The sequence below is a fragment of the Hypomesus transpacificus genome, chromosome 3, assembly GCF_021917145.1.
Source record: "Hypomesus transpacificus isolate Combined female chromosome 3, fHypTra1, whole genome shotgun sequence".
NCBI classification, from domain to species: domain Eukaryota; kingdom Metazoa; phylum Chordata; class Actinopteri; order Osmeriformes; family Osmeridae; genus Hypomesus; species Hypomesus transpacificus.
In genome coordinates, this window is record NC_061062.1 from 7,410,111 (window position 1) to 7,468,545 (window position 58,435).

The 58,435-nt window shown below is 42.2% G+C and overlaps 4 protein-coding genes across 5 annotated transcripts in view; 2 read left to right on the plus strand and 2 right to left on the minus strand.

Annotated features, from left to right (window-relative positions):
* syt14a (synaptotagmin XIVa) overlaps window positions 1-4,098 on the minus strand; it is a 17,076-nt gene extending 12,978 nt beyond the window's left edge. The window contains exon 1 of the mRNA XM_047017240.1: window positions 4,086-4,098. Within this exon, the coding sequence (XP_046873196.1) occupies window positions 4,086-4,098 (13 nt within the window). The remainder of the gene's footprint in view (window positions 1-4,085) is intronic.
* Window positions 4,099-11,373: 7,275 nt separating this feature from the next.
* On the plus strand, window positions 11,374-17,767 carry ankrd6a (ankyrin repeat domain 6a). Its single transcript, XM_047051718.1, has 14 exons — window positions 11,374-11,520; window positions 11,705-11,803; window positions 12,586-12,684; window positions 12,887-12,985; window positions 13,336-13,434; window positions 13,610-13,687; window positions 14,262-14,366; window positions 14,520-14,681; window positions 15,389-15,550; window positions 15,776-15,928; window positions 16,136-16,246; window positions 16,571-16,886; window positions 16,987-17,366; window positions 17,582-17,767. Exons 1-14 carry the CDS (start codon window positions 11,374-11,376, stop codon window positions 17,765-17,767), a joined length of 2,196 nt encoding a protein of 731 aa, XP_046907674.1.
* A 4,379-nt stretch (window positions 17,768-22,146) lies between these two features.
* Window positions 22,147-23,703, plus strand: gja10a (gap junction protein alpha 10 a). The gene has a single exon (XM_047051732.1). The coding sequence runs from the start codon at window positions 22,201-22,203 to the stop codon at window positions 23,701-23,703; it is 1,503 nt and encodes a 500-aa protein (XP_046907688.1). The 5' UTR covers window positions 22,147-22,200.
* Window positions 23,704-24,800: 1,097 nt separating this feature from the next.
* LOC124465292 (transcription regulator protein BACH2-like) lies at window positions 24,801-53,336 on the minus strand. 2 transcript variants are annotated; one of them, XM_047017018.1, is made up of 6 exons: window positions 53,057-53,336; window positions 52,419-52,781; window positions 35,939-36,205; window positions 30,654-32,231; window positions 27,998-28,204; window positions 24,801-27,767 (listed from the first exon to the last, which is right to left on the minus strand). In XM_047017018.1, the coding sequence occupies exons 3-6, from the start codon at window positions 36,188-36,190 to the stop codon at window positions 27,246-27,248; spliced, it is 2,559 nt and encodes an 852-aa protein (XP_046872974.1). In that variant the 5' UTR covers window positions 36,191-36,205; window positions 52,419-52,781; window positions 53,057-53,336; the 3' UTR covers window positions 24,801-27,245. The 2 variants fall into 2 exon arrangements, with proteins under 2 accessions (XP_046872974.1, XP_046872966.1); XM_047017010.1 differs by lacking the exon at window positions 52,419-52,781.
* Window positions 53,337-58,435: the final 5,099 nt, after the last annotated feature.

Sequence of the window (58,435 nt, forward strand, 5' to 3'; positions counted from 1 at the left end):
TTTTTTTTTATTGGATGGCTGACATTCTTTGAAGCATAGTGGACTGGCAACGCCATTTTTAGATCAACATTCAGGGCTTTTGATTCCATGTAGATATTAAGGACATCTTGAATTGTTTAGGTGTGATATTCTTGCACTGTAAAATGTTACAAATCTGAATGTGTCTTGGGAGATTAACATAAACTGTTATTCTCTGTGTTACTTCGGCCTGGCAGCATTGGAAACATTCTTTAAATGTATTCCAAGTGACACATTTTTAGGACCGACCTACTGTTCCATTATTCCATCAAAAGTGAGAATTGAACATTTTGAGTTATTTTAACTGCTGCTAAACCACAAAGTCAAATTAGAAAAACAACAACAACAACAACAACAACAACAACAACCGTTGTTAGACAAGTTTTATATAGTCTGTGTAAGGTCACAGAGAAGAGGGTGCCTCAGGCAATGCTCACCTTAGTGACAGACCGCATGCACTCCATCATGTGAAAACACATTATGCCATTCATAAGGCACAACATATTTTGATGGCTTTGTTATTCATTCCCCAACCCATTCATAAACCCAGAAAATAGATTGAATCAACTACACAGTCAAACACAGTCTTTCTAGATATGTTGTCAAATCTTGATCACTCAACAATAACAGAGGATACTTGGATCTGTTTGTATGTGTGTCTGTCTCTATCTGTGTGTATGCATGTGTGTACCCAAAAGATCCAACATTCCACCTAGGGTTCAGGCCTACACTCTCCTAGTACAAGCCCCATGAGGAATCACAGGAGTGCAAAATAAACATTCTAAAAGAGAGCAGAAGGAGGACAGGGGCAGAGGCAGAGACACTGACAAACTAGGGAGCCAAGTCATGCATTCAGGATGAGCAAAAGATACCAGGAGTATGTCTTAGATACAAAATGACCTAGAAAGTAACTATTGTACAATGCACGGAAATCTATGTTACATTTACATTAAGTCATTTAGCAGACACTGTTATACAGAGCGACTTACTGTAAGTACAGGGACATTCCCCCGAGGCAAGTAGGGGGAAGTGCCTTGCCCACAACGTCACGGCCAGGAATCGATCAAGCAACCTTCTGTTTATTAGCCCGATTACCTAACCACTCAGCCACCTGACTCCCTACTATGTCATAGTCATTTCAGTCATATTACACAGCCAGGAATCGATCAAGGAAACTTCTGTTTACTAGCCCGATTTCCTAACCACTCAGCCACCTGACTCCCTACTATGTCATAGTCATTTCAGTTATATTACACGGCCAGGAATCGGTCAAGCAACCTTCTGTTTACTAGCCCGATTTCCTAACCACTCAGCCACCTGACTCCCTAATATGTCATAGTCATTTCAGTCATATTTCAGATAGGAATATATTTCTCCTTTGATGCTTCAAACCATGGATTGGATCATCCATGTAAATATTGCCACATAAAGCAATAACAGCAAAAACATCCATTCAGTTACAATGATTTAACAATGTTGAGGTTTAAGATATACAGATATAGAAACGGTGGTGTCCTTGAACCAGTTGATTCTGCAGACCAGCCTTAGTTCTCCTTTCCTCACATCCCAGTAAAGCACTGAACCTCGTTGTCAGCTAATGCTACACTAATCCCAGTTAATACACTCCCACTCCTACTGAGCACAGGCACTCACGCTGTTTCACACACACCTACACACACACCTACACACACACCTACACACACACCTACACACACACCTACACACACACCTACACACACACCTACACACACACCTACACACATGCTAGCAATATCAAATCTGAATAGTTTTAGGACCTACATTTGTCCTATTTATTGTTTTATGGCACAAAGAATAAGAAAGATTCAAGATTTCACTGACCCAACAGTGATAGAAACCACTCAAATGTTATGTTTTACAGTAAGTGTGACTTCAAAATAAAAGTATGTTTGTGAGTTTAGGCTGAATTTACCATCGGAGGCTTTTATGAAATGCATAGTTCCTAAGTAATCAAAGAATCACTTTGTGCATTGCTGAGTAATTAACTTTGATGAAATGGTTAATACACATGATTATTGCAGATGCTTAAAGGATATCCCTGACCACCCCCCATCTAAGAAAAAGTCTGAAGTAAGAAAAACAAGATAAACACTTAAAAAATAAAGGTCTCATCTGAAAATATTCCATAGCCCACACATATTGTGATTTTTATCACTGAATCTGTTTGCTCAGTTTATCCATGCCAGCCAGTTCTTAACTTTTTACAAACAACATTCTCATCAAACCCCACTCTGGTTGATACAGCAGACTCTCAATGCCTTCCAAAAGTGTATTCAGTACATTTAAACATAGACAATGTACACAGTTTATGTATACATCTAAATTTGATAACATTTCATTAATCATATTATTTGTATCATATACTATATGTCTCTACTAAGGACTGTATTGTATATCTCAACATTATGAAATTCCTCAAAACCAACTCTGGCATCCTTATGCTTGTTAAGAGTTTTGTTGTTTTTGTTGTTTTTGTATGTGTTTGTAGAATATATATATTCCTGCTTTAGTCCTGTGGGTAGCTAGCTAGCCAATATCAGACACTGAAAGACAGACTATATAACAGGTAGCTAACACTATGTGGTATAAAACAAATCCACACTTTGACCTTTCTACCCGTTACGACATCCTTACAACAGTTTACCAATCCTTGACTCTTTAGCCCCCTGGCAAATTAGTTTATATTTGTTCCTTGCGAACTGCTTGGGTCCTGAGCAATACACCTGTTGAACGGTGTCTTGTTTCTGAGATTATCAACAGACAAAAACACAGCAATTCCTGGATTTATTGATCCCTTATCCACTAATGTGATGTATAGGCTACTTACGTCTGTGTTCTGCTAAATAAAATAAGGTTAAAACATTCAGCTATTCTACACCATCTTGACAAAGGTTTAACCTAGATTACACTATGTACTGTACACATTTAAGAAGTTATATGCTTGATTTATTTTATTAAAGCATTATTATTCCAAGTCAAAACAAGACATACATCAAACCAGTAGGCAAAAGCTGTTCAAAAAGTATATACAAAACACTGCAGTGCTCATTGTGCACAACAATATTGTGGGCAGACAGGAAACAGCATTTCAGATGAGTGTGTGGGTGCTGCTGTGGGAGTCATAAGTGGAAACCAAGCAGATACACGGTAGGCTACAGAGTTTCATATACATTTGAAAGTATTACATCAACAAAAGAGTGAAACGTAAAATCAAATGAAAACAACCCTAATGGAAATATTCTTCATTCTGAACATGTTCACAACAGAAGTCATGAGCACATAGGCAGTATAAATGCTAATTAAAAAGCTATACATTTACTAAACAACATAAACACGTTACAATGGCATACCTTTAAAGCCAAACATGGAGGCCTAAATTGCTTAATCAATATATATATGCAATTTTTGCTATTTGGTAGCTTGCTATCGAAAATCATCAGCGTGAAAAGGAAAGACATGGCATGATAGACCAACTGAGTTTGAATAGAGCACAGAGCTAGGATCCTGAATGGGGCTCGATGGCAGTGTGGAACACCAATTCAGAAACATTTGTCGGTCGATTTCTTTACAACCTTTAAGGTTTCGACACACTATGACAATACAACAACTGTCTTCCCTGGATAAATAGTAGCTTTAAAATGTGTCGAACTCGCGATAATCAGGCTAAAAATAGAAACTACTGTATGCCTACATGTCCCGCTTTTCCAAGCGAACATGGGGTGTATAAGAAACAACGCATCGGGAGCTGTCCTTTCAGCACCACATTATTTTCACGTCTAGTACGCTATTATATTTTTACAGTAGTAGCCTACACACCGTGAGATAACACTGTGCTTCCTCCCAAACCCTTCAGAAGAGACCAAACGATAAAAAACTTTTGCACATTTCCGTAAAGACCTCGATATTCCTTCCCTGCTTGAACCTTATAAATTTGCCTCTGCTTCTGGTTGACAAAACGCTCGTCAGCGTGCATTATATTCAAAGTGAGTTAATACTAATAAGAGAAGTAGCGTTATTGGCCTACTTACCATCAATCGCCATGATGTTCTGTTTGGATGCAACCAAAGTAGGCGTTCAAGAAGGGGGAGCGGCGCAATGCAAGCGAGTCGAAATGGCGGGTTGCGTCATCACATGATACAGTTTGTCATTTATGCTCACCTATGTTAGACTATTTAAATACTGATTCACTTAAATCATTTTTGCTTGACTTTTTATTTCATTTATTTGTGTGTAAGACTTTTGCAAAGTATTGTATTCCACCCCCTCCCCCCCCCCCCCAAAAAAAACGGGATCATCTCACTTCATAAAAACCAAGTAAATATATTTTACAAATGCATATTCAGCCACCACAAGCCTTTATGTCTATTTAGAATAACCTTTCAATGCTCAGTGTGTCACTGATGCTGTTATCAAGTCAACTGATTTGTGACATCCTGAAATATCTTGACCAATCAAAGAAAACTTAAGCAGAGCATTAAAAGGTAGTCAATATTACTGAGAGCTCACATATTAATTGTTGCCATAATTTAGGATTATTTACACAGACCCTTGTGCCCAGCCCAGTTCCATCATGTACACATCCACAAAGTAATGTTGACGCAGCATACTTCATAAAAAAAACTAAAATGACAAATTAATTACTTAAAATTGATCAATGTGAAATTATTAGAAAGCAATGCAACATTAACTTTGTCTTGTTCTTTTCCAATTATCTCACCAGAGCATCATCCTGCTTCTATTTATCAATAGATTATTTTATTACACAGTCAGTGCTTTTAATAGGCCCATTAAGTGAGAGTTATGTAATAGTGAAGGATTGCTGTGGTATTACATTTGATGGATGATAGATTAGATATATAATAGATAGGTAGATGGACTGACAGACAAACAGACAGAGCCAAGGCAATACCAAAAGGGGACGTGAAAAAACTGCAGACTACTGACTGGTCAGAGAGAATCACGACACAGGACATCCTACACAAACTTGTTACTGTAAATAGTCAAGCTACTTTAAAGTGGCCTATCATAGCGACCGCTGTCTATAATAGTGGCCACCATTTTTTTTTATTCACTGGACTACTCGATTAAATGGCAAACAGCAGCAAAACCACGTCATGATCAATTGTGGAGGTGCATATGTTCATCTGTGTTGCTGATTTAAGGATCCTATGAGAGTGTTGTGTGTCAAGATGAAGACAACGTCACAGCATGCATTTCATGCAGTGTCGTCATGACGACCAGCTACATTGAGGGGGCACAGCAGTGCAGTGGAAAACGAATCCGCTTGTGGAGTTGAGTCAAGTTGAGTGTAGCCAGTACCATGTAGCTGAAAAGAGTAGATGACCGATGGATGGATGGATTAATGAATGGATGGAGGAATGGATGCATAGGTAGATAGATAGACATATCAGATAGTTATGAATAAAGATATATATGTACATACGCATGTACATACATACATACATACATACATACATATATACATATATACATACATACATTGTGAAAGAGAGAGAGACAGAGAGAAGAGAGAGATATCGCTTTGCTTCATTTAAGTGCCCTTGTGTCCACAGATGGTCTGAATCAGAAGCAATGCTCACACTTGTAAGTCGGCCATGTGTTGTACTTCAAGATTCAATTTGCTTTTCTTGTCGTCATCATGTCACCATGGATACCCCAGCACAGCTGCTCTCCTTATTCTTCCCTGTCAAAAACATGGGCATGTGCTACACAGATATCCATGCCGGTGCTACCAGTCTTAATCTCTGTCATCATTTAGTCTCCTTTTTTCCCCTCAAATGTTTTATTACACAAACCTATTAAGGAAATGATAACATGAGAAAAATGTCATGACTTAGACCTTTTAGTTTTGTTTTTCTGTTGGTTTACCCTTGTCTCTGAATCATGTGCGATTGGTCAAATAAATAGTGACAAAAAACAAATGCACGTAACTGGCTGAAGATGGAATGTTCACAGCAGCCAATTGTACCTCTTGAATGATGATCTTGGTAATGCTAAATGGGTTACAGATCATTTTGAATGTGTTAGGGCTGTGATTTGGGGGATTTGTGATTTGCTTTGTAAAACCATCACCAAAGAGTTGTGTATCTTGATATGTAGCCCACAGTTTGTGGACATGCACATTGCTAAGAAAGAAACATATGGTCCTCTAGGACCCAGGTGGACTTCTATCTGGATTGCTGGAACTAAAGGTGCCATTTACGTAAATAATACACAGAAGTGCATTCACAAGACCACTGATTACTAAACCTACTCCGTGGATATAAAATTGTACAATTCACTCAGATGGTAAAATGTAGTGTAATCGGTTTTCTCTCTTTGCTTCTTCCCTTTTTCTTTCTTTCTCTACCTTCCACTTCCGTTGTCCTTCTGTCTCACCTATTTTTTTTGGGACGTATTTTTGGCTCACTGTTGTCATAGAAATGGTTAGAATTACCATTAGATTCTTAGTCTGCAGCCAGACTTTACACACCGGGAGGCAGATAACTAAGCGTGTGACAGAGAGAGAGAAAGAGAGAGAGACAGAGAGAGACAAAAAGACAGACAGAGAGAGAGAAAGAGAGAGAGAGAGAGAGCCAAAGAGACAGACAGAGAGAGAGAGAGAGAGAGAGAGAGAGAGAGAGAGAGAGAGAGAGAGACAGAGACAGAGACAGAGACAGAGACAGAGACAGAGACAGAGACAGAGACAGAGACAGAGACAGAGACAGAGACAGAGACAGAGACAGAGACAGATAAGGAATGTGTGTGGGACACTGAGGGCACTGACCACTCTACAGAAAAGGAAATCATTTTCATAGTGGCTCTAAATGCCTTACACATTTTTTTTCAATAAATACAAATAATGAAATACAATGAAACAATTAATAAAACAAGACAGTTTGTGTTGTATGATGCAGTAGAGTGATCAATTCAACATAAATAGACAGCTTGTGCCTTTGTTCTAATTACAGTGGTTATAGATTATGTTTCTCTTCTAATGTTGAGGGTGTGTGTCATGACCACTTGACTACGTTATAAAGTGTGTCATGTGGAGTTTGTCTGATGTTTAAACACCTGATATTCAGATTTTATATATTATTCCTCATTATGATGACAGCGTGACAAAATGTGTAAATTTCCCAAACCTCAGAAGTCTGGAAATTCTGCAAATTGGTCATCAATTGATTTGAAATCGTCTGAACTTTGTGGAGTGGAGTGACAGTATTGCGTAACATGATAAATGTAGCTCACACTAGTGACCATGAAGGCATCAAGGGAACCCCATCCCTGTGGAGAAAGCAGGCAGGGCACAGGGGTAAGCTATAGCCTAGATACATCCTAGATAAACACAAAACAGTAAACAAGTCAAACCTAATGAAGTACATACAGCACTTAACATATCAAAGTGCCATCAGCGAGATACACAAAAAAAATCCAAAGGTTAAATAAAATTGGGAGGAATGGCAAAAAGGTTTTCATATCTCGGGTACAGTGAGAAATTGCCCAGTACATGTTTCCATTTTATGTGGACCAAAAGCAACGAAAGTTGAAGTGTTATACTGTAGAAACCCTGTGTTGGAAAATGATAAATGCAATATAACACAATGTGTTCCATCCATTGGGGCTCTAAAAAAGAACAAAACCTAAACTCAATTATTTAGTTCAGCTCAGCTATGAAAATAGAAACTAAAGCCTTAGTGACCTAAATACAGGTTATTGGAGTATCCACAATTCTTTATTTTGGTATGGAATTAAATAAAATAAACTATTGTCCTCTCTCTTTCCCCATTTTTTTCTGAAGTTACTAAACTTACGTTGACCTTACTGCTATCCCTCCAATGCTTGAGGGGAGGGGGGGGGGGGGGGGTATGGGTTGAATACCAGGCTGAATACCAGGCTGAATACCAGGCTGAATACCAGGCTGAATACCAGGCTGAATACCAGGCTGACACAGACGGGAAGGGTAGACACTAGTTTCTGCGCACTACACTTTTCTCTGTACTGCTGTGTTACACATAGTGTCTCTTGGTTCCACATCACTGTGGCTCTTGGGGTTGTAATTGCTCCTTGCCCAGTAACAGAATGTCCAGTGATTCTGCTCAAATTAAGTGCTGCCCCCCAGATAAACCCCTTTCACACAGGAATGCTTGGTCATTCCTGTCAGTGCAGCAGCTTATATTGCCAGAGCCCTGCATTGTTCCTGATATCTTTATATTTTTGAGGGCAGTGTGACCACCATGGTCATTCATGTCATAGATGACCACACTTACATACAGATGTCCCTCATTTAATTTGAGAGTTATTGTGTTGCGGCAAGATGTGAAATGATGAAAGCTGTTGTGTGATGGGTGTATTATAAAGGTTTACCACAGGGGGCCAATGGAAAGCAAAAAATGTGATACTGACACAAAGGCCTATGTTTTCTGAACTGACCGATCCCTGTTCCCATCTTTGAGTCCGTGAACTGGACAAGAAATAAGAACATCTACAATGATCTTGCTTAGGATGAAACACATTACTTTCAAACTGATTTGCATTCTTAATGTTAGATTTTTAAGAGAATAGACCATAAGACCTATAGTGACCTCCTATCTTTGAAGCAATGAGTGGTAGAATTCAATAAAATCTATTAAAACTCCTGGAATTTTCATGAAACACACCATGAATTACACAACACATCAAATAATTTCGAGCAAAAACAATGTTCCGAGCTAGCTTTCCACCTTACTGGCACCTGAGACAGCAAACGGGCTCTTGAGGCTTTTTTCGTTCTCATGAAAAATGAGGTGCTTTTGAGTTGTTGTACCAGGCAGTTTCATGGAGAAGAAGAAGAATACTAACAGTAGGTTTCTGGCGGAGGAACCCCAGTAATACTAACATTGTAAAGCACTCAAGAAAGGAATAATCCTGTGCAGACCAAATTTTGATTAAAATGGCAACTTCATAACGTGCAGAGTAAATCTCAGATTCCAGTAAGGGAACAGTTGGGTGCCCTGAGAGAGGCTTTAGTCATAATCTGACGATAATACTTGACAAAAAGAATCATAAAGACACAAAGCATAAAGATGTGTCTGTGTGCACTAGATTAGAAGATAATCATGTACTTTCTCTAAACAAACATGTCAACAGATTTTTTTATTTAGCTGACCAAAGCAACATAATATTCAGTTTGATGTCTATTTCTCAGGATGTAATATCAAATGGGTTGAGATGATTTTTTTTACATTAAGTGGGTAGGGGAGTGGAAGCGGTTTACTCTGTAGTACTATAGCGTGCAGATGGGCATGTGGAAAGTATTTCTTACTTTCTCTCTCTTTATCTCTCTCTCTCTCTCTCTCTCTCTCTCTCTCTCTCTCTCTCTCTCTCTCTCTCTCTGCTAATGCTCTAGCAGTCACATACACACAAACGCTGTAGACATACAGATGCTTTGGAGTCCTGGGTCACAGTGAGTATAGCTTGTTTATGTTCTTGTTATTCATAGTTTCTTGTTCACAAAATTTCAGCGTTTGCTCACTAAATTGTAGGGGTGCAGCATGTGTTTTTGGCCCTTTCCATATCTTCAGGCGTCACAAATATCCAGGAGTCTGGTAAAACCCGACTGAGGACTGATCAGCTGGATCAGAATCAACACCACCTGTGAGAGTAGCCAAGCAATTAGAAACATTTGCTTGAATTTCAAACTTTAAATTAAAGGTGTTGATAAGTAAACATTTCATATGTAGAATTTGTTTTCATTTCATTTGTTATGTTTTCAGTGTCATATTAGATAGCTATGCATTTCTTTTTTGACTCATCTTTCAGCCAAAAGTGTTTACCATTAAATAAATACAATCTCTGGTCTAGTCAAAGTAGGAAACATACATAAAAAATACCTGATTAGGCTTTTTAAGCTTTAATTCCACAACAAAGGATATAGAATATCTCATAGAAAATCTAGACATTTCCCAAGAAAAAAGCACGGCAAAAAAAACATTTAGGTAAATTTAATCAAAAGCACAGCATTAAAAACATTAAAGAACTGGAAGAATATCTTCAGTTGGATGTTGAAAGTACTGTCAAGTGACCATTTGAGTTGGCTGCAACTGTATATGTCCTCCAATGTCGCTGACAAGTATTTGTTTTTAATTATGTGTGGTATGTATCCATGAATGACTTAGCTTTAAACATGAACCAGTACTTGATTTTGGGGTGTAGTGTTGCACCTTTTTAAGATTAGCATATGTGCATGATGTCAATTGTTTTTCTTCTCAGTTTTCAGCTAAACTAGCTCCAGGCACACAGTTTGTGGGCAAGACCCTTTAAATTCCTCAACCCCCCCCCTCCCCACCCACCACCTCATCCCTCCATCATCCATCTGCCAATCCCATATAAAGCTGTGGTATTGAGAGAATAACATCTGGAGGGAAGCAGCTAAAGCCCTGTAGTGGGGTCAGTAGGGTCTGTGTTCACCCTTGCTGCTGTGACTGCACAATAGCTTTATTTCCCCTTCATTCATCTGCTTTAATGGATGGATGGATTTGTGGCTGCAAAGACTACTGAAATGCACACTTTTGGAAATGCACCATGCACAGATTCAAGCATGCGCACACTTACACTAATGTGCACAACTGTCTGTACAAGCAAGCATGGAAAGACGCATCCACTCCAACATGCATTTCCACTGGCATGCCCATACACACTATATGCACTTTGTGGATTTCATTTTTTGTTCTGAAAATAGTTCTGAAATCGTATGTTCTTAAAATATGCTCTACGCATGCCTTATTTTAATCTACAGTGTCATTTCAAGAATACAGCCTTTTAATGTATCCAAGGTTGTAGGAGGTACATTTGCAGCCCTGGCTTCTGCTTCACACCAGGGAACCTGAACATCTGAAGGTTGCCAGTCACATTCAGGCTGTAAAACATATTTGCATTCCTTAGATTGTTAAATAACTGTACTACAGGTATTGCTTCAAGTAGGCCTATGACTATATTTTCTTCAAATTGAGGATGCATATTGATGCATCCACTGTGATGGACTTGTTTCTCCACCCGATGACGAGAGCAACGATTAATGTCCTGATTTCCAAATGCTTTTAAGACCTATCTGAGGGACAAGGTTGACCTGTTCCTAACCAGTGAGGTCTTTGGGATTGACATTTACACAGGAAGCAATAAGACTGACATAAAAACGAATGCCCGGGAACCGATGACAACATTAATTAATATAAGATCAATTATCGCTTTCCCTCAAACCTCAGTAGAAATCTTGCATAGCACCCCCACGATTCTTAACGTATAATCTGAATATGTGTTTCCTGCAGTGTTGCAGTCATGACGAGTGGCAGAGAGATGGTTCTTGTCCCTTCGTCATCCCAGCAGGGTCATTACACTGCCCTCCACAGGGCTGCTAAGGTGGGCAACAGTGAGGCCCTTGCTGCTCTCATTAAGGGGGGCTGCGCTCTGGATCTGCAAGACCGGGTGAGTCCCCATCAGGAACAGAAGTGACTCAAATGTAATTCTAATGAAATGTAAAACCCAATAATGCACTTGAAGTGCACTTGATTTAGGTAATGCAGTACAGTCAACTGTCAAATTACAATTCTCCACAACGCAAGCTACTGTATTGTCACATAACAAAGATTTGGTTCAATCTTTCTGCCAGGATGGCAACACAGCACTACATGAGGTTTCCTGGCACGGTTTCTCTCAGTGTGTCAAGCTATTGGTCAAAGCTGGAGCCAATAATCACGCTAGAAACAAGGTATTAAACCATACAAATTGTCAAATTGTCAAAACATATTTCCCTTCTAAAAGTCACGTCCTGCTCTCTCCAACCCACAACCACTTCACATATGTGTGGCGGCCTGGGGAAACCCTTCACATGGTGAAAATGTGACTTTCTGGGTGGTATACATCTTTGGAATCTACAAACTTTCCTGAATACAAATCTGTTAAATCACTCAGATATCTTTATCACAACTGAAGTTACATCATTTTAAAGTTGACTTGTGTCAAAAAGTGGTAGAAAACTGCATTCAAAGATTCCACTCCGTTTCATTCTAATTCTATTGTGATGCAAGGGAAACACCAACCATAGACATACACCAACTCTCAACTCGAACACTCAAACAGATTGTCAATCTGTTTACATTAATAACTTCTCAGTAAATTATTTTTCAGTTTAACAGCCTGACTTCATTGATCAGTTGTTTGGGGCTGCTGCAGCACAAAACATAAAAAATCTCAATTTTGACAGAAAACACATTTTGGATCTTTTTTGGCTTAGCTAACAATGAGCGGCCGCGACATCCGACGGGTTCTTGCAGACCGCCACACATATTTACATTCCAATTTCTGCTGTGAAAAAACAAGCTCTGCATCTCGAAAGATGATCATAGCCTATACACATAGCTACCAAGTTGGAGCAAAAAATCGAATTACTGAGTAAAGCTTAAAGTAACACATTGACTGCATTAGCTACCATTAGATACCATTACCATTCAAACTAATAGGATTTCCTTATGCAACAATGTTCTCTTTGAGGCAGGGAACATTCCTCTCCACCTAGCATGTCAGAATGCACATGCACAAAGTTCTCGAATTCTGCTACTGGGGGGGTCCAGACCGGACACCAAGAACAACGTAGGTCTTCTACCATAATGAAATATCACATCTCTGATATTTACTTATGTTTTTCCAGACAAACCAAAAACGGAATCTCATTTATAATCCCTTATAAATTATTATTGGACACGCTTCCGAGTTTACTGGCAGAGATGATGACTTAATTGAAGTCTTTCAAACCATTATTTACTGTAATATGACCTCTGAATTTTGGTTTAAGGTGGGTGACACCTGTTTACACGTAGCAGCACGCTACAACCACCTGGCCATAGGGAAAATTCTCCTGGGTGCCTTATGCTCTGTGACAGAGAAAAATCAGGTGGGCTACAAAATGGTATGCACTGGTGTTTATACTTATCCATCACATAGCCCGCTAAAAAGGCATGGGATGGGAGCCTGCAACAGCCATTAATTCCCTTTTTTCAAGACAATTAAGGTCATTGTACACAATGGCTTTGTGCCAAAAATCTGAACAGTGGATTTTGGGCAATTTTCTACTCATGAACAGGATAATAGATTGATAAATGTGAGGTTTATTCACTCAGTTTAGAATGTATTACTAGAGCCAAAGAAAATAAAGTGAATGACTGTAATCTGTGTTTTGTGGATGAAATCAGTGGGCAACCAGGAACAATCTAGACTTTCAAATGACCTTGATCTTGCCTGCAGGTAGGGGACACAGCTCTCCATGTTGCTGCTGCTTTGAACCACAAGAACACTGTTCAGCTTTTACTGGAAGCTGGCACAGACGGCAATGTTAGAAATAATGTAAGTAGGTATATTCCCTCTCCAGTCCAAAATAATCCTAAAAGTGATCAAAGTTTTGTTATTTACCTAAGGAATAGTACTGGCTGCCTAAGCAATAACTTGGAAATGTGATGACGCTACGATAATTTTACAAAGAAAGCACTAGTATAATGCGTTTTTGGGATGTTGGTTACAGGCAGGCAAAACTGCGCTGGACAAGGCTAGAGACCAGAACCATAGAGAAGTAACTCTCCTACTGGCAAGAGCTCCTCAGGTTAGTATCACATAGGCCCCCATTGGACATTAGCAAACATTACAGTAACCTATTAGTGAGCTGTCACATATCAAAATAGTTGTGAAGGTTTTTTGATTTTTTTTTTTAAATACTCAGCAGAGGGCCCTTAAAACTAAGAACTGTGCACTAAGAACTGTGCACTTCTAATGCTTGATGTGCTCTACTTACTGTGTGCACCATTTGTATGTTGCTTTGTATAAACGCACTTGCTTAATGACAGAAAATAAATCAAAGATAGAAAAAAAAACATCTAGTGCAATACCTACTATTGAAACAGTTCTACTATTGCGCGGTATGGTCGAACTTGGGGGTATTGAGGAAGGTGTTTTTGATAGGTTGTGTATCGATGTGTGTGGCTGTGGCTGTGTTTAATTTCGTAAAACATAATTTCTATGAAGGACAAAGCTCTCTCTTATCAATGTACGTTTTTCAAACAGTGTCTGAATATCTTCTTTAGACCTATTTTGTACCTTCCCCATGCATCTTATGCAAGGTAGGACAAGTGATCTGTAGCTTGCTGTGGTTCCACCTGCTATGTAACGGTGGTGTCCAGGTTCACCGCTTCACAAGAGGGAGAACAGTGAGGAAGAGGAGGGACGGGTTGAAGGCTCAACGCAGAACCCAGTCTGCCACCCGCGTCGAAATACTACCAAACAAGGTACCAAGAAATAAAATGTTGTACGTTTTTACGCTTAATGTCATGTGATTAATGTCAGGGAATGCTTAAACAATTCTGAAAATATGTATAAAAATACATGGACACACAAAAGTCACCCAATGTCTCTGCCTCCCATGTGCGTTGACTGACCAGGATAGTGGATCCTTGGCTGAGGACTCTCACAGTAGTGAATGTGTGGTCAGCACAGGGGTGATCAAATCGGGTCTTCATCCACTCCAGCATTACCACAAAGCCTCTGCAGCCCCGGCTAGTCCTCACGGCAGACGGAGACGGAGGAAGCATCTTAGAGTACCGGTGGGTGTTGATCCAGACATCCAGGTCATCTATCAAACTAATCCAAACCCTATCCAATGAAGCCTTTTGGTGTTTGTGTAGTCTTTGGAGGTTCTAAGAATGTCGGAAAAACTCCATTGACCTAAAAAATAGTTTTTCGTTGTATGTCAATAGATGGTGTTTCTTCGACGATATATTTGACATGCGCTGGTATAAAGGTCCACATGTGGCAATCTTCAAATTGCAAATTGTAGGGGTCAGATGGCTGAGCGGTTAGGAAATCGGGTTATTAATCAGAAGGTTGCTGGTTTGATTCCCGGCCCTACAAAATTAAGTTGTGTCCTTGCGCAAGGCACTTCACCCTACTTCCCTCGGGGGAATGTCCCTGTACTTACTGTAAGTCACTCTAGATAAGAGCGTCTGCTAAATGACTAAATGTAAAAATAATTTGAAATTTAATGAAAATATAATGTATTACATTTTGGGGGCATGATGGGCTTCAGATTGATTTCCATCTAACCCCTCTCCCTGCCATACAACCAATCATTGTTTGTGTGGCTCTGCGGTTAACTAAGCGCTTATAGATTTTGGAGCTGGTGCACGTGCATGTGTACGTATGCGGCCAAAACACCAGACTTTGAAGTATTTCTCTTGTTTGTTGTGCCTTTTCTTTTCTCCAAAGATAATGGGTTTCTAACATGTCATAAATAGATACTTGAATGTTTTAGGTATCTGATGAGGGCTCTCCCAAGAGACGGGAGAACACACAAACACAAATCCACAGGCGGAATAAGTTGAGTCTCTTTGATGATGAAGCCCCCCTTCCTCCAGGCGATACAGCCTATCAGCTGTATACACTCTACCGCGACAAGGACGGCCATATCCGACAGGTCAGTACAACATTTGAATCATAAGGATATTGAACCTGTAACAGTACATATTTTAATTAGATTTGATACATTTACTATTTATCTACTCTATCTACTACTTACCAAATGTAATGCACTTCAATCCGACTGTTTCTTACCTAGCTTGGAAAGAATGCAATTTAAATAATGTTGAAGATGTTTCTGATGATAATGATTATGATGATGATGTCCCATTGTGATGATCAGGCCCCTGCTGATGGTTGTCACTGTAAGCCCATGATCAAAAAGCTGGAAGTCCAGCTCAAGGCCACCAAAAAGGAAATGAGGACCCACATCCTGACTGTGCAGGAGCAGGTGGACTGCAGGCTGGATAGGATGGACAACAAGTGTAAACACCAAGTACGTCTAACACAGCAAAGCCTTTTACACTTGAAAATAGTGTGTGTGTGTGTGTGTGTGTGTAAAAACAATCTCCAAAAGTAAAAAAAAAAAGAACGTTGTTTTCAACTTGTCAACAGGTCAATGTTGAGCATAATGGATATACATTTTTTACAGCGTTTAGTATGAAGTTGTTTTGCATAATTGGTCTGTTTCTCTGTTCACCAGATTCAAGTTCTAGACATGCTGATCCAAGAGAGAGTGGCGGCAGAGAGGATGCGTACCATGTTCAGGATGGACCAGAGGGCTGCTGGGAGGGTGGAGGCAGAGAGGAGACAGGTAGGAGGATACAGGAGACAACTGGTTTTCAATGATTTATTATTATTATTTTCATTCTTGCAAACATATTGACAGTATGTTTGCATTTAAATCTGTGTCATAATAGATGTTTCTGACACACAGATTTGTTATTGAAGAGCTGGAAGAAAATTATGACATTATAATATTATAATTTTTATGTTCTGACTTCTCTCTTGTTAAACTGTGAGGCAAAAGTCAGACCAAAATGTTGTTAGAATTCCAACACAGACAATTTCAAACTGTTTTGAAACAGTTTGAAACAGTTCCAACACACCCATTTATTGTCTTTCCATCACCCTCAAGCAGGTATCTGTGAGCCAGGAACTGAAGAGGTGGTGCATGACAAAGATCCACGATATTGATTGTCATGCACCAGGGGACCCACAGTACAGCAAACTACTCACCTCGCCCTCCGTGGACCAATCACTGACTGACCAGGACCCAGAGTCCCTCCCCCTGCTCTCCGTCTTTTCTGGAGAGAGTAGCAGCTCATTGGCCACATACGTCAACCTGCTTCCATATAAATCTGGCTCCAACATTCATAATGCACCTCTCAGCCCTGATTCTGAAACAGTGTCAAGAAGCAAGTACTTTGAGCTGAAGCTAGACAGGTCACCAGGTTTGTAAAATGTTCAAAATAAAATTTCAGTTTCAAAGTTTGTTCATTTTGAAGTTTGTTCATGTTCAGTCGATCTCCTCATCGCATTTCCCCATTCTAGACGACTACGAGAACTCAGCCGTTTTCTCTCAGCATCCCCTCCACCAGTCACGTCTACTCCTGAGCGCCACTGACCCCCAGCGGTCGCATCAGGAATTGCAGCACTACCCCATGGCGGGGGCTATTGTTAGGCAGAACGGGGAGGACTGTTCCAGCAGTGTCAGCAGCAGTCTGTCAGTTACCAGTGACTGGGACCGGGACCACCAGGGCCTTGAGCACCAGGGCTACAGCTGGCACCACAAGATGCACCTGAGGGACCCGATCAGGACCTGTGGCATGGCAGCAGGGCCTCAAGCCAGGACCAGGACCCTGGAGTTCTTTGGGGGTCGACCACCTGAACCCACTTTCAGTCAGGAGAGGAGTAATTTGCATGCTGTGGAGGTAAGTGGTATCATCTAGTTAAGTGCATTCTGTTTGGAGGATTTAGTTTGCTTGTATTGAAGGCAAGGTTTGGATGAGCAGTGTTGTTGGGTCTGGGAGAATGGAGGTGTCATCAACACTTCAACACATCAAAATATGTTTATAAATAAATACAAAAATTAATTTTGATTAAATAGTTTCAAAATGACAGATACTTGCTGCTTCTGTGGGTGCAGGTGACCCAGCGTTTCTTTGAGACAGTGTCAACCCAGCTGGAGTGCTGGTATGAGAGGAAGCTCCAGGAGTCCAAGCAGCAAGCCCACATCCAAGCACAGCAGGACAGGTCGCAGCTGATTCAACGAATCAACAGCCTGGAGGAGGAGCTCCAGCAGCTTAGGGCCAATAGCAGCCCAGAGAGTTGATGCCAACCTGGGCTAACCTTTGAACAGTTTCTACAGCAACAGTTTCCCCTGAGGGGGTGGGGGTGGGCGGGGGGGGGGGGGGGGGGGGGTGGGTGGGTGGACTGGGGTTGACTAATTGAGTCCCAAAGGCAGCTCTCTCGTGCCCAAGCACATTTGGCAGCATGCATCAAATTAGATCCCTCGGTGCAGAATGATATGGATCCGTAATGATCTGTCTATATCTGTAATGATTTCATGTCAGCCCCTCTCACCCTCCCCTTTACTTCTGTCTCCGTTCTCTTGTATTGTCGCTCTCTCTTTGTCTCTCGCTCTCTGCGTAGTTCCCTGTTTAGAGGGCTTCATGAATTTCTACTGGCCAGCGTGGGAGGATCCCACTTCATACCATTCACTTGTTTCTGGAATGAATTTATTCTTTATTAGAAATGATTGGGAAATTTGGGAGGATATCAGTACATAATGTGCCATTCCTTTTGTAATTTATTTTGTTTTAATTTATGTTTTGCTGTACAAACTAAAAACATCCAAGTAATGAGCTTTTGTCTAACTTTATTTATTCAGAAATAAAATAATTGTATATTTTTTATAAATGATAAGTTACTATTATTGTTATTAGTAGTAGTAGCAGCAGCAATTAATCAATTAGGATTGATTCATTGATTAAGTGGCATTTCACAATGGTGTATTGTAAGAACTGCATGCAAGAGGTCAAGTTAGCTATGAGGGGGAGGGAACAGGTATCAGTGTGTTTGGAGTGAGGAGGAGGGGGTTGAGGAGGTTGTATTAGGGTCCTGTTAGAAGCATCATGAAAATAAAACAGATAAAATCCAAATGTCTGACTTTTAGTTTCTTGTCATTTCAATACTTTCTGTCTATAAGTCAAACATAGCCAGGTTACTAATTAGTGGTAAAACAGAATGATTAAACTAAAATTAAATGTGAATATGAAAAACATTATTTTAATAGACAAGGACCTTTAGCAGTCAATCCGATCTCAACGTCATTCAATTCAAAAGAGGAACAAAATCAGTGTCCTGTCAATCAGGGATTCATTAGATCACAGTGTGCTGGAGAAGTGGGATTGTAAACAAGGACATGGACAAGATAGAGAAGCAGTTCCCAGCCAATGGTTAAGCACTTGTTGAACCCCCAGTTATGTAACACGTGACCCTGGTGTGACATCTGGCATTTGCTGCCGCAGCTTCTGCAAGGGAAAATCAAATCAATCTCCTATTGACTTTGTCAGTGTGCGGTGGAAACCTAATTAAATGCCCTCAGGCTCAACTGGTTATTTTCTGCAAGCCAAGCCAACTCAAATCAACTGCTATTATGTACTATTACTGTTCACAATGTTTTTAAGTGGGTTTGAGGGCTGATTTGAGAGGGGTAGCTCCGCATCAAAGTATTTCTAGGGTATGTTATCCTCAAATGTCAGCTTAATGCCAGTTGCAAAACTGAATTCCACTTCACCCATGGAGAAGAAGAAGAGTTACAAATGAATAAATTTGTTTGTGAATGCCGCCAATTGTCGCCAATTCCCACTGTCTCCAAAATGTGCGTACGCACTGGTCAGAGTTTGCGTGGAGGACCTCACAATCTCCCGTCAAGTTTGTTTTTTATAAATCACAACCCGGTGATTAATCGAGATAGAGACTGGTTTATTAGATTACAGTGACAGAGTGTTAGAAATTTGGAGAATGCCTGCCCAAAGCTGAAAACTGAATACAGTATACTAGTAGACTAGGCAGATGATTTGGAAAATCGTGTATGCAGGTCCATTTGAGGGCGGTCGGTATCCCAGAAAAGATGGAAGGCTTGGACCCGGTCAAGTTTATGTAGGAGTTATGTACTGACCTTTTGAGGGTAGAGTTCTCCCATATAGTGATGAAACTGGACCACACACACAGGCTAGGGAGAGCAAACTCCACAGGTGGAAATCATATCAGACCTTAAGCCTTCATTGTGCTTTTTCACTACTACCAGGGTACGAAACACATCTTCGAGAAGAGAAGGGAGGATTTCACGTGCACAAGATTCCTCTCTACCTTGACGTCTGTGTGTGGCTGGCCTGGAGACACAAAGCTCTCAACAATGTCAAAGCCAAACTACACAGAAGGAATATTCACTTTGGGCTTTTCCACTCTGCTTGCCTGTAAGTGAATCTGGACAGAAAAACGTTCTACTTGAACTCCTCTACTTCTACTTGGGAGTCTCATTCTATAAATATGACAGGGTGTGCTGTTTGCTACCTACCTAGCCCAAGTCCCGATAAGGTTAGGAGATGTAACCAGGGGCAGGGTCTTAGAGGAAACTGAGGCTGTTGACCGGAGGCAGTGGGAGTACCAGTGAGTGCTCCAGGAGGCTACCTTTCCAATGGACCAGTCAATGTGGGGGTTGTGGGTCTGTAGCTAGGTGTACAGAGGCATTAATGGTGTTGAAGGGGCTGTCAGTGATATGGAAACACAGGGACTCTTAATGGTTACTAGACAAGAATATGTACAGGGGGCACAAGCAATCAGCAGGCCATTCAATCCCTTGGCATCTATTGGGGAGTCTCGAGGTTAAGTCTCAATTCCCAGCTGGCTCCTGAAACCACTCCCTGTTGCCACTCCTCAAACCTTTTAGCGCTGTCCACAGTTCCGCCATCACTATAAGTTTTTTTTCTGGGTGCCAATAGAGCCCCTTGCATTTCCAACAAGGTTGAAATGACTGCTTTCACAACACTTCTAGCCAAGCAAAGAATACTCCTAACCTGGAAATTGTCCACTTCACGATGTGATGTTGATTTGGCGCTTATAAAATTCAAAGTTTACCTTAGAGGGTCTTGAGCTCTTGAGGAAAGGTGTATACCTTTGTTTCTTGTTTTAATGGTTTATTTGTTCTCCCTCTGGACTGATTGCCTATGATCACAACATTATCGAACTGCAGCAGGCCCCTGACCTACAGTAGGTACTCTTTAACCCCATGGTCCAATGTATCTTGCTCACTCACATTATTAGAAACTGCAAGTGGCAGCTCGGATCTAAGGTGGATTCGAGAGACCGCAGATAGAGTGCGGCTAGTTAGATCAACACTTGTATTATTGTTTTTGTTGATTTTATGTAAAGCACTTTGAGCTGCAATTCTTGTATGAAAAGTTCTATACAAATAAAGTCTTACTTACTTACTTACTCCGATAATACCTGGAAATTCAGTAACTTAACTACATAAAAATAATGGTGAATAATGTCATTTGTTTTCTTACGCTTTTCCCCAATAATTATTTTTCAAACAAAGAGCAGGGTCGTCGTGAACCTAATGAATGAAGTGCAGCTACCCTTGAAATATTAAAGAAGTAAGGAGGCTTTACTTTCGTTCTCTCACACCCACATTAATGGCACATCACTGACATTCCAAAGTAACAATAACCCTCAATGCCACAAACTATGACTTCGTACGTGACTCATTGAACCACTATCTGCCTTTATAGATTCTACATTAGATTAATCAGATATGATGGCTAGTTGTACTTACATAATATGGTTTCTCCGTTTTCAACATCTGTACCCTCCCTCCCGATTGGAAGGCACACTCTTATGTATACAAGTTGTCATGGGAGGACATTATGAGAAAGAAAAGCAATATTCTCCTCTTCCAGTGAGTGGGGTATTGATGGGCATTCAGCCATGTTGGCATTGTGGGTACATGGAAAGGGGGTTGGACAGGGCTGAACAATAGCCTGGCAAGATGTGCCATGGGGCATTGTCCCGTTGGTGACAGATCAATGGTCACATCCTGTGAACCATGCATGCAACGACACGAGAGTGTACTCGCACTGAGCGGCAGACCTCTGAACAGGAGACAGCAATGTGTGTTTGGGACTGGTGCAAAAAGGAAACACAATCTCCCAGCTTTTTCATGGGCTAACCAATTTGAGCCAACGGTGATTTTAGGGATGGTTTTGTTAAGGTAATAATGCTTTTTGACATCTCCAGTGGACTGTAGCCATACCATTGACATGTAAGTGTCGTATTTATTTTTCATTTGAAACTGCAACATTTCATGGCTGACATGATGTAGTGACACGTAATACAGAATACATTTGAACAAATTAGACAATTCTAACACAAATTGCACAAAGCAGTCATGAACGCATCTCACTCAAATTACAAATGTATCTAATAGCGATGGCATTCATAATTAAAATTATGGAAACTAAAACAAAACAACAGACAGCATGAAGGCCTCCCTACCTTCTGGCTTTATATGCTAAAATAAGAGGGAACATTTTAAATAAGATGTTCATAATCAGACAAGAAATGTGTTGTTATAAAGAAAGTGTGTCAAAATATAATGAATTTTTCCGGGATCTGTTTCCCTGTGCAGCCCAGGGGCATGTGGCAGTAAGAGTTGAAGCAGAGAGAAAGCCACTGTGCAAACAGCCTCTGCCTGTGACCATGGGTGACTGGAACCTGCTGGGGAGCATCCTCGAGGAGGTCCATATCCACTCCACCATCGTGGGCAAGATATGGCTCACCATCCTCTTCATCTTCCGCATGCTGGTCCTGGGGGTGGCCGCCGAGGACGTTTGGGATGACGAGCAGGCCGAGTTTGTCTGCAACACCGATCAACCAGGCTGCAAGACGGTGTGCTACGACCAAGCCTTCCCCATCTCTCTCATCCGCTTCTGGGTCCTGCAAGTCATCTTTGTGTCCGCCCCATCTCTGGTCTACATGGGCCACGCCCTCTACCGCATCCGTGCCCTGGAGAAGGAACGCCATAGGCGGAAGGCCCAGCTAAGGGATGAGCTCGGGGAGACAGAGCAGGCGTTGGACGAGCACAAGCGCGTCGAGAAGGAGCTGAAGAGGCTGGAGGAGCACAGGAGGGTGAAGAAGGCTCCGCTGAGAGGGTCTCTGCTCAGAACGTACATCATGCATATCTTAACGCGCTCGGTGGTGGAGGTGGGCTTCATTATGGGCCAGTATATCCTCTACGGTGTCCGCCTGGAGCCACTGCACAAATGTGAGAGGTTCCCTTGCCCCAACAGTGTGGACTGCTACGTCTCCAGGCCGACGGAGAAGACGGTGTTCATGGTCTTCATGTTTGTCATCGCCGCAGTTTCTCTGTTCCTCAACGTCATGGAGATCTCCTACCTGGGCATGAAGAAGATTAAGCAGACATTAAACGGGCAGCATTATGTTGACGAGGACAGTTTGATCTACAAGCCCAAGAAGAAAGCCACCATACAGCAACTCTGTGTGATGAGGAACCTCTCACCTCACAACGGGCCGCCTACGCAGACGATCTTCAAAGTCATTCCCGAGAAGGAACTGGACACCCCTCCACACTATAACGCTGGGCCCAAAGCTAACCATGAAGAGCTAAGGCACAACAGCGTGGCACAGACCGGGCACTATCTCACCAACTGTGTCAACATTCAGCCAAGACAGCAGCAACGCCGGCCCAACCAAGACTGCACCTTTCAGGATGTGGAACCCCCCCCCACCACTATCATCGCAAACTTAAACAACCACCACCCTCCAGCCTGGGTTGGAGTACATGCAGCTGGGGAAACTGGGCCAAAAATGAAGATCCACGAAGACCACCACCAGCAGGAGTACTATCAGCGTAACCACATGGAGCCACCAGTGATCAACAGCATGATACACAGACCCAGTCTGGCTATCAGGGACCTGGAAGAGGAGGAGAGGAGGGCATCCATGGCCAGCGATTACCTCTTCCCCAACCCCAGGAAAGCCAGCTTCATGGCCAGGATGCCATCAGACAGCATGTCCACCATCAGTGGCTCCAGCAGCCCCTCAATGCGAAGTTCCGATGAGTCCGAGCTGGGGTCTTTGGGGAAGGGAGACATGCCCATGATGATGCCCCCTCCTGGAGGGAGAAGAATGTCAATGGCAAGTAGAGCTGAGAGACAGGCAGCCTCTGACCTGATTGTTTAGATGAGCCCCTCATTACATTGTATGATGTTAGCTGACACAACATGGATCAAAATGACTGGTGAAAAGCATTAGTTTCATACAAATAGTAAAGACAATATAATAAATAAAACCAGACCAATCAACTAAACATTTTATAAGGGTGGGTGGTATAGGCATTTAGCAATAAAACGGACTGCATTGGTTTTCTTTTTGTAAATACAGATTTTTACCTCAGGGTTGCAGTTAAGGATTAAGCTTATCATAGTAACTAAGAACCCACCACCAAACAGGAATCAAATGTTAAAGGTTGGGGTTACCGTATGTAATTTTGACCAAAAAAGCTCTAGTTAAAAACAAAATACATTAATGCAGCACTCACTGCATGTCAGAGAAACATAAGAGGTAGTTTTGCTAATGGTATTTGCTAATGACTAACTTGATACTATTATCTGTCTCTTTCAGAGTGTATTTTTGGACATCTCTTCCATCATGAAAAAGTGAAGTGGAAAACCAAACCCCAACTGAACATGATAGAAGAATCACTCACTGGTGGTGCCACGGTGAACAAGAGATATCAATGACACAACATGCTCATTTGATTGATCTCTCTCTCCATGCCCCACTGGGCGAAAAACAGTCAAGCATCACAAGCCTTTAGGTTCAGGCTAGGGAGGTACTGATTCTGCTGTTGTATCTTTCAAATGGAAGCACCTTATAACGCCCACAATCTAAAAACTAGGTAAAAAAAGGATCACGCACATCAAGTGAACATTTTTACCTGTCATTTTCCTGATATAGAATGAATGTTAGTGATGGAAGAACATGAATAGTGACATCTCTGGGGACTTTTTTACATCCTCATTTGGAGCATAGACTTTTATAAACTGATATACCACACTTTTTATAAGTCAAAGATGCATACTGGGAGAGGAGAAATGGTTATGGTGCGAAAAAACTGGTTGTTTGTAATGAATAAAATGATGTTTGTACTACATTAAAATCAAATGTTCCTTTAAAAAAATTACATTTGTTAAATGTAAAAAGAAAACGTTAAAAAACATCACTTTGTTAATACTGAGACCCAAAATGTGTTCTCTTAATCAAAAATCCCTCAAAAATAATTGGCACATGCTATTGTTTTTATTTCATAAACAGAAACTGCCTTGACAAAAAAGTTTTTTAATATTTCCAAACATTTTGCATATCAAATTAACCAAAAACACAAGTTCCACAATATTTACAGTAATTATAACAAACTCAGGCAATTTGAACATTCAAAGATAAAAAGGAACCCCAAAATAGCTGATTCTGCAAATAAGAGTCAACTTGTAGGTACTTAAAAGACACGTAAAAACTGGCTCACCAAAATCTACAAATACAATAATAACCACTGTCCATGTAAAAAAGAGAAACACCACCACATACGACTTATGCCTATGATACAGTCCTTACCCAAAAGAAGAGGTATGCTGAATTGTACAGGTAGATAAGTGTGAGAGTCCATAATAATCATGTGAGGCTTTACAACCTCTGCATACACTCCTTCTGGGATTCAACCAATCCTGCACTGCAGAACACACTGGAGAATAATAACTGGCTGTGAAGTTTTGAGAAAAGTGAGCTTGGCTTCGGTTAAACAAGTGCACATCGTCAGAGAAGTTACATACAAAAATGTATAGTATTTCTTGTGGCACTGATGTGTGTTGTCTGCAGTGAGGGTTATAACATGTGCATTTTCAATTGGCTAACCTTCAGTTCCCTTTCTTGTTTGGCCTCAATAAGCTAACCTCTAAGGCAAGAATTGGAGCTGCACTTGTCAAATGAGTAAATTGTTACATATTCACTCACAATGTTCTATAAAAAAGAAACAAATGAAAAGAAAATCCTGAAGTCATCAATCCAAATGAAGTCTCTTGTCATGAAAAAACTCCACTAACATGTAAAACAGAATTTTGTAAACATACATCTCCTAAGTTAAAAGTCATAATTTAATCTAGACATTGTGATTCATAAAAACACGAAATGACATGTCTAAATCCAACTGTCAGTTTATAAACAACAAACTTCACAAACCACAAAATCAATACCAGGTAAGGGCCTAACACTGTTTCTGAACAAGACCCCTCAAAACATCCTAAAAATAAATACATTAAGATAATTTCATATTTACTTATCCAATTTGATTAAAAACAGGTGGTCAGTATTTATATTCAGTGTACTCAGAGTAGAGGTATTTTGTGGAGTTGTTTTATTGGTTTAATTGTGGGGAGGAGTAAATGGTGTTAAAATGATTTAAAAGCTGGATTTCAAAACTAAGTTTACATGGTTTTTAAAATGTGTCACTTAGGTTCCAAGTCCACATGTGCCAACCATGAAGCATGTTGCAGACTTAAACAGAACACTTTTTAAAGAAAAAGCAACTATGGGATCAAATATCTTTAAATTGTTTTTGTGTGTGTTGTTTTTACACAGAATTTGACAGTAAGAATTATGGAGAATACTTAGAGGATACATTTCCTATTCTTACTTTTACGTGCAGTATATACATCAAAAGGGGTTAAAATATCTACGAAATACAGCATACTACTTTTCACAACATGTAAGAATGAATTTGTGGCTCAAATAAGAGCATTATGATTGAGTTAAGTGTTTGCTTGTTTTTGACACCATTTACTAGTTAAGTACTAAGGAGTTCTACTTCTAAGGATTTCTAAGTGCCAACGTCAAAGCATTAAGTTTTACTAAAAATGTATTTGCCACCTCTTGGAGGTAAAGGGCAGTGCTGTTTTGTCATCTCATTTCCCGAATTAGCCCATTTGGTCTTTCTTTTCCAAATCTTACCACAGATGTGTAGAAGGCCAAAGAGGAATGTACAGAAATAAAAATGTTCTTGGGGGAAAGAACAAGAGATGTGAAATGAAAGAAACTTTGCATATTGATACCCTATCTGTCTGCTGTACAGAACTGTCTTGAACAATTTTGTAACAAAGTAACTTTGGTAACATTTTATTTTACAGTCCTGTCACACCTTTGGTATCTACTAGGAAATAACATGGTAATATAAAATACTTTCTTATTGGCTTCTAAGACAATCAAGCAGTAACACCTTGGTGCAAGAGTTCTAACAAACGTATCATTGTTCGTACTTCCTAAATAACGTTTTGACCATGTAATTACCATGTAAATATTGGACCATGAAGTAAAATGTTATTGGATATATTATTATTGAACATTCAGAGGAATTCCTGAGTTCATCCTTCCATGTCAATAGAGGGAATGAGGGAAGAGACAAAGAGACTAAGAAGGAGTGTGTGTGTGTGTGTGTGTATGTGTGTGTGTGCACGTGAGTGTGTTAGAAAGAGAAAGAAAGGGGGAAGAGAGAGATCCAGGAGGAGGATATAGGAAGCTGCCAGTGCTATTGTTGTTACCAAAGGAGCTTCATAACTCCAAAAATATCTGTTTAACAATATTGCTGATAAGACAACTGTAGTGTCAAACTTTATGAAAAAAGGGTACTTCAACAACATTTACATCAAAGTAGATGCTAACCAAAGAAACATGTTTCAATTACTGCCAGGAGAGGCAGAGTCTTCTCCAGACAATTCCTCCGTTGTGCATTTCTTAGTCATTTCCTGACAGAAATCTATGGTCACTGCAGGACTACATGGATCCATTGAAGAACCAGGCTCTAGGGAGGATTCTGGTTCACGATGTCTCGGATTAGAGTCCTCTACCCTGAACACCTTCCGTCTCTGCTTCCCTTGACCTCCATCGCCCTGGGCCTGGCAAGGAAATTCACTCTCTGTGTAAGAGAGGGACTTGACGTAGCTCCCCTCGGAGACGGGCGACCCCGGGGTGGAGGTCAGGTCAATGCTGGCGGTGACGGGGGCCGTAGTGGTGTCTCGGCCCTGTGTGGCAGCGAGGAGGGCGGGGTGCAGGATGTTGTTGGTGTAGGGAGGTTTGTCCTGGCTGTCAAGCACGTCCTTGGAGACTTCCTTGGAGAGGTAGGAGAGATTCTGCCACAGCTCGCCCATGCACGCATTCAGCTGGTTCCTCTCGCTCAGCAGCTTGTCCTTCTCACACACCTGGGACAACATTCAAACACATTGGTGAATCTCAAGAGCCTGAATATTTCATGCCATGAACACATGCAAAAGCAGACACACACAAACACAAATCAATATCGTGAGTATACACTTCTACAATAACATTGTTATATATGCGTGCCCACACACACACACACACACAACCATGCCATGAAACCCTTGGTGCCACAAAATAATCTGTTTCTGTTGTGTTCTTGTTGCTGTCGTACCAGTTTGCGGATCTCACACTCCAGGTTCTGGATACAGTCGAGCTTCCTCTTGCGGCAGCGCTGAGCGGCGATGCGGTTCTTGCTTCGTCGGCGGATGTCATGGATGAACTCCAGCTGCTCTGAGGTCAGCTTGTGCATCTTGATCATAATCTGGAAGTCATTCCGTGGAAGAGTGGTGATCTGGTCGGCGGGAAAGGGCAGTTTAACCTGCGATGGAGAGAGTGACAGAGAGAGGGGGATATGGAGAGGTATTAAGAGGAGGAGAGAAACAGAGAGAGATAGAAACTTTCAGGGATGATAGTGACAGCATGCCGTCAGAAATGGACTTGGCGTGTATACCCACTTGCCCAATAGGTGGCACTATAATGTAGCCTATGAGATCCAAGTACATTTGGCACAATATAACAAAGTGTCCATTACTAGGGACATAAAAAATTCACTCCATTTGTTGAAGTCAACAAAATGTAATTTCAAGACCATGCATTCAACTTTTGCTTTACACTCTTTAGTATTTTGTTTCAATTTTTACCATTACCGTGATCACTTTTCTAAATACTGTATGTGAATGTGAAATAATACATCCGATCGGATCATTTTGCGAAGCAACACGGCCTCATCGCAAGTTCACAATGCATAAGCATATTATAAAGCCTTATAATATACCCGGCTAAATGACATGATTTCATGTGTGTGGTTGAGAGCAGTGGAGAGGTAAGGCCAGAGGGCTTCAGCGGAGTGACCTTGGGGAGGTGGGCTCTCTCACTCCCACCCTCTCTTCATCTCTCCCTTTCTCTCATGGACGGCCATCTATATTTAGCTCCTTTACTCACAGCCGTCACATAATAAGGTTAGGATGACAAAGTGAGCTTCAGATGGTCATAAATTCAGATGCTCTCTCTCTCTCTCCCCCCCCCCCCCACACACACACACGCACGCACACAAACACACACACTTGTTCTGGTTTCTCTTTCCATTTTTAACTATGTCCATTGAGTCATTACTCTGCTTTGCAATGGGACAGCGATAGGAAGTAGGTCTCATTTGTATGGCGGGTGTGAGCGCGCGTGTGTGTGTGTGTATCTCCAGACCACAATGAGGACAAAGGTGAGACTGAACTCAAATTAAGGGCACAAGTGTGAGATTATGTGTTTGTCGAAACATCGCTGTTTCCAATGGCCTACTCTCCAACCTCAGCAGGGGGCTCGCTGGTGAGGTGTCCCAGTTAGAGTGGGTCATGACTGGGAGGACATGGCCAGATGGTGAAGGGTATAGGGACAGCACACCTTCTGCTTGGCCCTTGTGGATCACAGGGTGAATGTGTATGCTTTGTGGTGCTTAGTTTTGTTCATGTGCATGTCTCTGTGTGCATGTGATTGTTTTATTTGCTTTAAGAGAGCGAAGAATGTTTGAAAATCTTTGTGTGTGTCTGTTTTGGTAAAGGTGTGTGTGTGTGTGTGTGTGTGTGTGTGTGTGTGTGTGTGAATACTGTACATACATGTTTATTTAAGCCAGGTGACCAAAACTGCCTGATACACAGAAAGGTATTTCATTTTCTGAATCTTTATGAGAAGAGCTACAACTCTTCGAACTTTATTTTCACGTCTTGATTGATAAAAGATACAGAATTATTCATTAATCATTCATTAATCATTAGGTATTTGACAATTTGTTACAAATACTCTTAGTTATAGTTTTCTAAAAAAGGAAGACAGAAAATCTCAATGGGTTTATAAGAGACAGTGCTGAGGATCTATTTTCAGCAGAGTTGGAAATACATCTCTTTCCCACTCTTATCCATCCCAACTGACTCACTGACTGACTCATTGTTTGTCCCATTAATACTGTCCTATGGAGGACTGACACAACAGAGATATGATATGAGGGCGTGTGTTTGGTTTTGAGCATGAGCACAAATGTGCGTCCTTCCCCTGATGCATGTTTTTGCATGTATTCGTGTGTTTCTTTTGGCAAAAACAGCAGGGTACAGCTTGCAGTGCATCAGACATGGAATCTTCTATCTCTCTCTCGGCTGATAAGTGAGGGAATGCGCTTAAGCATCACCATGGCAACAACCACGGTGCTTAGCAATTCAGCAAATGTGTAAAATCGAGGTCTTATCCCAGGAGGGAGTAAACAGTGTGAACGGGCCAAGACTCCGAGCTCCAAAGTCAAATCTATATAAAATCTATCAAATTCTGTCACACTGGAAATCAAAGCTCAGGGTGACATTTCAATATCAAGCAACATTTCCCTTCCCACGGATGATATGCAAGAAGAAGCATCTCAACAAAGACTTGTGTTTGAATGGGATGAAATGCAAACGGGGGTATAGCTTAGCCGCATATGACAGTATATATCAAGAGGTTGTATGTTTACAATTCCCCGTCATGTACGTCGCTTTGGATTAAAGTGTCAGTTAAATGAATACATCACAATGATAATAAATATAAATATTTGTAAAGTCAATCTTGAATGATTCTAGAGCTCAAATCTTTTGGGTTTGCATAATCTCTCATATCCCGTCTCGCTAGACCAAAAACGTAAGAGAGCGTATTGGAAAAAAGTAGTGGAAGAAAGAGATAATCAGCCAATATACTGTATGTGTTTAAAAGTCTGCTTCAGATATTTTGTTATGATATATATTTTGAACACTGACCTCAGGAGCCGGCTCCCTTGCCGGTCCACTCTCGCTGTCCCCCTCGGAGAACGACCCTGACTCGTCGCTGGAGACCCCGTTGGGCTCGCACTTGATCTCGGTACAGCCCTGAGAGAACATGGCCTCTCTTCTTCCTCCTCCTCCCTCACCATCACCACCATGATGGTTCTTCTGGGGCTCCCCAACTCCAGCCAAGCAGTGGACGAGCCCCGACACGGAGCCCGAGCAGGGGGAGGAGGAGAAGTCAAACGGGGGCATGCTGGAGGGAGAATCCTCCTCCAAATAGGAGAGGGAGGAGCAGGAGCTGGAGGTCCGGGTACGGGGCTCCATCTGTTGGGGCGAGCGGGGGGAGATCTTAATAGGGACCGGGCAACTGGTGGTGGGACGAGGCCGGGGCGTGAGAGGGACTGCCAACTCCGAAGAGGAGAAGGTTTGGGAGGAAGGAAGTGACTGGCTAGAACTGGTCCAAAGCCCCTTGGAAGGGAACTCCGACAAATCGGGCGACTTCCGGACAGCATAGGAGTTGGACGCCGTTCCCCGACGCTCAGCACCGCCACCGGCCGAGGAAAATATGACGCTGCAACGGTCAAACTCCTCTTCCTGTTTGGAGACATCGTCACAGGACATGACTTTAGGCGCGAGTCTTTCTGCGTCCTCATCCGCCTCAGTAGTGGGTGAAGTGCCTGTGATGCCAGTCTTGAGGTCCCCTTTACTGTGCCCCTGAGATGGCCCTTTCTCCTTTTCACATACCCTATGGTGGTTAGAGAGTGCCAGTCTGTTGGTTAATAGCTGCTGTATGGTGCTGGTAGAGGAACCGGAGAGGGCGCCACTGAAATCCAGCCCCTCTCTCTGGAGGTAGGAACGCAGGCAGGAGGAGGGTGAGTCTCGGCTTGGGGGATGCTGGAATATGGGCCCCCCTTTCACCTCCATCTCCATCTCCAGGACCTCCTCCGACAGGTCTGAGGGGCTTGGTTCCCTGCTTTCCTCCTCCTCCCCGACCCACTCCTCTGAGGGGTTCTCCTCTTTTATCTGGGAGGGCGTGAGGAGGGGGTGTTGGAGGCCTGCCTCGGAAGAGCTGGTTTCTGTGAGGTGACCAGGGCCGACAGCTGAGGTATTATGAACAATGACATCATCACTGCTGTCATCGCCTTCGGCACTATTTACACCATTTTGCGTGGCACAGGCCTGCTGGTACTTCCTGTATTTGGGGCATCGTGGAAGTTCAGGGGTCAATGGCGCGAGGGCAGAGTAATTGGGACGCCGCTTGTTTGCGGCTGTGACTCCCTCTGGTGTCCTGGCTGCCTTGCGGGCTTCTGTTAACCTCTCCTCTGACCCAGCACCTCCATCCTGGGTGATGGTGTCCTCATTGTGCGTTGGCTTGCGGTGGACTTGGTGGCCGTTGCTATGCTGGCTGTCACTGTTGAGCTGGGCCTGGAGGAAGCTGAAGCAGGAGTCTTCCAGGTTATGGACCCCAAGGAAGTCGGCGCACAGGATGACCTCGTGGATATTGTCTCTGCTCAGGACCAACTTGGCAGTGTAGGCAAACTGTAACAGAGGAGCAAAGCCTCGTGTCGTGACCTGAGGGACGGGGGAGAAGAGAAAATTAAATGATATAAAGGCAAAAAGAAAACGAGAAGGGCATTTATTAAACCAGAAATGTCACATTAACACTTATGTAAGGATGTCCTAATTGTAAGGATATAATATTTGCACTTTGGTCAGTAGCGTAATCAGTGTATCATAATGTATCTTCAAATGTGGTCATGATCACTGTTACGTAGTCTACAGTCTATAAAAAACTCTTTAGTGAATAGAGCTGAGAGTATCATTCATGTTTCTACACTTCTCTACAAACAAGACACATCACAAGGGCAGATCTCCCTCCATTATCACCCCTTTCTTCTAATTTCCCCCGCCCGCCATCACTCACACCAGGCCTCTTTCCCCTCCCCCCACTGTATCTCAGCAGATCGTAACCAGCAGGCTTGGTGTGTGTGTGGTGTCTCCGTATGAGTGCGTGCGTGTGTGTGAGAAAAGGTGTGTTTGCAATGTGCTTTATGTGTGCAAGACTGGAGGGGGCTGGAGTGGAATGGAGGGGGCTGGAGGGGGATGGAGGGGGCTGGAGGGGGATGGAGGGGGCTGGAGTGGAATGGAGAGGGATGGAGGGGGATGGCGGTGTACGATTGCTGTGAGAGTGCTGAGTGCTGTGTGTGTGTCTCTCTCTTTTTCAGCTGGCATCAGCACCTGCCTCCTGTGTCTGCAGTGCTGTGGCATGTCTTTTTAGGCACAGCCATGCAAAGCAGCTTTAATGTTACTCCCAACCAAACTAATGAGACCAGGGGATATAGCCAGCACAGAAAGATAGAGATAAAGAAAGGCAGACAAGAGAGAGAGAGAGAGAGAGAGAGAGAGAGAGAGAGAGAGAGAGAGAGAGAGAGAGAGAGCCCCACTACCCTATCACAAAAGAAGCAAGGTGTCACGGCCACAGCCGTGCCCCCCTATTGTTTTTGGTTTTGCCCTGCCCTAGTGTTTCCCTGTCATTGTCGTCACCTGTCTCGTTCAGTTGTCGTTAGTTTCATTGTGTTCACCTGTGTCTTGTTTGTTTCTGTGTATTTAGGTTCCTGCTTTGTGTCCAGTCTTTGTCTTAGCATTACCCTTTGTCACTGCGTGTACCTTGTCTGTTTCCTGTTTTGAGAATTAAACCTGTGTTCCTCGCTATGCCTCGGTACTCCCCTGCATTTGGGTCCAACCCCACCTCACGTCGTGACAGAATGCTAAGACCAAGATGGGACCCAGCAGAGAGTTCACCCAACCCTTTCCTGAGACCCGCCTGGCCTTTGGTGGACCCCGAAGCCTGCAGCTCAAGGCCCACCCCAAGTCCTGGTTCCAGCCCCAGCCGGAACCCCGACTCCAGCCTCGGTCCTGCCCTGGGCCCCTGCCTCGATCCTGCCCTGTGCCCCTGCCTCATCCTGAGGTTGTGCCGCCCTGCGCCCGGACGAAAAAGGTTGCGCCGCCCAGCACCCAGACCACCAAGGCTGTTCCTGCCAGGGAGAGTCGGCCGCCTGCCGCCAGAACCCAGCCCCGTTCCTGCCCTGTACCCCTGCCCCGTTCCTGCCCTGTGCCCCAGCCTCGTTCCTGCCCTGTGCCCCAGCCTCGTTCCTGTCCTGTAGCCCAGCCTCGTTCCTGTCCTGTAGCCCAGCCTCGTTCCTACCCAGTACCCCAGCCTCGTTCCTGCCCAGTACCCCAGCCTCGTTCCTGCCCTGTACCCCAGCCTCGTTCCTGCCCGGTGCCCCAGCCTCGTTCCTGCCCGGTGCCCCAGCCTCGTTCCTGCCCTGTGCCCCAGCCTCGTTCCTGCCCTGTGCCCCAGCCTCGTTCCTGCCCTGAGCCCCTGCCTCGCCCCGAGGTTGTGCCGCCCAGTGCCAGGCCATCCGAGGACTCCTGGCCGCCTCCTCCTCCGCCCGAGGACTCCTGGCCGCCTCCTCCTCCGCCCGAGGACTCCTGGCCGCCTCCTCCTCCGCCCGAGGACTCCTGGCCGCCTCCTCCTCCGCCCGAGGACTCCTGGTCGCCTCCTCCTCCGCCCGAGGACTTCTGGCCTCCTCCTCCGCCCGAGGACTTCTGGCTGCTGCCTGCCGCGGTGCCCGCGCTCCCAGGCGCCTCCTCGTCCGCGCTCCCAGGTGCCCCCGTGCCCGTGCTCCGGCGTCCGGGCCGCCCCCCGGACCTGCCTCTACCCTCTGCCCTCCCTCCGGGTCGCCCCCGGACCTGCCCCGACCCTCTGCCCTGCCTCCAGGTCGTCCCCCGGACCTGCCCTGACCCCCTGCCCTGCCTTGTGGGTCGTCGGGTGACGTCCCTTGAGAGGGGGGTACTGTCACGGCCACAGCCGTGCCCCCCTATTGTTTTTGGTTTTGCCCTGCCCTAGTGTTTCCCTGTCATTGTCGTCACCTGTCTCGTTCAGTTGTCGTTAGTTTCATTGTGTTCACCTGTGTCTTGTTTGTTTCTGTGTATTTAGGTTCCTGCTTTGTGTCCAGTCTTTGTCTTAGCATTACCCTTTGTCACTGCGTGTACCCTGTCTGTTTCCTGTTTTGAGAATTAAACCTGTGTTCCTCGCTATGCCTCGGTACTCCCCTGCATTTGGGTCCAACCCCACCTCACGTCGTGACACAAGGTGTGTGAGCGTGCGGGTATGTGTAAGTGGTATACGTAGTGCTTTTGCAGTGTCCATGTAGCTACACATTAGCAAGCATCTGCAAACTCCCCACAAAGAACAAAGCATTTTGTAACCACAAAAAAAAAGGATTCGCTAACAAAATAAGCCATGCTTTCCAGTCATTAAAATATGTAGATGTTGACTTAAAGTGGCTCAGGTGATTACTGTATAAGGGAAAGTCAAAGAGATGTATTAATCAAATTGACAGATCTGGGACATTATATGCTAATAAGCTTTAGGATACCTGTGTGGACTGGGTCAGTTTTACGATCATTTGCAGAGGCAAAAAATGTATGAAAGACAAATAGAAAGACATATCATGGGATTTTGAGTATTCACATTGAGCCTTTTCAGGAATCCTGCCAAGTCTGAACAAACAAGCCAGCAGTGGAATGCTCCTGTGACAAGTGAGCTTCCCTTGACACAATTCTCTCTCTTGCTTTTCTTTCTCTCTCTTCCTCTCTCTCGCTCTTGAACCATACTCTTTTGTAAAAAGAGTCTCCGTGTCCTTCTCCGTTCTCCTTCCGTGTCTTACACATTTACACATATACTAACACATTTGAAGGACAAGACATTTAATAGAGTAAATCTGCATTAATGTATTTTTGCTTAAATTATTTGTAGGTATATGTATGTGTGTGTGTGTTATTAGTTCTCAAAAACAGACATTCTTTTAAATAACATAAATCTCAACATAATCAAATCCACAGCAATATAAAAACCATGTCTATTATTTTGTTCCCCCCAGAATACTGTAAATATCATGCTGCAATCAAACCACAAAAACCTAAGTGTTCAGGTAGTTCATAACGATGGACAATGACAAACAACTGCTAAAAGGGTCAAAACATTTATCAAAGATTCTATTTCAGTTTAAACATTAGTTACCCTGACCCAGAAAAGAAATAATACCACAATAATACCACTTTTTGACTTGTAATGTTACTGCTTTTGCATGCATACAACGTAACCACCTGTGTTGTTCATAGGATAAAAAGATCCACAAATTCTAGGGGCGATTATTGCGTATGTTTGCATTGATGCCAGTGCGTTTCGCGTGGCTGCAACTGGTGCCACCCACCTTCTCAGGCAGGCTGATGACCGGCTCTTTCCCAGCATGCGTGTGCCCCAGCAGCGCCTGGAGGAAGTAGCGGCTGCTGGCGGCCAGGACGGCCCGGTGCGCCCGCACCTCGGCCCCCTCCACCACCACGGTGACGTCACACAGGACGTCCTGCCGCCGCTGCTCCTCCAGGGACAGCAGCACGTTGGTGCAGTGGACTGTGGACTCGTAGACGTACATGGGCGCTTCTCCGGCCCCCTCCTCGCCCCACATCCCGCTCCTCACGCCCTGGCGGGGGACACACATGAACCTTCAGTGTTTGATACACATTTGTTGAGGAGGAAGCTTTTGGTTGATGAAAAATGGATTTGCATCATCATAGAAATGTATTTACGTTTGAAATGTAGAAAAGGTCTGACTTTTATTCACCAGCTACAGCAGTGTACCAGTTGCACTCCAGCACAATGTACACAAGGTACTGTGCAGATAAAGATGCGGTTATTGCAGTTCAGGTGTCTCAGAATGAGATAAAATACACATGGCCATTCCATTGTCTATTCCATCTCACAACACAACTAAACAATGCTTCATAATCTATATATTTACATTTATTCATTTAGCAAATGCTTTTATCCAACGGGACTTCCAAGAGAGAGCTTTACAAAAGTGCATAGGTCACTGATCATAACAACGAGATAGCCCCAAACATTGCGGGTAGCCAAAACATGAAGCATACATTGTGAAAAAACTAATAAGTGCCAAAGGGAAGAACCATAAGAGCATTTATTGATTGGGTTAGGGTGAAAATACATTATATTGACAGTATGACTTTATTCGCACAAACAATTTGCAAGAAGAGTGAACAACAAACGAACAGAATGGGTGTGAGACCCAATAGATATCACCAGATTGAAGCGGCTCCATCCAAAGCCGTTTCATTGTGTTCATCTCAAATGCAGCACTTAAAGCCCCTGCACAGACAGCTGAGCCTGCAGTTTGTCTGTCTGAGCCCACGGCTGTGTGTGTGTCTGTGTGTGTGTGTGTGTGTGTGTGTGTGTGTGTGTGTGTGTGTGTGAAGGAGATACAGAGAGATAGAATGCAAGTGCATGAAACCATATCTGTGTATGTGTGTGAGTGCCATTTGCTTGACTGTGTGTTTATGCGTGTGTATTTGTGTGTGAGTGTGTGTGTGTGTAGCGATGCGTGAAGAGGGAAAGGGGGCTTGTCTCTGCTGACTCATGGCCTTATAATAGGCAGAGAACCTGGAGTCAGACTGTTCCTGAGCAAAGCAGAGAAGTTGGCTTTTATTTCACCACCCCCCCCACACATACACACACAAACACACACACAAGCACACACCCACCCACAAGCACACCTACACACAGGGGAACAACCATAACTAGAATTCACAATAATCTCCTACCAGTCTCCAGGCTGCCTTCTAGAATGGCCCATAGACATGCTATAATTAGTACTAGACTAGATCATGATGAGCCAGTTTCACTATGATGCCAGCAAATAATGTGCTACTACACTGTATTACCTCAATACCTCCTTCCTAACATGTGAGAGTGTACATACATCATCAGAGAATTCAAAACGAAACCCCTCAATGACTTCAAGGGTTATAGTAAACAGAATAACCTGAGAAAAGTGAATTCCTGAAATATAAAAAAGAAATCCACACATGATTGTGAAAAGGTAGTTGGTTGCCAGCTAAAGTGAAGAAAATGAACAAAGTGAAACGGAAACAAAAAATATATATATTGTTAGAAGTTACTGCGATATGTATTGCACAAAGCAATATAAAATTTTCAAACCCATAGTTTCATTGGTAAATTGCCTCCCCAAGCCATTGCTCTTCCACAGCAAATACAACCCACCCCCAAACACACACACAAAGACACCGATTACATCTGCTCAAAACACAGTTGGTGGCTTTTGGTAAACAAACTGTTACCGGTTATTTCATCATCCTAGTTTGGTATGTGTGTATATAAAATGTGTGGGTGACATTCTTCAACTTCACTTTAGTTTGACAGCCAGTTTAGAGACATGGGTGTAATCTTGTATCCCGTGAACAGTCTAATGATTGCTCTAGGGCTGTCGAGAAGACCAACTGGTAATACTTGATGAGTGCCAGAAGGGGAGGAGGAAGAGGAGACTGCAGTCATCCCCTTTCCCCCCGGCATTGGCTCAGTTCAGATATAAGAAGCGTACTGAGCCCAGTGAAGAACCATCAACCTGTTCCAGCTGATGGCTGCGAATGAAGCAGTAGCTCAACTGTTCAATTCAATCCCCAGCGAGAGAGCTCGACTGTGTGTGTGTTTTTGTCTAGGTATGCATGAGCATTCCTATATATAGTATGGAGAGCCCACATGTGTTCACTTCTGGCATGCAGGTTTCAGTCATCTCAGACACTGTCAACACAGAGTACCAACACACCAACTGGCTCACACAAAGCCTTTCAAGAGTGAAGACAGACTTTCAAAAATGAATATGCTTTGTTGTATTGAACTGATATCATGTATTAAAGTGACAGCAAAACAAAGTAGTAAAGGCCCATGATGTGATTGGATATGCATCTATGATGTCATTCCCATGAGTGTGTGCATTAGAGCAGGGACAGAAGGCATAGTATTTAATCGATGAGTTTGAGAACGGCCAGACACGTAATTTGTGTCAGAAGACTTTTCTGCGGGCGTGAGTACATCCTGTTGAGGGCAGGCCAACTAAAGATGGCCCTGAAAACCACAGCGGTGACAGTGATGAAGCTCCTGGGCTGTCCCACCCCCCATCCATCCTGGGTGCTGGGCTGCTTTGGGCCCTTTTCTCTTAACTTGGTACTCAGCTTTACTGGGGCCAGCCATGCCTCTAGCCAACTAAATGAGGAAAGGAGTCATAAGCGGCACCCACGATTCCTCTGGCCACTGGGTGGCAGTTCTCTCAAAGGCCTGCCAGTAAGTCTTCACATCATCCTCCACTGTCATTTTTGGCAGGTATGTTCCCCATCGTAGCTGCAGTCATCAGAAAGATCCAAAGCAAGGCAGTAAAACCACAAGTGTCCAGAGAAAACTCTCCCCCAAGTATATGTCACCATCCCACGTATTGTTTACCAAAACTCCATTTAGGTATGTTGGCTATTCCTCAAAGACGAAACCAAACATTTCCTTCCCTCATCTGCTTCCCTTTCCCTGTCCCTCATAAAGCAGTCCCCTGTGATCCTAGCTTGAAGAGTACATCTGGCTCAGGTGTGTCAAGACTGCCATGCGCTGATCTCTCCCTTTTGGCTCCAGAAAGCCCATGTTCAGCAGAAGGAGACATTTTGTCGGCACATATTATGTCCCTTCCATCAGGCCATGCTCTACGCCACACAAAATACACAAGTGTTGCTTGTCCCTGTGTCTATCTGTCTGTTTACTGTAAATTAACGAGATCCACACTACAAAAAAAACAGCTAAGCTTGATACCCATAACAGTGTACTACAACCCTGCCAAAATGGACCAACAATATCTTTACATCATGAGGTTATAATAACAAACATGTACATGACATTTTGTTGTATTTCCAGCTAGGTGAGCCACCGAGAGATAAACAGAATACAGGATATTCAAGGATAATCAAATACTGAAACATTTTTGGGATGTTAGACAGTAAAATAGGGCAACAGTGTAGGGCAATGGTGCAATTGCATTGGGGGGTGGAATGTAAGTTGGTCATTTGTTTCATCAGCTCAACGCAGGTTTTTAAACCTTGGCAAGGATTCTATGTTCCAATGTGCCAACCCTCTTTGTTGCAATGTGGAAAATTGAAGGATTTGCCGCCTCAACTCTACTTGTTGTTTTTATGACAACTCTCACTCACTGGTTTCCTACTCAAAACCTCCATCCTGGCCATGTGCATCCATCAAACCAACACATCTAAGACTGCTGGTCTCAGAATAGGGGGGAGATAACATCCTCTGGTGGCCAACAGCGTAAAACATATGGCTTCTATTAGACCAAAGCAGCAGGGTTATCAGCATCCAGCCTGTAAATTATTCATCATAGAAAGCAACAAGAGCCAGGGCCCCCGCTCTTCCTCTGGGGGAGAAAAACTATTAATTATCAAACAGTAATAATTTAGCAGGACTCCCCACTCAAGGGTTGATGCATAGTTGTGATGGTGTGCTTAGAGAGTCTGTATGTGAGTGTGTATTCACTACTGACAACTGTTCTGCCCTACTTCCCTCCTCCCTCCCTTTACCCCCTGTCCTGATTATGTCTTATTTTCAATTTATGATGTGGTGTGTGTGTGTGTGTGTAGTGTGGGGAGACGGTGTGTTCGAGGGTGTGTGTGAGAAAGAGAGTGAAAAAAGAGAGTGAGAATTCCTGTGTTAACGTGTCTATGTGTGCTTATATGTGTCGTGCAATCTTGCCCAAAACACAGACAACAAAGCTCGATGATGACCACACATTTCACAATGCTTTCTGGGATGTCTCCTCTCAACCTGAATTGTGTAACTTAAAGAGCAGAATCCGCAGGAAGGGTACATTACCAGGGGCCTTCATTAAGCTGTCCTGGGGCTGGAAAACTCCTGATGACATAATCGCTCGCTCGTTAACAATACGCCTTTGTTCTCGACACCAGCCTTGAAGGTCTCACCTCCACGAGGGTCAACACAGCTTTGCTATAGGCTCTCTCTGAGATCATCTCCAACCATGTTTGTGCAACTTGTCAGCCCCTTGGCCAGCGTAACTCATTGTGGCATAGGTGAAATTGGATTTAGTGGAATTAGCCCCCCTCCCCTGTAGCCTTCCAGACAGTATAATGGACTAGTCAAGGGTTGCTTGAGATGTGAGTCTGGAGACAACCTGTGCTTGACCATGCTGTCAAATAAAGTGGGACTGAGGGATTTCAAATGGACTTTAGGTTTGGATGTATATGGGGAGCATGTGGAGCAGTATGTGCCATTTGAATTCATGGGCATCCAAATGGTATCTGTGTGGTATGTGTGGTGGTGGTTGTTGTACATGTAGTGGTTTGGGTGACACATAAGACGCTGACAGGGTAACACTGGCTCCATTGACTATCAATAGTCTCATTCACCTTGTGGCCTGTCTATAACATACAGGCAAATGAACACTTCCTTCAATGTGGATATCAGTGGTCTATGGCTCACGTTCAGATTGACAAAACAGACCTGGTCATAGTCCCTTACTATTTCTAAATAATATTATACACTTGTGTGCATTGGGTTTCTCTCACAATCTGCCAAATAGCCATCTTCAGGACAAATACAATATATTGACTTTGTGAGCATGATCTCTGTACTTATCTTCAAAAGAAAAAAAGAAAACCCATGTCTGCCGGACATTGATCGATAGCAAATATTTTAACCATACTGACATACACATAAATTCTAAAATACCATGTATTATTGGGACAAGATAAGAAAATACACTATTATTTGGCAGGAAAAACTAATATATTATATCCTACAAACTAAGCATTTCCACAATGCATCCTGCATGCCCTGGTCACATTAACAAAGAAGCACCACTGTGATAATCTCTTTAGTCCACAACAATGTCAGTTTGGTCACTCACATTACAACAGTAAAGTGTCCTTCACTCTGACTTGACTGGCCACCAAGCAGTTTTTGGACCGACTTGAGGATGTGGACCAAACTTCCAAGACCTACTCAGTCTGCCAACAAGTCTCATGCAGAAGAATTAGGGCTCGTTCTGAGAAATCTAGTTTTGTGTTCAATGATTATCTTATTAATTTAAAATAGAAAATGAAAATAAAGTGCTTTTCCTTTTTTTCAAATTCACTTCCAACAAAGAGTATGTGTTGGGAGATCTTGGCAGGAGTGGAAAATGATTATAAAATGTGTGTTGACTGAACTCAACTCCACTAAACTGAGCTTCAGTGAATCATGACCCACCAGTGTTGGTTGCAGCCCAGCGTGACTCACCAGTCACAGTCATGCGCTTGCACACACACGACAGAACACTACAGGACACTACATTGCATTTCACACACATACTATATTTAACAGGGATCTAATGGGGGAAGACTGAAAACTGAATGGGTGAATGTGGCCGGCCGCTAAATCTTCACAAAAACTAGCAGCATGAGTACGGACAGTTCTCTGTCTCTCCTTTCCTTCTCTTTGTCGTGAACTGCTTGTCCAGTCTGTGTGTCTGTCAGCCACATTCTGTGTCCTCATATGGTCTGATCTTAGGGTAACCCCTGCAACGTCATACCCTGCGCAGTGGCACAAGGGCAAATGCCACGGCACCCTTAATATAAATGACCCACCAACAGAGGTCAGATTAGGGCATGCACAAATATAAACTGCAAAACATTACTGTTTCATGTACTCTTTTGAAGTGATTTTGTTTTAATAATTGAATACTTGGAATGCCAAGTGACTAAAAGGTGGCTATCTTGAAGACACATATATATTGCTCTGAGGTCATGTGTTTTTTTTAAGAATCGCACAGCTCATGACTTCCTAATCGTCAAAGTAAAAAACGAAGACATGTTTGTGGATAACTGTTTTTCACGCCTCCGTAGTAACAATATGCTTTGCATCAGTTTTCACATTTGGTGGAAATAGTTTGGAGGAGGAAGCAAGGGTTTCCGCTGTGACACAGAACACTACCGTCATTTGAACCCAAGGGAGGACCCCAGTCAAATATAAAATGTATTCCACTAAGATTTAAAACTGTACTATAAAGTGACACATCTATGATGCTACCGACTGAATAACTGAAGAGTAGTCTAGATTTTATTGAGGTTCTTCTGTTTCAGAATCGGCCAAAGGAAGAGACTTAAAAAAATACTGTCATACTGGTGTATTGAACAGTAGAAAGCTTGAGATCAGAGTATAACACAATATCAAATCCTATTATTTACACAGTGACATTTATACCGGTTGAATATAAGACCTACAGTTTGTGCAGCAACATTTGCATGTTGAACATATTTTGTCCTAGTTCACATTTGATTAACAGTCACATTTTCATTTGAAGAACAATAAAAGGGAACTTGAGCAGGGTCTAAGAACCAAACATGCATGAATGGTTCAATAAACAGATCTACCAGCATATGTATGAATGTACTTAGAACTGAAGCAATTATTCATAATCATATTTGATTACGTTCACAATAAAATTAACCTGACTTAGTATGCCAATACACTTTTCAGCGTCGCAAGGTATGAAATCAACTTGTTTTTGGTTCAAAAAATATATATACAGTACAGAAATGTAAATGTATATATGATTTTGGGGCTTAAAGGTTGCACGTCAAAACAATGAGCAGTACTGTAAATGAGTGGTAATCAAGAGGGTATGAAACCTTTCTGTTGCTAAATGACTCATTGAGTCAGGAAAGTTCTACCTTAGAGATTCTTTCATGTGGGAGATGTCATTCTTTGGGTTGGCGGAGACGAGCAGACTTTGGCCTTTGAAAGTAAAAGGACGAGTGGGTCATTCCTTCTCCACCTCCACAGTTTCCATGTAGTAAAAGGGAACAGTTTAATATACAGCATAGTGTTGGTTTTGTGCAGGTTTTTTGCAGGCTGACGTTATAGCCTAATTAACATGTTAAAATGACATATGCACGACTTGAGTCATAATCTTTGTACGTCAAAAATGTAAGAGTTCCAAATATTTTCATTCATATTTTTTTTGTTATGAATAGTGAATAAAAACAGCAACCTGAAGCACAGTAAGCGGAAGAAAAAAGTATCAGCATCTACTACAATATTCATGCTCGGATTCAACTTGTCAAAAAGTCTCAATGCAAAAAAAGCAGACCATGAACTCATATGATTCTAGAAGTCTACCCCAATTACAAGTCTGAGTCACTATGACCTAAATTACAGGTTTCCCAGGGTGCGGGTGTTCCTTGGAGGACATATTTGGTGGCATCTTCTTCCTCTCTTCCATCTTATCCATTCTTCTCTATGAGACACAGGTACATGATAACTGATCCTAATTTACAAAAAATACAGCACCGATAGATGACCTAGTCCCTATTTTTGGATGCTTCAATGTGGATGCCTGTATTCATTACAGCTTTTCTACCATGTGTAGGGGAGTTTACATCCTTGGGGACCTACACTTGGCCATGTCCGGTTCCTATCATCGTCGTCCCACTCTCCTCTTCTTTCAGTTGTGAGCCTGACATCATTTTTAGCCTGAGGCCTTTAGCTTCTGTCTCTGTGGCACTCTCGTTCTAAAGTTTCAAGGCAACTCAGGTGTTGCCCCAATACTATTGGTCCACCTTAGTCTCTCGCCTGTAGAGTCACGCTATCTGGACCATCCCTGATAACTAAGATGTCCTAACCTTTGAACAAGCCCACATCTAGGCCAGACATAACTGTCAAAACATTGAGAAAGAGATCTTAATAAATATGTGAGGTTCTTGATAGATTATTTCATTTGTCACTGCCAAACAAATCTTGATAGTATTAAGTAGTACAACTATAAGAAGAGTTAACCTGTCAGAGAAGATAATTATCTAAAATACCTTTACCTTCATAATTGCCTAAATCTGTAAATTATTCTGTGATTTCCATGGAAAAGCACTCAAATGAAAAAAATGCATAAAAGCTGAAATATTTTTGTTTTTGTTTGAATAAATCACACTGAATTAAGGTTACTTAACAATCATGTTAAGTTTTCATGTTTGCACCTGATTACGTCAGGTGTGTAGTTATTAATAAAGTGTGTTTCTATAGTTTCACAGTTCATTTTGTCAATGCAAGTTTGTTAGGTAAAATGGACATATTTCTTTACAAGCATATAGCTTTAATTTCTAAGAGAACAGTAAGTCTTGTAAATTCACAATCCTGCTCAACAGTCAGTGGTATACAAACCTCTTGCAAACATTGCACCATGAGAAGAAAACATGGTAGAACGTTGTTTTTAGTTTCAATAAACTTCTCATAAAAAAATAACTTGTTTTGCTTACTTACAACTTTATTCATTTTATTCGTTTTCCTTAAGCTACCTAACTTATAAATAGCATCCTCCTGAAGTTTTGGGGGGCTTATGTTTGCAAACGACTGTACATGTGTTCAGGTGTTTGTGTTAAGTTAGTGTTTGTGGGGCTTATCTGTAAAACGTTTTGGAACCTAAAATTGAGTTGAGTTTTGTTAACTTGTTAAATTGACACAGCTGCATGGAACCACATCACATAACTCTTTAAAATAATCTGTTTGAGTTATAGAATTACTGCTTCAGAACTTTGCCATCATTCCCTGTCAGTTTCCTATATGATTCACTATGCATGCAAAGTTATTCATTACTGTTTCTACCCTAGTCCTGCGTCTGTGCCCAGAGGTACTGTATATAGCATCACATTGCCGTTATACTCTGGCAGGCTCATCAGTGCTGATTAAACATGAGGAGTCATATTAAGAAGCCTCCCGAAGACCATCTAAGAGTCATCTGAGCCATAATATTACTGTTATGTCTCACTTACATTGCAATGAACATGATTTCATTATCATTATGAGAAAAGTGCTGCCCAAATACTTCTGGAGCATTTTTCTCCATCGAATGAATAGGGAATACAAGTTCATTCTCGAATGCATTCATTCCAATTCATAAGTCACGGTAGTGTGTCTCAACAACCTTAACGACCCTGCCTTTAAGGTACATTGATGTACCAAAGGAAAGTGGATTGTCTTTAGTGGATTTGATGAACGTGTTCAATACATCCAACGCATGCTCGACCTGACACGGAATGCAACTGCTGGGTTGCTGGGCAACCCAGTGACAGTGGAGTTACAGTTATTAACTTCTGGCACAACACAACCCCATCATGCAGGGGGTTTGGCCTAAGCGGACGTCTGGAACCTCTCAGTTCATTGAAGATTCCCATGGGCGTTATCAAAGAGCGCAGATCAAAAATGCCTCTGCATGCAATTGGATAGATACAACTAAGCAGAGCAACAAAACGTCATGTTGGTCGTTTACATATGCCTCAATGGCGCTTCTCTGTACAGTCATTGTATTACACTCACTGCGTATCATAAAACAGATTGTGATTGGCTTGGCACTTTCCATGCCAGAGGGAAATCTGTTTGAATGGGAGGGTGGCCAGACCTATGTGCCAGAGCAAATTTAACATGAGATCGCTTCGCAGATATGTGAGGCCTAGGCTACGAGCAATACCTACAGTAAAAACATTGTAGATACCTAGATATTGCAATGTCATTATATGGTCTTTAGTGTATGGGTTTTTACAAAAGTTCAAGAAGGCAGTGTGGGGGAGGGGTGTAAGGGGTAACTGGATGTTGTAAAAGGGCAGTTGAAGGTTGTGTTACGAAAACAAAATCAATGTTAACATCTACGTACCCCTGGAAAGCTCCACCTCCTGCATAGCAATTTTTACTTCTGTAATGACTTGTCGTTAAGTGTAACTCTATAGTGGTTCCCATGTAGCTACAATATTGTTATTGCTATGGGCATTGCTCTGTAGGTCCATGGTAGTTAATGCGTTTAACCATTTTTTCAACTGGCAAACCTTCAAGAAAACTGGCAAAATGGTGTTCACATACGGACAATAATGCCATCTTAAAGCAGTTAAGAGGGTGATGAAATTGAATGTTTAACCAATGCATCATTTGAAAGGTTTACGCTTTTTTTATCACTATGAGTCTGACAAAGTGCTTGTTTACCACCGCAGGTACTAAATAATCTCTCCAAGCACAACAACACTAATCCTCACACATCAAAGGAACAGCCATGTTTCTTTTCAGACACAAACATGGAATTGGATGTGGAAACTGTAGTCTTCTGTCAAGACATGTGTAGCCTTCACTATAGAGTGTTTGGCACTAGGCAGCTTATTTCTAAAGTTATATCAGCCAAAGCAAACATGGTTAGGATGCTTGGAAAGAAGCAAAGAAAGTGCGTGCACAAGTCAAGTGACAAGACAGAGAGTCAGAGAAACAGCCAGAGAATATGTATGTGAGAGCGAAAGAGCACGAGACAGAGACGGTGTGTGTGTGTGTGTGTGTGTGTGAAATAGTAAAAGAGCCAAAGAATGAGAGTGAAAGTGCCAGGGACAGAGGGTGTGTTTGTCATTTCTCCCTCCACCTCCGCCTTGTCATGGACAAGGTACAGTAAAGAAGGATTTCTGTACGGTTCTGTTAACAACCTATTCCAAATCATGAAACGCCATTCAGATTGTTTTTTCTTTTACTCCACATTAAAATGACCTGCCGAGTGATGAAACAGCTTAAACCAAACCAGAGCTACGATCTGTTTGATTTTGTTCACTCGATTGGAGGATTTTCCCTCTCAATGACCCCCTCTTCTCTGTTTAGCACATGACTCCACGTCACACAAGCGCACACACACTGAAACACAACTGTTGCCTACCCAAGCTTTATCTCAATCATCCAAAGTGTCTTCTCGTCTCCACTCTTATATCAGTACAGATTTGGAAGCAATCAAGACAAGTCGAAGCATTCCCTCCATTGATCCTACTGCAGCTACACTGACGACATGACACCAATTATGTCATTTTCAAATCAGTGCCGATTAAAGAAAGACACAAGACTTGGCTGGTTAGGAAAGGAAGCCACTTTGGGCTATTAGGACACAGCCAAGATTAACCTCACCCCTCCTCCGCCTGGGTTCACTGGGTTCAACTGGTTAATGACTGACAGCCTCTAGCATGCAGCCAGAGCTAAGTGCATTCCTAGAATCCAGCTCATTCTGTTAGACCCTGTCTGTCTTCCTTCCTGTGGGCTCCTTAGCATCTGAATATTCTATTCAATTCAGTTTTAGTTGATAAACAGTATTCTACTTGCCATGTGGAGGACATGTACTTAGTTCCATGCGTCTTCAAACCTGCAACACTGGTGTTTATAAATACAATTACAAGGCTTGGTTATCTGTCTCATGTGCTTGACAAGCCCTTTTCTTGTTGGCATTTCAATTTTCACAATGGGGCCTTTGTCTTTATTTTGCAAGGTAGAATTTTGTTCATGTCTACACGGTGGCCTGAGTTTGCTGGGCATGAAAACATAAGTGCACTTAGTAGAATTTCTTTAACTACTTCCAATGAACGATTTCTGAACTTTGTACTGTAGACATTGACAATAAACCAGTTTTCGGGACTGATTACCGGTGGTCATTTCAACATGATTTAACATGATGTAGAACATCCACATTCCGGCATACATGTCGATCTTGCCATGGTAACACAAACAATGAATGTGCACCACAAACAACAGCTTTAGTTTGCTTCTTCTTAGCAAGCCCACCCATGGAATGCTTGGATTAACACATGCCCTCCCATCCACCCAAACAACAAAGACCCCTGGTATGATCTTCCCACCATCTGCCCTCCCATGTCTACACCAATTCCACTCTGCCTTGCCAGATGGGGGTTGCCAGATCAGTGACATGATTATCCCATTCTGTACCACCGACATGAGAGCCTGTGCCAATATTACCACCCCCCACCCCCCCCCCCCCCCCCCGGTAGAGTGCCACAAATATCCTTAAAGGCAGGTGGATTATAATTGGTTGTGTAAAAAGGTTTACTGAAGGGTTTGGATCAATGAAAAAGGTATTGTGGTAATGTATGGCTGGTAGATCTTGTCAATGAAAAACTATACAGAAATCTAATGGACTTGCATTGAATATGTATAATGAAAGAAAAAAAGATTTCAAAGTATGTATCACATTAATGTATCAAAAAGAATCCCATGACCAACATTTATGTTATTACTTTCTGCAGTAGTGCATACAGCCTTGCAGTTACCCACAGTGAATATGGTTTGATCTCAAATAATTCAACCAATCACCATTACTCTACCTTGACACCATAAAAAACCTGACTCTAAGAATTGTTGACAGTCAGGCGGAAAACATCCTGTGTCAGATTCTCTTTTGTTGCAGCACATTGAAGTGGACCAGGAACTTTGTGCACTTTTGTCAGGAACACATTACTTCACACTGTGCCTAAAAAGATACATTTATGTCATGGAACGTCCCCCTGTGCTAAGGTGCTGACAGATGGATTCATGGAATATTGAATGAGCTTGAGCACACACAGTCAAGAGGGCTTCCTTATACATGAACTGATGTCGATCAATGATCGATGTCTTCGATGAATGCAGTGTATCCTGCATTCACTGAAATTACAGTCTGTGTTCAGGTTGCAGGATGTTGTGATGAGGAACGACACAGGAAACATGGGCTAATGAAGATAAACAGGGCTAAAATATGACAGACGGCAGACTAATGGTCCATGGAGATGGTAAAACAAAAGAAAGGGTGCATGGGGAAGAAGGAATTTTTTTTAAGTCAGCCAATATAAAAGGGAAAAAAGGAGATGGAATACTGATTGACAAATGGTACAAATGAAAGATAAAGAGCAATGGGGGAGAAAGAAAGAGAAATGGAGAGGTGAAGCCAGAGATAGACGGAAAGAGAGGGTTATCAAGCACACCTCTCTCTCTCTCTCGCCCTCCAAGGCTTGGCCTGGAGCACTCCCCCGTCTCTGGGGATGGCCTGTCCTTATCACCTTGGAGATGCTGATGGGATGTGATGATGGGGGGGCTCAGGCGTCACAGCGGCTGCAAGTACCTGCACCTCAGCAAACAGGCGGTGTGCGGGGGAATCCTGATCCTCCTTACACACACACCCATGTGCATCCCACTCGCAAAACACACAAGTACGAGTATGTGTGTGTATAGACTCTGGTATGCAGTATGCAGACACACACACATCGCAGTCTTCAGTGCAGGGCAAATTATTAATGTATTTTCTCTCACCTACATAGATAGGGGCTAGGAATTCTCAACAACCTCCAAGGTGTGTGAAAATAGAACACAATACTGATGTATTGTGGGGTTTTGAAGGGGTGGATTCTAGAATTTCAGTTGCACTCTTTATTGAGTATTATTTGTACATAAAAGATTGGCTTTATGGTCATTATCTGTATTCCAATCTTCCAATTAAATTGTCCCCCCTTGAAGAACCACTGCAAACGCTGGAAAATCCTACCAATTTTACCCATTCCAATCTTTGCAGTTTCTAGACCCGCTCCCAGCCAAGTGTACATGTATGAACTGAGATGACTCCAAAGTAAAGTTTTAGACGGACAGGGGGACTTTAGTGAACTCCCAAATGTTTTTAAAGCCAGGATGGATCTTATGTTGATTCATTTTGAAAGAACTTCCGCAGAGAACAAGTGCTTGGATGGCGCAATGCTTTGCACATATTTTCAGTCAGTGACGGTTTTCACTCATAAATTTTTCAGAACTCAGCAGCTTTCTATTATGCAACTCTGCAAGGTAGGTTAAGTGTGCTGGGCATTCAAGACAAGTCTATAAATTATGGGCAGTGCTCTAGTACTATGGCATTTCTTTAAACTGTCTCCCAAGCTTCCCTAGACTGTCTGCCTGTGTGTTGTAGATCTCTCTATGTGTACTGTTTTTCCCTTCTGCTATCTGGCTCCCACTACAGTGGCTTCAGAACGTATTCACACCTCATCCCTTTTAGCACATTTGAGTGTGTTGTAGATTGAAATGTAAATTGATCAAATTGCCATTTCTGGCCCATTCATTCACCCATAACGACCGTTGGGTTCTAAGTCATCTTCCTGACCAAGGTATTTCTTGCCCTGTTACTCAGTTCCCTGGCCACATCCAGGGAAAGTCCTGGTTGTTTCAAGCTTTTTCAATTTCACAACTGTTGAGGACACTGTGCTCCTGGGAATACTCAGAGCTTTAGAAATCTTTTTATGCTCTTGTCCTGCTCTATGCACCGCCACAATTCTATCGCAGAGGTCTACAGACTACTTAAGGGCATCAATGCAGAACACTGTGGATGCTTTACTGATTATCTCTACTCTTTCTGCGTAACTGTGTTCAGCCTATTCCGCACCTCTCAGTGTCACCGGACGGTTCTGGAGGACCTGATCTATAACAAAAAACACAACAACAAAAACTGAAAGTGAAGAGGTGCGAATACTGTATGGCATGAGCAATGGCAGCAGGCAGAGATGAAGAAAATCCATAAATGATACTATGATTTCAATAACACACACACTCACACAAAATGTCAAATGCACTGTTAGGGGCACGGTGTGACCGAGCTAAGATGTTTACCCTCCAAAGAAACACACACACACGACTTCCGTCCTTGAGATACTGCAAAATCAAGTTGGCCAAACACTTTAATACTTCCCTTCTTTCACACCTCCAACTTTATAATGTTTACACAAAAGCTGTGTCTGGCTTATTTTAGGAGAGGGAAACTAGTGCCACAAAAGAGCCTGTAATTTTAGCAACCGACTATATGCCTCTGCACAAACCCAGAACAGGAAGTGTGTTTCACACCCTCCCACACTACTCCCTACGAACCACCTGTATGCCTCTCACAGTACGCAAACCGCCAACCTTCCTTCCATCTTCCTCCCTCACTACACACACACACACTCATCAAACCATAAACACTCACACACCCAAGAGACGTACAAGAATCACATGAATATTGGTTAAGATGCTGTACATAACCCCTATGTAGCCTATGTATTATTACTAACTTATTAAGAGATCTAATATTTCCTGAAAATATCAACATCTGAACGTTTGAGGGGATACGTTTGTCAGGTTCAGACATTTTCACAAACTGAGATCGTGGTCTACACATAGAAGACGTAAAAGTAAATATGTAATAGTTTTCAGTCATCTCTCACTTGCTTATTCTCATTCACATTCTACTAAACCGTTATCCGGGCCGGCCCAACTGCCTCAGTGTTTACGTCTGTGACAGAGCTCTGGTTATATCCCCTCATGGTTCACTGTGCTCATTGACTAGCACTAGCAGACCGTCAACAACTCAGGGTCATGCAAGTCCCACCTTCCCCCACTCCTTTCATTTCAAAACAATGATGTAAGTCGCTTTCCTTAGCATCCGAGGCTTGCTACAAATGTTCCACTCAAGTGCTTGAATTACAGTTGCCCCTATTGGTGTTCCCCCCCTCCAGAACTAGGAGAGGGATCATGATAAAAGTAACCTGACAAAGATAAATTCAAAGGACAAAGGGTAGTGGAAACAATTTCAATAAATAATAAATGTGAGATATTGAAACTAACATTTTTTAAGAAAAGTTTTCGGGACCATGGAAGTCTTTTGTTTTTGCTTGTACAACTTAACATGAATACATACTCAGCAACCTATTGAAACTCAATTGAATTACTTACACAGGTATTTGAGAAAAACACACACATGTACTACCATCTAACAATTACTGTACAAAAGTGCACCACGAATACATTGGGGATAATGATTAAGATTCATGGATCCATTTGAATAAAAGCTATTAAATGTAAGGGAAAAGATCGAGGCAAAAAATGCAATGTAAATAAATAAATAAATACTGATTAGAAAGGCATTTTTTCTAACAATTGTTTTATAGAAAATAAAACGGTGATCTTGCATTTTGCTTCGATTTGGGGTTGTGACTCACGTGGAGAACAGTGTTAGCCCGTGATAGACCTCAATGGAAATTCTTATAGCCTACATTCCGTTGGTGCTAATATGATATCACGACACAAGTTACCATTTGAAAGAAACAAATGGCACATGCTCCTTTTATTGGCAGTTAGTATGCTGCGTTACCACGTTATTTAGTTACACCAATAAGGTGATTTTATTAATTCAATAGGATTTCATGATGATTAAGGGCGGGAATACACGCTTTGACATCGAATCCTTTGTCCCTCTGCACCCCCTTCCGCAAGATGACAGTGTCCTCATCGTTATGAAAGCTCGAGTCATGCTGACCAGCGCGACCACCCAGCCACTGCGCTATGGCCGTTCAAAAACAAGCCTAGGACAACAAAGCGCACTGTCACCCCTCGCACAATGGGACGATGATTGCATCCATTTGTGCGCTAACGTTGATTATTAAACTAGGAATTGATGTAGGAATATTTATGCATGCATAGCCTACATTCATGTCAACAAAGACCGAAAGGGCATTTAATTTAATGCGCGGCAAAATGCAGGAAAAAATTGCCAAAGATATTAGACTCATAGCATGACAAATGATCTGTTATATCAATCAAGGTCGCAAAACATAAACAATAAAGCAATAATAATCACCTTAACTTTCCCGTTTTCTTGCACGTCAGCGCTCTGTCGCTCCCTTTTACAAATCAAGAATGATTCCACATGGTGCCTTCACTAACAGCCGCTGCAAACTGCTGAAAGCGCGTGTTTTGCAATAGTCATCAATACTAGCTTTTAGAATGACCAAAGCAGTAGGCCTATTCTCTCCAGCTACTATTTTTCAGTGAACGTATGTGTTAAGGCTATCAAAAACGGCGTGCATGCAGCTTCCTTCTCTTGCTGTTTGTAACACTCGTATGAAACGCCTTCTCTCGAGCGCTACATTGTTGACATTCGAGGTTGACGTCAGCGTATCCCTCATTCACAACAATGCACCGTGCAGAATTACAGTCGATCTCCCGTCGATTAGATATTTTACTCTTAAAGACAGACTGGTGTGATGATGGTGTGATGATGGCAAAAGATCATACGAATCACCCATTGTGAGTAAAAAACAACAACTATTGTAGGCCTATGTAAAGTCAAAACTATGAATGAAAAAAAAATAATTAATTTAAAATCATTATATTATTGCACATTATCGATCTGTCAAATATTTTTCTTGTGACTAACCTTATCTATGCCTTCAGAGGCAGAATGTTCTTTAGAAACATTACAACACTCATTAATATACGAAGACGCAAACATAATCAGTCTCTGTCTTACATGCAAGACTGAAACTAAATTACACAATGACTAGCTGGCAATGTTAGACTGCATTGTCTCTGTAAACAAAAAAAATACATATATATATTCAGTTGGCTCCGGAACTATTGGCTTTTCTGGTAAAGTTGTTTACACATCTTTACCATTTGTGCCAACAATTCCAGAGTTAACGTAATGTTGAACCCCCACTCCTCCAAGATATAAAACATACTAAATAGAGCCCTTCTAACACATTAAATAATATTAAATAAAAAGAATATTGTCAGGATGGAGTGGGCTCCAGTGGGCTATTATAAGCTTGCTATCCACCCACACTACAACAACCAAGACAGCCTAAAATAGTGTAATTCTACAACAAACAAACAAAACTCTAATTAATACTTGAAATGGCCATGTCTCAAAATGAGTCATCAGTGACTAAATTCATATTTATAGCTACATGTACACAACATGCTACACTAAACCCACAGTCTACTGTAAACACACTGCCAAGAGCCCCTCTATCTCTCCTTATGATAACAGGCTACTGCACGCAGACAGATATATAGTATTCTGCACAGAGTTCAATGTACTAGGCTGCCCATGATAAAGCATTTAAAAAGACAGCATTGACAGCCACAGCTTGAATTTCTAATATAGAGACAAATCCCAGAGGAGATGGCAAGCTATATTACATTTTATCAGGTTGCCACAGACTCGTGGTTCTTGGATCCCATTTGTACAGCTGAATTCAGATCAGCCCACATTCTCAATGTCAAGTGATATAAATAACCAGAACTGATTCTCGCAGCTTTACTCAGTCAAGATGGAGATCAATGTTGGGACACAGTGTTCTGACTGCCAATCACGTATACATGTAACATGTTTACATGATTTTTAAATGTGTAAATGTATGACAAAGTTTATATATATATATTCTCTACTGGGGTGGGCAGAGCTCAGTGGTAGAACATTTGACTTCAATAGGTTGAAATCCCCCATGTTTTTTTGTTGCTTTGGAATAAAGTGTCTGCTAAAACAATATTTTTCAGTTGTCAGGGGCTTATTCACTCACAGTGACTTTCAAATTCCTGAAGAGACTACATACCTCTTAAACACAACGCAACACAACACACCTAGTTCAGAGACCTGAATTTGACCCAACAAAGGAACAACATATACATATTTGAGCAACACTTGGCAAAAGCAGAAGTGCACAACTAGACCAAGCCACACTTGGGGGGCTACAAGGAGTTGTTCACCCAGTAAACACAATCATCAACTCTGCAATTCAGAAAATCTCAGAGATTTGAGATAAACTAATGAGTGAAAGATGATATGTGCAAGTTCAAACCAGGTTCAAGCTGATTTTTTGAGGGTGGGATTGTTTGTACAGGTTTCGTAGGCAAAACCTTGCCAATATAATATGAAGTCTAATTACCACATAGTGTAGCAAAAGGTTAAATATATACAGTCTTGTACATGGCAACATTATTATTTCACTACTGTATGAACTAATTAAGATTACCATGGAAACACATTGAAGTGATATAGTTGTTCAAACACGAGATATGAATCACAGAAATCTTCCAAACACTTTTAATAAGCAGTCTATATATATGTATAGTATCAGTTAAATCGTTAAAACCATTGTTATTAAAACCTTGTGAGAATTGTTTTTGTTTTTGTTGCTTACCTAGAATATGGTGTTAAATAACAACAATATTCTTGATCATTTTGTATAATAGAATTGACAATAGAACTGATCAAATCCACTATGAATGCAATAACAATTTCAGGCCAGTAAAATTAAATGAATATACAATACAAGACTGCGCCTATTACAGTTTGACTTGGCAGGCATACAAACAGGTGACGTTAACCAACCAGTGCCTGGGTAAACAAGCCTCGAGTGAGCAGGAGGAAACACCTTGAAGATTGCAAGTCATCTTCCTTTTTACGTTGTTGACAAGTGTTAGACAGTTTCATACATCCTGTTTGCTAAATAAGTGAGTGTGTGTGTGTGGAGGGGGGGGGGGGGGGGGGGCTGAAAGGGGCCTCTGTGTTTTTGCGGTCCACTCTCTCTAACCGTGTTGAAATAAATTATTTTTGAGTTACTCACCATGTCTTGAAGAATGTTTGTGCAACATTGCTCAACACAGCAGCCCAAACACAACTTAACAGGGGTGAGAAGCCATCTAAGCATGGAGGCATGAAAGGTCCTTCCTTTGAACCTCCCTACAAAACGGATCAGCACAACATTTCACACAGTAATCAGGTCAGTCTGAAGTGAAAGGTGGAGACGCTGAAGGAAAGCTACAGTCTCGTCGTATGCAACGGATCTGCAACGTATTCTGGCGGAGTTTAATGGGATCGGGGAGAGCGGGGTCCAACTCGCTCCTGTGCTGCTGGTATTGGGCCAGCTCCAGCTGTCTTCTACACCTGTGGAAGCAGGTCGACAGGCTCTCGTTATTATCCATGAGCTTATTGTGCACTTGGAGCAGATGTGAGGTGTTCTGCTATAGCTGGGGGAACACATGCTTCCTGGGAATAGCACAAGGAGAGGACATTTTTATATTGTATCATTCATCCCTTAAATGTTTGTATGCTGAACACCATGCTATGTAAATTGTAAAAAAGGTGCTAATCCCAAATTTCATCAGCTAAAATAAAGAATGCATTTTAATCTGTTTAAAACAACTATAACAATGATGAAATTGTTGCATTTCTATTTTTGTTCAGCATGTTTTCCAAAGGCCCATTAGAAAACGCATGAGCATTTATCACATACATATATTTATATATAAGATCACATGGAATGCAATATGTGGCAACATCACATTATATGCTCTGAAACAATACTATACTTTGCAGTAAGCTACTTATTTCCTTATTACACCACCTGTACATTGTGTTACTATACTGTCTGAGTGTCTGTGTTTGACAACCTAAGTGACTAACCTTCTTTGGACAAGAAGAGCGAACTAAGCCTGCACCTTAAGGTAATCCTGGACCATTTGGCTGTGCTTCTAAAACACAACCATGTGTTTAGAGTTGGGACACAGTGCCAGAGGCTTAAACCAACAGAACGTTTACGAAAAAAATAGTATGCTACAGGTTAGAATCCCCAATCCTTGATTAAATAAAGAAGTCACCTTAGCATACCTGAAGCTGATGATCATGTTAGGTAAGACATGGAAAATTAACTTTTGTCATTCCCATCTGAGGAACATGCACATCAATAGAGTTGCATTGCTATGGGTCAGAGGTGGAATGCATTAAAAAAAAGTTACAGCTATTTTGTGTCAACTATTAAAACTCTGCAATACAACCATCCGTATCCATTATTGAACTCAACGGTTGTAGTACACTGCCCTCTAATGGTCAACTGGCACTCATGGTATGTATCAAAGGTCCCTTTTGAAAACACTAATGCTGCGATGACTCCCTGCAGGACTCTGAATTATCTCCAACTCCTGCTCTGATCTGGCAGTAGTAGGGGAGGTGCCCAAACTTTGGGTGGCTCTGGGGGCATCCCGGTATACTCTACTCACCGAGACAACGGACCCCATTAGACACGATCCATTCAAGGCTGGACCATGAACAATTAAGGCAAAAAGAAGACATTCCTCAACCCGCCAACAAATTAGCATTAGGGAAACTACCTAAGGAACCAGAATAGTGAAAGAGAGCATCGGACCCACCTCTGCAAAGCCACATCTACTTGGCTACACTATGTAAACAAAAACGGTGTGTCTGGTGCAATGACTGGAGAGGCACCTCAGAACCAGGGATGTACTGCAGAGACACATGGAGAGTGACTGTTAATGGGGCTGTAATAGTACCTATACACTATCATGTAAAAAACAAACAAAAAAACATACTCTATAAAGATCACCTTTTATGGACACCACAAATGCTGCACTAATATTGTTGATACAGGACAATATGTTTTGTATCCCAGACTGGTTCAGTAGTTGTATTCCCTTCAGGAGATGGCTCATGGTGTTCCTGACGTCCTTTACTGAGGGTTTTCTGGGAGGGATCTTTGTCCCCGCAGTGAGTCATCAGTGTCTCGGTCGGCATGGTCCTTTATCATATACCAATACCTGTGACAGGTACGTGTAGAGAAAACGCCGCATCACTGGACGCATCCAAATAATGCTTGAGATCCGCAACAGAATTTGATTTTTTACCCTATTTGAATCCGTACTGGATACATATACACTAAACCAATCACATGCTAAATGGTAAGGTTGTTGCGTTTAGCACCCAAGTGGTGCTTTTCAGTTATTACATCGCTACAATTGAGTGCCACAGTTGTAATGCCTCTCTTCACCTATAGGCTACACCTCAATAAGTGCTCTCAGTTTGTGTGATATTGGGTATCACTGTAGCCTACCCGAACCAGTCAGCAGCATATTTAGGCAATCAATCAAGTTCATAAAATTAAAGGTCAAGTTTACATAACTTGAAAGTGAGTTAAACATGAGTTTTTAAAAATGGCATAGTACAAACTGACAATGGAACTGACAATGGAACATGGACCATATCTCCCTCAGCATACATTTTCATTGAAATCCATCGATGGACATTTGTTACTGTTCCCTCTTGATTCTGTAATGTAGTGTTAGTCTAAGTTCAGGAAGTATGACTCGTTGCCCCCTTTAAAATTAAACCTCGCGATCCACCGTAGCTAATCAACGATTAATTATATGCCAATGAAGT

Excerpts from the sequence above, each read along its gene's own strand:
- ankrd6a (XM_047051718.1), top strand. The coding sequence starts at position 11,374 with ATGACGAGTGGCAGAGAGATGGTTCTTGTCCCTTCGTCATCCCAGCAG. Across the intron at positions 16,887-16,986 it reads GAAGCTAGACAGGTCACCAG|ACGACTACGAGAACTCAGCC; the intron begins GTTTGTAAAATG and ends TCCCCATTCTAG. Across the intron at positions 17,367-17,581 it reads GTAATTTGCATGCTGTGGAG|GTGACCCAGCGTTTCTTTGA; the intron begins GTAAGTGGTATC and ends CTGTGGGTGCAG.
- gja10a (XM_047051732.1), top strand. The coding sequence starts at position 22,201 with ATGGGTGACTGGAACCTGCTGGGGAGCATCCTCGAGGAGGTCCATATC.
- LOC124465292 (XM_047017010.1), bottom strand. The coding sequence starts at position 36,190 with ATGTGGGGCGAGGAGGGGGCCGGAGAAGCGCCCATGTACGTCTACGAG. Across the intron at positions 32,232-35,938 it reads TCATCAGCCTGCCTGAGAAG|GTCACGACACGAGGCTTTGC; the intron begins GTGGGTGGCACC and ends CCCGTCCCTCAG. Across the intron at positions 28,205-30,653 it reads CAAGGGAGCCGGCTCCTGAG|GTTAAACTGCCCTTTCCCGC; the intron begins GTCAGTGTTCAA and ends TCTCCATCGCAG.